Genomic DNA, 72,089 nt, shown 5'->3' on the forward strand with positions numbered 1-72,089 from the left:
TCCACACCTGGGATGACGCCCTTAAAGGTGGTTTTGCTAGATTTTATCCTTGAGGGATCGATACCCATTTTTCGCACTGTATCCTGATAAAGCAGGTTTAGGCTGCTGCCGCCGTCCATAAGGACTCGAGCAAGGTGAAATCCGTCAATGATGGGGTCTAAGACCAGTGCAGCGGATCCGCCATGACGGATGCTAGTGGGGTGGTCCCTGCAATCGAAGGTGATCGGACAAGCAGACCATGGGTTGAACTTCGAGGTGACGGGCTCCATTGCGTAGACGTCCCTTAGTGCACGCTTCCACTCCCTCTTGGGAATGTGGGTTGCGTATATCATGTTCACTGTCTTCACTTGTGGGGAAAACCCTTCTGTCCTCCTGGGTTCGGCGGCCGGGGCTCCTCCTCGTCATTGCTATGCAGCCCCTTGTCCTTGTTTTCGGCATTTAACTTGCCAGCCTGCTTGAACACCCAACATTCTCTGTTGGTGTGATTGGCTGACTTGTTAGGGGTGCCGCGGATTTGACACGAGCAATCCAGTATGCGATCCAGACTGGACGGAGCCAGAGTATTTCTTTTGAATGGCTTTTTCCGCTGACCGCCATTGACTGCCGTATCTTTAGTGTTATCGCCATTATTGTGGCGCTTTGTTCTATTACGACGCTGCCTACCATTAACGTCTTTGGTATCCGAGGTATTCGGCTTCCTTCATGTGTTGTTGCTGCGAGCCAACCAGCTGTCCTCGCCCGCGCAAAAGTGGGTCATGAGTGTTGTGAGGGCTGACATAGATTTCGGCTTCTCCTGGCCGAGGTGGCGGGCGAGCCACTCGTCGCGGATGTTATGCTTGAATGCCACTAGGGCTTCACTACAAGAAATATGTCAACTAGTGACCTTGACTATTGGTCACTGAAAGGTCATTGTTTTTCATTTGCGACCTTTTTTTGACCAAAAATAGAAGGTCAAAAGCTGGCGGTCGTAAACTGAAATTAACGACCTTCTCTGTGAGAAGGTCGTGGACGTTTATGACCAAAATATGCCTACTGTTTTGTTTTGGTCACTAGCGGCCTCCCCAGGCCACGTAGGCATCCGACGTGGCAATCTAATGTGGCACGAGATTCAGCCCGGTACGATTAGGTGTTTTACATGGGCCGAGTCCAATAATTCAACCTATTTGTGTTTTTTTCTGTCAATTTTTGGTCAGGTTCATGGGCCAAGCCCTACAATTCGGCCTTTTTATGTTCTGGGCTTAGGCCATTTTGCATTCCGTTTCATTCAGCCTTTTGTTTTTGTTTTTCATAAATGCACAATATTCCAGTCCACTATTGTTTGGGCCATAGCCTTTTTAGAGCCCAAATATTATTCGATCCAATAGACGAACATTCAGCCTTTTTCATTCACAGATTTCAATTTTACACATTTCAACAGCAAGCAATCAATAATTCTCACAATTAAATGATCAAATCAAAAAATCACTCTATGAAACTCAGAACAGCACATCTGCACGATCCATCAAGTGTACATACAATCAGAAACAAATACAGAGGCACCAAAACTATTGTGCACATCTCCAGGCTTCTTCTGATCTTCGGTCACAACAGCAGCCACCTCGGTCGCTTGCCTCGCGCTGGCGGAACTTGTTGGTCGTGTTAGTCAAGCAGCATCCTCTTGTACTCGAAGGCCTATAAAATAAAATGGATAAGTTAGATTGATTACTGTAGGTGCAGCACATTTTCTGGAAGAGGCATAAACATGAATGGAGCATTATACTTGGAAGGAAAAATAGCATCCTGTCACCAAGAAAACACTACTTGACATGAAACTGTGCATTTCGTCCTTGTATCCATTAGTAGCAGGATAGCAGCAATGATTCACATGGCACGAATAATTCATTATGAGGAAACATGTTGCTAGGTATGAAACAAACTATTTACAGAGGTAAAATGGACACATGTACAATACATAGCTTGCTGTAAGCAAGAAACACTAGTGCTCATATACCAAAATCAACGGCTATACTTATGGACGATAGTAACAAGGTTAAACATCGAAGAAAGCACTTGCTAAGATATTGAATACAAGGGAAACAATCAAACTAAAGAAATGAAAGGCACGCACTATGAAAATTTTGACAGCACGAATATTTTTTATATTACCATAACAAACAGAAATGTAATCTGATTGCACAAGACACATGGCATTATCACACACCCGGACGAGCGAAGCATTAACTTGTGAGGATCAGACAAACAAAGCATTCACGCTGATGATTAACTTATAAGCCCAGCCACCCTCAATCCTCAATACAACACTAAGTTTTACTACTCCTGCCAACCTAATACACTACAGTCTAGACTCTAGAGGCACCTCAATTCGACCACCGACCTCGGAGCATAACAGAATCATGACGTCCATTTGCATCGAAGGCTGAATTTGACCACGAAACAATAGTGATTGAGTAAATCATAAAGCAGAATAACAAAATCATAATTAATTCCGTCAGTGATCATGTCACGACACCACGCTGGCCACCTTAGTACAAAAATTTAGGCTTTGCACAAGTCTACACAACTACTGATCTTTTTCTACAAAGGAAGCTGTGCACATCACCAGTTCTCTATGGTTAGCTGAAGACATTCCTCCAGCAGCTTATGCATGTAATGCTCAAGTTACTGGTTATCTGATGTGAGCCATCTAAATGTTTGAAACAAGTTTAGCTTGCTAAGCTCAAAAGTATGGAACTGAAATGCAGAGACATATGTAATATTGTTTTTTCCTTTCTCTTTTGTGAGGACATATGCTGTCAAAATATACAGTATACGAGGAACTCGACCAAATTCACGAAAATGATTTGTTCCAGATGATTTATATATCGCAAATAAGACATGAAGGCGCGTGTGTTTGCCCTGGTAAGAGAAGCCCATGTTCCTCAACATAAAAATAGGACTCCACACATGCACATGAAGGCTTGTAGTACAAGGGGGTTCGGAGGAGGTGGGAATCATACCTAGCAGTAGCGTGGCCGGACTCTACCCAGCAGCAGCAGTAGGCCTGGCCTGGCCTTGAGGTCCGGCACGTCCACATGAGGGGTGACGGTATGAGTACCCCTCCTGATTCCTCAGCCGCCTTGTTAGGGCTTCGGGGTGGCAGGCCAGGCCATCCCTTGTCGCTGGGTGTCGTCGTCCACAGCTAGCTCTAGCCACTCCATGGTGCCGGGGCAGCGGATGAAGCGGCCATCGCATCCATGGTGCACTGCATCAAATGAATGATGACCGACACCTAGAACAGTCAAAGAATGAATGAATGAATGTGAAAGGCATAGCAGCAACATTAGTACAATAAGCTGCATTATCCTACTATTACTAGTACAACAAGATGTAGGTTGGCATAGTTAATGAAGAAATATTATTCATTATCCTGCTACAACTAGTTCAACAATGTATGTAGTAACACCAGACACATTACACCTAAAGAATTATTATTCATTCAAGAGACTAAAGCTAAACTACGATGACTGAACCAGATTTGGGTTTTCAAGTTCTGGAGTTTCATACGGCATATATAGATTAAGTTGAAGAACTGGATTCAACCAAATCATGGACAGTTCAAAACCAATAATTTTCAAATCAACTAATTAGCTTCAGACCACTGTATAGCATTCAACTACTTCTACTTGTATCAAACACAACAGTTCAGACAAACCCAAGTCTTAACTGAACCAGAGTAGCAGAAGTTTCAGTAAACTGTTTTTGGGATTAATTAACAGTTTCATTACACAAGCTGAATAGCACTCCATTAAAACAAAACCGAAGATGCATCGACCAGTAGGAAGCTGGGGACATAGAGATGAGTAGGCATGTCACCTAGGACGACGACGATGTAAAGAGTCCACGTGCCGCCCGTTAGTTCCTACTGATGTATGGAAATTTGAATTTTAGAGTTCATCCGAATTTACTACTAAAGGATAGTGTGTAAATTCCATTAGTAGTTTACCGCTTAACTTTGTTTCTCACCAGTTCAGAAACTCCATAAACGGGATCTTATATTTAGTTAACAGGCATATGATGTATGGAATTGGAAACATGTATGTTCAGTATGCGCACCATCAAATGCGGCTGATTGCAGAACAGACATACACAGGCAAAATCCCTTACACATTAACAAGGACAAAATCCACCCAGGCAATCTGTCACATACCTATCTCAAATTCTGGTAACACAGGACTACAGGAGTGGTATATAAGATTAGACCAAATCCCTTCACCCTTTGCACCTACCCCGAAACTGTCAAGGGATTAAACTGAGCAAGAGTAAGAAAGGAGACAACGTACCCATCTTGGTCTGCAGCAAGCTCCTCCTCCCAGCGATCTGGTGCTGGCCTGGGACACGCTGTCTGGTCAAGCACCAAGAGAACAGAACGAACCCATCACAAACAAATTCACGCAAATTCGGGAAGAATCAAGAAGCGGGCTCACCTCAGGCATGCCCTCCCTCGACGGGATGCGCTCCACGACCCAGTGAGTCATCGTGCTGACGGTGTCGAAGTCGTCGACGCTGGCACCGTTGTTCCAGGGGAGATACTTCCCGTTGGCGCGGAGGAAGCGGCCGCTGGCGTGGCGGCGCAGGATGTAGTCCCCGGGCACGAGCCTGACGGGCTGCCACCTGACGTCCTCCTCCTCCCGTTTCTCGTAGTCGCGCTGCTCAACGCGGCGCCCGCAGTGGCCTAGCGGTGCCATGTCACACCCTAGCTAGTTCAAGCATTAGAGTGTGCATCATGTTTAAATTTCTCTTAAATTTGAAATGGGGAAGGCAGAAACCCCCAACACCCCCCTGGAAACAACTAGGGTTTACTAAAATTATTTTCAATGAACCTGAAATGCCCTTCTAAAAAGTTCACCCTCTTTGTCTTCGGTTAGAACCTCTGGCAAAATTGGTGCACAATTTTCTAGGTCAATAGAAGGTCATTGAATTAAATCATAAGTATTTGAATTTGGGCATTTAAATGCTATAAAATAATTTAAATGCCCAAATAATTCCGGAAATAAATGTTTGCTGTTGGAAATAATCTAAATAGAGCCCACAATTATTTTCAGGATTTTTGGAAACGTTTTTGTATTTTAATTAAAGCCCAACAGTTGCAGTTAAATAGAAAAACAGAAACAAAAAAAAAGAGAGAGAGGGAAGCTACCTGGGCCTTACCTGTGCTGGCCCAGCCCACCTGGCTCGGCCCAGCCGACTGGCCCTGCCAGTCGTCGTCCTCCTCGCGCCAGAAGGACGCGGAGCGCGTGGCCGGCGCCCGCGGCCACACGCAGGCCACCTCCTGCTTCTGCCGATGTCCTGGAGACGTCCAGGGATGCCACGCGACCCCCACGTCCCCCTCTCATCCTCGCTCACTCTCCCCCTCATCTCCCTCACTCTCTCCCGTGATGCCCGAGCGCGTTCCTCGCCGCTGTTCGCCGCAGACGACGCCAGAGCCACCCCTTCGCCCCTCCGACAAGCCAAATTGCTCCGCCATGACGCCCTCGCCCTCCCCACCAAGCCACGCTTCACCGGAGGCCCTGCATCGCCGCTATCGCGTCGTCTTCAACCTCGGTACCCGCCGGACGCTGTTCATCGATTCGCCTCGCTCCGGTCGCCCCTGAGCCCACTAAGCTGCTCATCGACCTCCCTGTGAGCTCTGTCGCCTTCCCCCTCTTCTTTTCCATGCATTTGCACCCTCTAGGACATAGTTCCACCATGGCCGAAGCTCGTCTCCGCTCGAGCTCATCGTCGGCGTCGTTCCGGCGACCATTTGGTCATCCCGCGCTATGCAACGTGCTTGCCGCATCGCGTACTGCCTCGCTAGCGCCTCAGTTTCCGTGTTTGCATGCCGCAGCCCAAACCCCGCACATGGACGAACTCCGGCCACCGCCTTGGAGCTCGCCGTCGTTGTCTCCGGCCACCATAGGCCCGGCCTCCACCACCACTAGATGCGCGACTGCAAGAGCTCTCCAACGAGCCCAAGAACGGCCTCGCCCGTGCCCTGTGGGTGTTTTCCGAGCCGTGCCACCGTCTCGGGCCTTGCCGGCGACTCACCGCCGGCGGGATTAGCCCTGCTGACCAGGGGTTTGACCCCAGTTTGACTCCCCTGAGTCAATAACAAGTGGGCCCCCTCTGTTAACTAAATCAGATTAGTTTTAACTAAAGATAATTAGCTTAATTAACTACTGACACGCGGGACCCACCAGTCAGGTTTGACCTGGACGTCCCCGTTGACCACTGACGTCACTCTGACGTAATGTTGACGCCGCAATTAAATTACTGGATTTATTCTTATACAGGAAATTCCAGAAAATAGTCAAAACTCCTAAAAATCATAGAAAATCAACCATAGCTCCAAATGCAAAGATTTATATATGAAAAATGATCAGAAAAATTCAATCTATCCATCTGTAATGGTTTCATGCATGACAAAACAAGTTTACCTTGCTGTTTAATCAGAATAAGGAAATGCACCATTAAAGCCATGTTTAATAAGCTAATAATTGAATCTTTGATTTAAATAAGTTCAATCCTTTCTGTTATAGCTTGCATTAGGCCAAGACACATTCATATTGCCATATCATAGCATGCATCATATTGTAGCATATCGTCATGTGTTGACTGTGTTCCTATGTGTTCTTCGTTGTAGGTTCTGCCTCCGAGGATATTCACGAGTATCCAACTGAAGGGCAGTATCCCACTACCACTCCATCAGGCAAGAAACCATTGATCATTCTGATACAACCCATGTTCTTGCTTCTGCTCTTGTTTACTGCATTAAGACAACGCGTTTCAATCTGCTGTGTGCTACGATACTTGAACCCTTATCCTCTGCATGACCTGTCATTGCCACAGTAACTATATGAAACCCACTAGCATGTGTAGGAGTTGATTGAGCCATGTCTGTGATTCCTACCTTGCTATGCCTGCTATGCTTAGAGTTGTGTCAGGTCTGGTTCATCTGGGTGATGGGCTAGAGTGAAATGCTTATGTCGGTAATGTGAGGGATGTGTTGAACATGTTTTGGTAAAGGTATCGATGAGAGGCCATGTAGGAGTACATGGTGGGTTGTTTCATTGAGGCCGTCCCTAAGAACTGAGATCTGTATGTGTGATTTAAGATGCAGTTACTACCGTACATTGGGCCCGAAACCAATGGACCCTCTCGGCTTCTTAATCACCTTAGTACTCTGTCCAGGAGTTGCAAATAGTTTCTGGTGTTTGTAGGTTATGTGTTGGCGGCCGTGCGTAGCACTGACCCTAGGGGTGGGCTATGTTGCGGTAGATACACCGTGGCCGGGTATGCCGGGCGCCCGTTTGGCGTCTCGGGACCCTGTTCACATCGTTCGGGGCCGTATGTGGAAACCTCGGCCGGACTCCCTGCGGATGGAACCTGGATAGGCGATAAACCTAGACTAGAGACTTAAGTGTTTAGGTAGGACGTGTCCGACACCCTCGTTGGGCTTCCGCTTGAAGGTTGCCGAGTACATGTCGTGTAAACGGCTGTAAGTGGTGAAAGCGTGTATGACGAAGTACACCCCTACAGGGTATAAAACTATCCGAATAGCCGTGTCCGTGGTAAAGGACTACTTGGTTGCCTATACAGTTCATAGACAAGTTAATGGATACTACTAAAAGACTCAGGATAAGTGTGAGTACCGAGGATGGCCCTCTCGTAGGATGACGAGGGAGGATCCCCGTTGGAGTATTATGTTGGTGAGTAGTGGACTCGTGTGCGAAAACTATTTTACTGGTGGAGTTCCGTAGGATAGCTTAGACAAGAGTCAAAGCTGGCTTGCTGCATTAACCCCACCACCTTCTTGAGAATAAGCATGTCAAGTAGGTTCTGATGTAAGACTTGCTGAGTACCTTTGTACTCATGTTTGCTTAATTACTGTTTTCAGACGACAACACCGCCCCCTCCGATGGGTTCTACGTAGACCTTGATGTCGACGAGTGACTAGCCACCCAGGTGGTGATCCTGGCCATGGAGGGCCCTATGTAGATAGACAGGCTTCGAGAAGCCTTCTTTCTTTCTAGAGTCTGTACTCAGACTAGTTGCTTCCGCATGTGCTTGTATGTTTGTATGACTTGAGTGTCGGGTCATGTGACCCCTATCTGTATGAACATGTTATGTATGGCTCCCTGGAGCCTTTAAATAAAGTACTTGAGTTGTAGAGTTTTGTTGTGATGCCATGTTGTATGTACTCATATCGGGCATATTGTGTGTATGATTGAAATGCTTGGTATGAGTGGGATCCGACAATCTAGTTCTTTATCCTTGGCAGCCTTTCTTATGGGGAAATGTAGTCTAGTGTTCCTCGAGCCATAGTAGTCCACTACAGCCCGGTTCACCGGAGTCCTGCTAGCCCAGCACTACTGTTCAGGACACTTGACTGGCCGGCATGTGTTTCACTTCGTTCCTATGTCTGTCCCTTCGGGGAAATGTCACGCGGTGACTTCCGGAGTCCTGCCCAGCCTGCTATAGCCCGGGTCCCCCGGAGTCCTGTTAGCCCAGTGCTACAGCCCAGAATCACTCGCTGATGACCGACATGCTCGATGTGATACATGTATGCCTGTCTCCATAGGTCTGTGCCGCTTTGGGTTCACGACTAGCCATGTCGACCCGGATTCTCTGTCATATGGATGCTAGCGACACTATCATATACGTGAGCCAAAAGGCGCAAACGGTCCCAGGCCATGGTAAGGCGACACCCGTGGGATACCGTGCGTGAGGCCGCAAAGTGATATGAGGTGTTACCGGCTAGATCGATGTGACTTGGAATCGGGGTCCTGACAGCGTTGGTATCAGAGCCGGACTGCCTGTAGGTTCGTTGAGCCAAGCTGGTCGATGTCGAGTCTAGAAATGCTTTAGTTATATGTAGGGGAAATGATTGTGGGAGGGAACGTTAGGCTCTTTTACTCCTTTACCCTATGCCTCTGATCTGAGTCATTCTCTTCTCATTCAACATGGGTTAAGGACTAGGCTCTCTTCTTCTATCAGGTTCACGTGTTACTAATCTGTAGTAGCTTATAGGATTGTTGATACAAGTCCCAGTTTAGTTTCTACTATTCTTAGTATGTTGCTAATTGGATCAGAACCTTGATATGATGTTGTTGAGTGGTATTGCAAACTATTGTGGATGTCTCAAATCTTTTTCTGAGCATTTACAACTATTATGCTATCCAATTTTCCCTAGAAATTCTGATGTCTTTGCATTGTGGTTGTGCTTTCAGATGGCCACTCGTGTTCAAAACCAAGTGGTTCGCCTAACCCGGTGCCTCGATGTGCCCGGTCATACTGCTATGTTAGTCCGGGTAATGATCGAGACGGGTTACCGTTGGTATCCCGAATACACCGTTGAAGAGCAATTCCGCGACTTTAATCAAAGCCAATATTTTTGCACCGTCAGGATATTTCCTTCTTATCCTGGATCTATCGAGCCCCTTCACTTTTCCTATGGACTCGGGGTTACTGTTGAGATGGCTGTGTAGGATGCTGCCTATTCCATGATGTCCATTATGCGAGTCCGGACTGGCCTGCTTCGGAACACCGACTTCCGTTACATGCCAGCTTCACTTCCGGGAGCGCAGGGGTATCTTCAGGCTATCTATGCTGACTCCACTCAGGAGGACTCATTAACTCGTACCACTGCTGAGATGCTCGAAGATAAGGACTGAGAGAATCGGGCCTTGAGGCTGGAGCTTTTCAATACACGTGCTGATCATTGGGCCACATTGACTCGGTTTGCACCTGCGGTGCAAGCTGGATGTATGGATACAAGGGATCTGTATCCTGTGAGATCAGCTCTGCTAGACATGGTGGATTGGCGTGATGTGGGAGGCATCACCCCACCCCGTGGTCCCCGCAGGCCACCGTTGTTTGGTCCAAGACCTCATCCTAGCCCCTTTGGTCCACAGGCTCCTCAGGACCGTCTGTTCTCGGATGGTCATGTTGAACTTCCAGGCTACGGAGGTGACTTCTATGAGGACTACTACAGAGCTGTCTGAGTTAGTAGTAGTACCACTAGTATTGTAGTAGTTGTATCTCCACTGTCCTGCGTGACTTGTGGAATACGACTTAGTGTGTAGTCAATTCTGGAGGTGTAGACAAATAATGTATAGGAGCTTGGAATGCCTCCGATCAGATGTAATGTCTTTCATCATAGTTGTATTGTAGCCTGGGCTTGTACTAAACTATGTATGATGTGTATGACCGTTGGTATATATATGGCAGTTTTATATTACCATGACATACGGATGAACATCTCTGCATTCCGTGTTATCCATTACATTCTGCACTTCCTTGCTAAGTTTTGAGCCATCCTTATCTAAACCATTGTCTTGTTTTCTCCTAGGATGGTCAACACCCGCAGCAACCCTGCTGCCTCGGAGCAGGGGGAAGCCAGTGCAGCTAGGGGTGAAAATCTGCCTCACCCGCCTTCTCTGGCCGAAGTAATGCTGGAGGCAGAAAGAAACAAGCGTGAGACTAACCGCCTGCTAGAGCGGATTGAGCAGAACACTGCACGCCACCCACAAAATGACTTGGTGTCGATCAATGACTTTATCAAGCTGTACCCACCAAAGTTTAACCATTCCGTCGAACCCCTTGACGCGGATGACTGGCTTCGCAACATTACCCACAAGCTACGTTCTGCCAACGTAGCCGAAACCGACAAGGTTACCTATGCTGCCTATCACCTCGAAGGCCCTGCTAGCCTTTGGTGGGAAAACTTCGAAGCTATGCGCCCGGTCGGCCAAATCAGTACTTGGGCTGAATTCAGTGAGGCTTTCCGTGAGCATCACATTCCGTAAGGTCCCATGGATCGCAAGAGGGAGGAGTTCTGCAACTTCACCCAAGGAAGACTGACTGTGGATGCATATAGTCGTGAATTTGGGAATCTGGCACGCTATGCCCCTGAAGAGGTATCTACTGACGCTAAGAAGCAGGCAAGGTTCCGCAAGGGACTTAGCCCTGAGCTTCGCCGTGATCTTCGTCTGCATGAGTGCACCTCCTTTTAGAAGTTGGTCAATAAAGCCATCAGTGCTGAGACGGGCCAGACTGATTATGACGCTTCACGCAAGCACTCCCGTGATTTTGGCTCTTCATCCGGCTCTGGAACTCAGAAGCGCCGGGTGTGGATTCCAAGCACAGCACTGCCACCCAGGTTCATCCCGAGGCCATCCTTTGAGGCGCCTCGTCCCAACCAGCAATTTGCACCGCCCAAGCCCTATGGTGGCCCCGCTGCTAATGCTGCTCCACGCCCCAATGTGGTTACATGCTTTAAGTGTGGAGAGCCGGGTCACTATAGTCGAGAGTGTCCCCAGAACAACAACCCCATTCAGACTGGAAAGTCCGTTGGCCGTCGTAAGCCCGTGGGAAAGACATTCTATGCCAAGCCGGTCACCACTGCCCGTGGCCATGTCAACTATGTTTCAGCCGAGGAGGCTCATGAGGATGCCAACGTCGTCCTTGGTATGCTCCTTGTTAACTGCCATCCGGCATCTGTTCTTTTCGATACTGGAGCATCTCATTCATTCATATCCGAGAACTATGCTCGATTGCACAACATGACATTCTGTGACATGCCCTCTACCTTGGAAATTCAAACTCCTGGCTCTAGATGGCAAACTTCTAGAGTAAGCCATGGGAACGAAATTCTTGTCGATAGACTTGTCTTCCTTGCATCCTTAATAGCTCTCAAGTCCTCGGACATAAACATCATCTTGTGTATGGACTGGATGTCAGCTCATTATGCTAAGATCGACTGTGCCACTAGAACCGTTCAACTTACTCACCCATCGGGCAAGACAGTCAATATCTTAACTCGAGTGGCCAAGCGCCAGTTTTACTCTTTAAATGCCAACCCCCTTCCAGATCTTGAGGATGTTCCGGTAGTCCGAGACTTTCCGGATGTCTTTCCAGAAGAACTGTCAGGTGTTCCACCTGACAAGGATGTTGAGTTTGTGATAGACCTTGTTCCAGGAACTGTTCCAATTTCTAGAAGATCCTACAAGATGGCACCCTTAGAACTAGCCGAGCTTAAGAACCAACTCGATGAGTCCTTGAAAAAGGGTTTCATCCGTCCTAGTTCCTCTCCTTGGGCTTGCCCCGTCCTCTTCGTTAAGAAGAAGGATGGAACGGATCGAATGGTTGTGGATTACCGACCTGTCAATTTGGTCACCATCAAGAACAAATATCCGCTTCCCAGGATCAACGATCTGTATGATCAGCTCGCTGGATCCTCAGTCTTTTCCAAGATGGATCTAAGATTGGGCTACCATCAAATCAAAATCAGAAACGGGGACATTCCCAAAACGGCCTTTGTTACTCGTTATGGCCAATACGAGTACACCGTGATGTCCTTCGGTTTAACCAATGCCCCAGCCACCTTCTCCCGGTTAATGAACTCGGTTTTCATGGAGTACTTGGACAAATTTGTCGTAGTATACCTCGATGACATACTCATCTACTCCAAGAATGAAGAGGAACATGCCGAACATCTAAGGCTGGTATTGATGAAACTTCGAGAGCATCGCCTTTACGCAAATTCTCCAAGTGTGAATTTTGGTTGCCAGAAGTGACCTATCTAGGCCATGTCATCTCTGGTAAGGGTATTGCTGCCAATCCCGAGTGAGTTCAAGCCGTCCTTGATTGGACTCCACCTGAGACGGTTAAGCAAGTTCGGAGCTTCCTTGGCTTAGCGAGCTATTATCGCCGCTTCGTCGAGAATTTCTCCAAGGTTGCTAAACCTCTAACTGAACTCCTCAAGAAAGATAAAAAGTTCGAGTGGACTCCACAGTGCGAGTTCAGTTTTCAGGAACTGAAAAGACGTCTAACATCTGCTCCCATACTGGTACCACCAGATTTCTCCAAGGACTTTATTATCTATTGCGACGCCTCGCGACAAGGACTAGGTTGCATACTCATGCAAGATCGTCAGGTAATTGCCTATGCTTCACGGCAATTACACCCACATGAGGAAAATTATCCCACACATGATCTAGAGCTTGCAGCTGTAGTCCATGCACTTAAAACTTGGCAACATTACCTTCTCGGTAATCATTGCAAGATCTTCACCGACCACCAAAGTTTGAAATATATCTCCACCCAACCAGATTTGAATCTCGGGCAAAGACGTTGGGTTGAGTTGATCTCGGATTACGACTTAGGAATAACTTACACCCCGGGCAAAGCCAATGTCATGGCTGATGTGCTAAGCCGTAAGTCCTATTGTAACAACCTGATGTTACAACAAAGTCAACCATTTCTCCATGAGGAATTTCGTAAGCTAAATCTTCACATTGTTCCTCGAGGATTCCTATCCACCCTGGTGGCGAAACCTACCCTTACGGATCAGATCATCAAGGCACAGAAAGGTAGATCCGGGAATCTCCCGTATTAAGAGAAACATTAAGAAAGGAGTTGCAAATTGTTTCTCCATTGATGATCAAGGTGTCGTATACTTTGGGAATCGCCTAGTGGTTCCAAAGGCACGAAACCTGAGGCGGCTGATCCTTAAGGAAGCTCATGAATCCCCTCTCACCATTCTTCCTGGTAGTACTAAAATGTATCAAGACCTACGCCAGAGGTTTTGGTGGACTAGATGAAGAGAGAAATCGCTCAATACATTGCTAATTGCGACGTTTGTCGTCGTGTTAAAGCAGAGCATCAACGGCCTGCTGGCACCCTTCAACCTTTGGCTATTCCCAAGTGGAAATGGGATAAAATCAGTATGGATTTCATCACTGGGTTTCCCAGGACCAAGAGAGGGAATAATGCCATCTTCGTCGTGATCGACCGTCTTTCCAAAGTAGCCCATTTCCTACATGTTCGTGAGAGTATCACCGCTAGCCAGCTAGCTGATTTATACATCTCCCGAATAGTGTCTCTTCATGGTGTTCCATTGGAAATTAACTCAGACCGTGGAAGTCTCTTCACTTCTCGATTTTGGGAAAGTTTCCAAAATGCTATGGGAACTCGTCTCTCCTTTAGCACCGCCTTCCATCCTCAATCAAGTGGTCAAGTAGAACGAGTCAATCAAATTCTAGAAGATATGCTCCGAGCTTCTGTCATCTCGTTCGGAATGAGTTGGGAGAAATGCCTTCCATTCGCGAAGTTTGCTTATAACAATAGTTATCAAGCCAGCTTAGGCATGGCTCCTTTCGAAGTTCTCTATGGACGAAAATGTCGAACGCCTCTTAACTGGTTAGAAACCGGGGAAAGACAACTCTTTGGCCCGGATATGATTCAGGAAGCAGAAGAGTAGGTTCGCGTTATTCGTGAGAAATTGAAAACAGCCCAATCTCGTCAAAAGAGTCAATATGATCGTAAACATATGCCTATGACTTATGAAGTCGACGAGAAGGCTTACCTTCAGGTTACTCCGTTAAAGGGAACCCATCGTTTCGGTATCAAAGTCAAATTGGCTCCTCGTTACGTTGGACCCTTTCGCATTCTTGCCAAACGAGGAGAAGTTACCTACCAATTGGAACTACCTCCGCATCTTTCCAGAGTTCATGATGTCTTCCATGTTTCTCAACTGAGGCGTTGCTTCGCGGATCCCATCCGTGGAGTGGACCACGAAACGCTTGATCTACAAGATAACCCCTCATATCATGAATATCCCGTTCGTATCCTTGATCAAGCCGAGCGTACCACTCGATGTCATAATATCAAGTTTCTCAAGGTTCAATGGTCACACCATTCCGAGAAAGAAGCCACTTGGGAAAGGGAGGATCGTCTTCGACTCGAGTACCCCACCTTCTTCCCGGAGGATCCTAAATCTCGGGACGAGATTCTTTTGAGTGGGGGTGAGTTGTCACACCCTAGCTAGTTCAAGCATTAGAGTGTGCATCATGTTTAAATTTCTCTTAAATTTGAAATGGGGAAGGCAGAAACCCCCAACACCCCCTGGAAACAACTAGGGTTTACTAAAATTATTTTCAATGAACCTGAAATGCCCTTCTAAAAAGTTCACCCTCTTTGTCTTGGGTTAGAACCTCTGGAAAAATTGGTGCACAATTTTCTAGGTCAACAGAAGGTCATTGAATTAAATCATAAGTATTTGAATTTGGGCATTTAAATGCTATAAAATAATTTAAATGCCCAAATAATTCTGGAAATAAATGTTTGCTGTTGGAAATAATCTAAACAGAGCCCACAATTATTTTCAGGATTTTTGGAAACGTTTTAGTATTTTAATTAAAGCCCAACAGTTGCAGTTAAATAGAAAAACTGAAACAAATAAAAAAAGAGAGAGAGGGAAGCTACCTGGGCCTTACCTGTGCTGGCCCAGCCCACCTGGCTCGGCCCAGCCGGCTGGCCCTGCCAGTTGTCGTCCTCCTCGCGCTAGAAGGACGCGGAGCGCGTGGCCGGCACCCGCGGCCACACACCGGCCACCTCCTGCTTCTGCCGACGTCCTGGAGACGTCCAGGGATGCCACGCGACCCCCACGTCCCCCTCTCATCCTCTCTCACTCCCCTCCTCGTCTCCCTCACTCTCTCTCGCGATGCCCGAGCGCGTTCCTCGCCGCCGTTCGCCGTAGACGACGCCAGAGCCACCCGTTCGCCCCTCCGACAAGCCAAATTGCTCCGCCACGACGCCCTCACCCTCCCCACCGAGCCACGCTTCACCGAAGGCCCTGCATCTCCGCTATCGCGTCGTCTTCAACCTCGGTACCTGCTGGACGCCGTTCATTGATTCGCCGCGCTCCGGTCGCCCCCGAGCCCACTGAGCTACTCATCGACCTCCCTGTGAGCTCCGTCGCCTTCCCCCTCTTCTTTTCCACGCATTTGCACCCTCTAGGCCATAGTTCCACCATGGCCGAAGCTCGTCTCCGCTCGAGCTCGTCGCCGGCATCGTTCCGGTGACCATTTGGTCATCCCGTGCTATGCAACGTGCTTGCCGCATCGCGTAGTGCCTCGCTAGTGCCTCAATTTCCGTGTTTGCACGCCGCAGCCCAAACCCTGCACATGGCCGAACTCCTGTCACCGCCTTGGAGTTCGCCGTCGTTGTCTCCGGCCACCATAGGCCCGGCCTCCACCACCACTAGATGCGCGACTTCAAGAGCTCTCCAACGAGCCCAAGAACGGCCTCGCCCGTGCCCTGTGGGCGTTTTTCGAGCCGCGCCACCGTCTCGGGCCTTGCCGGCGACTCACCGCCGGCGGGATTAGCCCCACTGACCAGGGGTTTGACCCCAGTTTGACTCCCCTTTGTCAATAACAAGTGGGCCCCCTCTGTTAACTAAATCAGATTAGTTTTAACTAAAGATAATTAGCTTAATTAACTACTGACACGCGGGACCCACCAGTCGAGTTTGACCTGGACGTCCCCGTTGACCACTGACGTCACTCTGACGTAATGCTGATGCAGCAATTAAATTACTGGATTTATTCTTATACAGGAAATTCCAGCAAATAGTCAAAACTTCTAACAATCATAGAAAATCAACCATAGGTCCAAATGCAAAGATTTATATATGAAAAATGATCAGAAAAATTCAATCTATCCATCTGTAATGGTTTCATGAATGACGAAACAAGTTTACCTTGCTATTTAAGCAGAATAAGGAAATGCACCATTAAAGCCATGTTTAATAAGCTAATAACTGAATCTTTGATTCAGATAAGTTCAATCCTTTCTGTTATAGCTTGCATTAGGCCAAGACACATTCATATTGCCATATCATAGAATGCATCATATTGTTGCATATCGTCATGTGTTGATTGTGTTCCGATGTGTTCTTCGTGGTAGGTTCTGCCTCCGAGGATATTCACGAGTATCCAACTGAAGGGCAGTATCCCACTACCACTCCATCAGGCAAGCAACCATTGATCATTCTGATACAACCCATGTTCTCACTTCTGCTCTTGTTTACTGCATTAAGACAACGCGTTTCAATCTGCTGTGTGCTACGATAGTTGAACCCTTATCCTCTCCATGACCTGTCATTGCCACAGTAACTAGATGAAACCCACTGGCATGTGTAGGAGTTATTTGAGCCATGTATGTGATTCCTACCTTGCTATGCCTGCTATGCTTAGAGTTGTGTCAGGTCTGGTTCATCTGGGTGATGGGCTAGAGTGAAATGCTTATGTCGGTAATGTGAGGGATGTGTTGAACATGTTTTGGTAAAGGTATCGATGAGAGGCCATGTAGGAGTACATGGTGTGTTGTTTCATTGAGGCCGTCCCTAAGAACTGAGATCTGTATGTGTGATTTAAGATGCATTTACTACCGTACATTGGGCCCGAAACCAATGGACCCTCTCGGCTTCTTAATCACCTTAGTACTCTATCCAGGAGTTGCAAATAGTTTCTGGTGTTTGTAGGTTATGTGTTGGCGGCCGTGTGTAGCGCTGACCCTAGGGGTGGGCTATGTTGCGGTAGATACACCGTGGCCGGGTATGTCGGGCGCCTGTTTGGCGTCTCGGGACCCTGTTCACATCGTTTGGGGCCGTATGTGGAAACCTCTGCCAGACTCCCTGCGGATGGAACCTGGATAGGTGATAAACCTGGACTAGAGACTTAAGTGTTTAGGTAGGCCGTGGCCGACACCCTCGCTGGGCTTCCACTTGAAGGTTGCCGAGTACATGTCGTGTAAACGGCGGTAAGTGGTGAAAGCGTGTATGACGAAGTACACCCCTGCAGGGTATAAAACTATTCGAATAGCCGCGTCCGCGGTAAAGGACTACTTGGTTGCCTATACAGTTCATAGACAAGTTAATGGATACTACTAAAAGACTCAGGATAAGTGTGAGTACCGAGGATGGCCCTCTCGTAGGATGACGAGGGAGGATCCCCGGTGGAGTATTATGTTGGTGAGTAGTGGACTCGTGTGCAAAAACTATTTTACTGGTGGAGTTCCGTAGGATAGCTTAGCCAAGAGTCAAAGCTGGCTTGCTGCATTAACCCCACCACCTTCTTGAGAATAAGCATGTTTAGTAGGTTCTGATGTAAGACTTGCTGAGTACCTTTGTACTCATGTTTGCTTAATTACTGTTTTTAGACGACAACACCGCCCCCTCCGATGGGTTCTACGTAGACCATGACGTCGACGAGTGACTAGACACCCAGGTGGTGATCCTGCCATGGAGGGCCCTATGTAGATAGACAGGCTTCGAGAAGCCTTCTTTCTTTCTAGAGTCTGTACTCAGACTAGTTGCTTCCGCATGTGCTTGTATGTTTGTATGACTTGAGTGTCGGGTCATGTGACCCCTATCTATATGAACATGTTATGTGTCACGACCGGGTTTTCCGGGTATAAATTTCGAGAAAAAGACCGTCGTGCTCATCAGCCCCAGGATTACTGTTAGCTGATGAGGCTCCAACTTAATACAAAAATTCCAAGCAAAATACAAAATATGTAGTACAAGACCATTCTGGCCTGTGAGTACAACAAATGGTTTTTAGTGGTTGAGGGCGGAAGCGGTTTGTGAATCATCGGTGTCTAGGGGACTCCATTTCCCATAGGAACAGCTGACCAGGTTAACTCCTATCTTCACGAGGCTGCTATCATCATTGCCTAGGTTCCGGGGCTGTCATCGCGTCACTCCTCTCCGTGCAAGAAAATCTGGCCAAGACAATAACCAGGGACAAGCCAGTGAGTACTTTGAATGTACTCGCAAACATTATGAATGCAGGTATAATATAACATTGATGTGCTGAAAATATTTATGCTCATGACGTCAGTCACAAAAAATAAATCTCTGATGCATGTAAGCAGATATTTATGAAAATGTAATAACATCATAATAATAAAAGGCACCGATCGGGCGTCTGGAGCGACACCACATAAAGGGCTTATAAAAGAAATACCACAGTCGGGCGTCTGACCGACACCTCATAAAGTGCTTATAAAAGAAATGCCACAGTCGGGCGTCTGAGCGACACCACATAAAGGGCTTATAAAAGAAATGCCACAGTCGGGAGTCTGAGCGACACCTCATAAAGGGCTTATAAAAGAAATGCCACAGTCGGGCGTCTGAGCGACACCACATAAAGGGCTTATAAAATAAATGCCATAGTCGGGCGTCTGAGCGACACCACATAAAGGGCTTTAAAAGAAATGCCACAGTCGGGCGTCTGAGCGACACCACATAAAGGGCTTTTAAAAGAAACAATCATAGTGAATATCCCGGAGGTAGAACCATCCCAGGGATACTCGATAATAACAATAATATCATGGGTTAGTCAACAATAATAATAATCATAGTTATCACAAGTCACAAGTAGTGATTCCAGTCCTGGTTTAACATATTCACCTCCGAAGACCGACACTAAGACCGACACTAGACCCATCCCAGACTGTAGTCCTTAACCATAGACACGGCTATTTTAATAGATTTAATCTCTGCAGAGGGTGTACTCTTTAACCACGAGTAACAGATTCCTTTAGTCCATCGGGACTAATTCCGTCTACGGTCTTTTAATTGAAAACACACCTAACTTGCACACACCAGCTTAACTCACCGGTGTCTGGAATCACCCACGACACTTGTTAAGCAAAACTCTAAGTGGGGAGGCTACAACCTCGCGTAGCATGGGATCAAATTTATATCGCACGCTCTAAGGGGTGGCCCCCCTCTCGGTCCCAACCGGAAACACCCATGCCCCCGGACCAGGTGGCCTGCCTACTGGCTACAACCGGTATCTTCCACCATGGACTCTCTGTACGGTGTGTGCTTGAAAGGGGTTGACGACTTACTGAACCATACCCTACCTGCGGCAGGGACAAGTGGTAGTACAAAACAAGTATGGGGGTTACTGGAACAAGACTCGATCTATGGTCGACTCAGGAGGTTTATAAATTCCCTGCATGACATGTATAACAAATATATTTCAACCAACAGAATCACCACCCATTATACCTTACTATGCCATACCGGACATAACCGTCCCGACGGAGACCGGCGACAAGCTCACGCCTACCAAAGGCAGAGGCTTTCCCGGGTTCCTTTCCGGCATGCATGCAAGGCACATGAGGATGATTACCATCACAAGTATATTCATTTCCAACAGCAAGGAAAATCACTAATATGCATTCATGCAAATGATCGTATCACCACATAAAATAACGAGTTCTCCGAAATGAGGTGGTGTTATAAATGTGTCAGCCAACACATCAAAAATGTTCTTGCCAGGGTTCAAGATGCTTGCCTTCATGGTGTGGAAAGGCAGGGTGCACTCCAAATCTTTTGAAAGCTTTATTCTCTTCAAAAATCCTATTTTCAAAAATATGCAAATAACACATATTTCAAAAAAGTACAAAAAAGTTGTTTGGAAAATTTTCAAATAAATCTTAAAATAAACTAGACAGAATTTGAGAGATGTAGGAAAAAGAATCGATTCATTTGGAGTTATATTTAAAAAGTTAAGCTCAGTCAAAGTTTTGGTCAAAATCTGTTATTTAAAATTAAAACAAAAAAAGAAAAACGTTTCGAATATACGTACACGTCGAAGGCGTATTCTGGAAATGCGCCTCCATTTATCCAGCGTGGACCGAGCATGTGTCACTGACAGTGGGCCTGCCTGGCCCACTGGTCACGTTTGACTGGTCTATCCCTCCCTCCTCTTCCTCTGCCCGAACGGAGGCGAGGCAACGACGATCGTCGCCGGCGAACGGCGGCTCCCCACGGGTTCCAGAGGGTCTGGATGGATCCGCGAGACCGAGGCGGTCCTTCCGGTGGTCACTAGGTAGACGGGGGTGGAAAGAGTCGTCGGCGGTGAGCTTCGCGGCGGAGGGGGCTTCGGGAGCAGAGTGGTTTTGGGGCTACGATGGTTCCCGATCTAAATCGAGTAGGGGGATGGACTCATGAGAGGGAGAGGGGGCTCCTGGTGATGAGAATTGAGAGGGGGAGGCCTTGGTGGTGCCGGAATGGTAGGGGCCGTGGCGGCGGCTGCGATTGCCGGAGATGGGGGAGGAGACCTCTCCGGGTCGATTGGCTGCCTAAGGGGGTCCTAGGGTGATGGCTTGGAGCTGCCTGCGTGCGCAGACGAGCTTGGGGCTCCTTAAATAAGTGATCAGGGTTAGTTCCGCGGCGGTGGATGAGGATGCCGGTGAACCGCCTCTTTGTAGCTTGCAGGGCATCGTGGAGGCGACGAGAGCTAGCCGACGAGCGAGGAGATAAGCTCGCGCGGCTCCCAGGGGTAGGTGGCGAGCCGGGGTGGCTTGGGCGGCGCCGACCGGGGCTGGAGCCACTTTGGACGCCGGCGTGCCGCCAAGAATGCCCTGACGGCGGCGCTGTAGCGTGCCAGGGTGGTCGGGGTGGCGTGGCGGTGCAAGAGGATACGTGGTGGCTAGCTGCTGATGGCCAAGAGCCGGAACGGGTGCGGGGCGAGACGCGGCGGCTCGGGCGCACGTGCGTGCCAAACGCATGCTCTGGGCGCTCCCAGAGCACGCCCGGGATGTGTTCGACGGAATGCCCTTGCATGCTAGAGGTTGCAAGAGAGGCTGGCAAGGGACAGGGCTAGGTTAGGGTTAGTGATAAGGTGAATGGACATGCTAGTTTTCCTAGAGGTGCAAGGTCACAGTGTAATGACAAATGTCATGTCAAAAATGTTTATGCACTCAAGGTGTTTGATAAAATGCCACAGGCACCTAAGCTGTTCTTGGAGTGGCCAAAATCTCCAGATCAGTGTCTCTTTAGATGAAAGAGAGAGTGGTGAGGTCATTTGGACAAGAGGAGAAAATTGTTAGTGCAATTCTTACAAAACTTCAATTCTGGACAGGGAATAAATGGCATCATTTCATGAACCAAAAATGACCCAAAGGGTGCATGCTCCTAGACTTAAGGGTTTTGCAGGGAGGACTACAAGTAGGAAAAGGAATCAAGAGCCAAGGAGTAAGCAAAAGTATGGTTGCTGTACAAATCATCAAGTTGGTCCAGAATGAAAAAGGGGGTCGATACACTCATATATTTCAAATAACATCATTGGGTTTTTGCATAAAGTTGAATCATATGATACTACTAACATCCCATAATTTTGGTGGAGGCTAGAAAGAGATATTTTAATGGGTTGTAGTGCAAATTTGCACTCTGGACCAGAGAAGAGAATTGGGTGCAGAGCTCAAAATAACTAATGAATAAAAGATATTTTTGTATAAAAGTGATTTAAAAATATCACACGACAACTCCAAATTTTGGTTGGAATTTTAAGTGAATTTATCAAATGGTTGTAGTTCAAATATGGCCATATAACCTTAAAAAACCATTTTTCAAGAAAATAAAGATCAAGCAAATTAATTATGTAATTAGTTCTACTAATAGAAGAAGAGTTTTTCTTGAGAGGTTTAAACAAGTCCAATAACATATTTGAAAAGTTTTCACTTTGGGGAAATACTCCATAATAACAAGGGAGAAAATGGTTCAAAAATCAAAAGGGAGCCCAGAAAATAAAAGTTTTAATTTCCTGGCAAAATTTTAATGTATTAAAACAAGGCCAAAATTTTGGGGTGTCACAACACTACCCCCCTTAAGAAAAATCTCGTCCTCAAGATTTGTTAAAAGCTGTTTTAAGAAAAACTATAAGCAATAAAAATGTGGTTAAAGTGAGAGGGCAATAAGTGGTGCAAAACCACAGTGTGGACACTAGCGCTGCGTGGAAAACTCCACAGTTTTGGGGAAAATGAGCGATTTATACGCCGAATATAAATTTAGAATAAATTCTTAATTTAAGAATATGCTGGTCGTACCCGAGGGCACAGTGCTCCCTCTGGATGACAGGTGGACCTGGGGCCCACTGTCAGCCTCTTCTTCTTCCTCTGGCTCCTCCTTCTTCCTCTCTCCCGTGCGCTTTCCCGCGCTTTCTCCACCAGTGATGTCTAGTGCGTAGGGCATCTAGGCCGTACCGTGGTAGTGCGCGGCGTGCTAGCTGCCGGTGCAGCATGCACTCACCTCGCGGGCCAGTGTGCTGTCAGCACTGCTCGCGGATTCGTCTCCGAACACCGGCGATCGGGCGACGAGCGGTGTTGGTGGACTTCGCCCACCGTACACCGAGCTCGAGCTATAAAATGGCCGAGGTGTTCCTCTCTTCTCCCTCACACCTGGCCTCGCTTTCTCCTTCTTCCTCCTCCATATCTGTTTACAGAATCTCGGGTGAGGCTCTAATGGCGGAGGCGATGCCGGACTGGTACGCGATCCTAGTATGCGTAGGGCTGGCGACACTGCTGGGGCTCTCCGTGCTCCTGTGCGCGATGATCCTCGATGATCGTCGCGATGCTTCTGCTCGGGTGTTGGCTCTCCGCGGTGGTGGTGATCATGAGGAGTAGGTGGGGTGTGCCGGGTGCTAACTGTTGTTCAGGGGTTCTTAGTTAGATGTAACACCGTTGCAAAGTTTTGCAAACAGTGTATGCGTTCGAATGATTATGGTTGTGAGTCTGCTGCCGTGGTGTTGCGTGAAATTAATTAATCCACGTCGTGAGAAGGCGCAGATGTAGCAACTCAGGGAAAAGAAATCTCACTCCAGGATTTTGTGAGGGAAAAACGGCTAATTTAAAGGAGCATAAACCACAACAAAAACTACACACATTAGTAGAAGCCAAATAATTGACTCGTCATACAAACTCAGGGTATCACGCATAAGTCACACACATAAATAAATGTTGCAATAATGAACACCGCAGCGACGTCTAAAATGGAAACGGTAACTGGACGGGGTCCCTAGAAAACGTCTCTGGTACTGGGATACACTCCTCTTCTATCGGGGGAAGTGGATTGACCAGTCGATGCACGTGTCTCTCCTGGTCGGGCCTTAGTGCTCTGCCGATGGCGATCTGAGGATTTAAATCTGTGAGGCTCTGGAGATAACCCATCACACGTTGGGTTAAACGCTCTTGAGCGATGACGTACTGGACAAGGTTGGCCAGGACTGGGTCTCTCTCAATTCATCCACCGGGAAAAGATGTTACTCCTCCAGGTGCTGCACGGCTCGGGAAGTAATAATACCCTCGTTCACTGGCATAGGGTACCGCGAATCGAAGGCGAGCAAGCGCTTCATATGCAACAGCTTCTATGGCCATATGTGGGGTTGGCATTGATTTCCCCACGAAGGAGACCTCCGTTGGATCTTGGTTTGAGTTTACGGGAGGGATGTGTACTGCTGCCCAATATCTCGAGGTGGAAGGGGTGATTCTCGATTTGAACAACTCGTACTGGGGTGGCTGGGTAGCGCCCATGGTACTGCAGGTAAAATCCCACAATATCTTGACAAAACTACCCTGGGTTGCATCTGGGGTTCTCAGGTAAATGCTGGGGGTCGACATGGCAAGAAGTGGTTGTGAGGGTGGTGCACAAGGTGAGAGGTGCATGGCAAGGTCACGCGGTGGCCTTTTTATAGCAATGGAGCTGGGTCATTTCACCGTGGTGAAAGGTAATAAATTTACCAGCTTAGCTCCAAAGGTCGGGTCAGTGTCAGGGATACACATATCTCATAAAGAGACGTGTTACTGTGGTTGTCGTCGGGGTTGGTTTTGGTAGTTGTGCCCGGAAAATATGCAATTATGCACTGACAAATTACGCAAGGCTACTATTAAAACAGAGGCACAACGATAGGCTGCGTTTATATACAAGGTCGCACGATTACAAAGCGAGGATACACTGAAACTCGGTGCTACTCGCATGGCTTAATCTACCACGTTTATATCCAAGCGGGCGTGCCTTGTGGATGTCGAGGCTTCTCCTCGGGTCTCACTGTCGGGATTAGCTGGAGGGGGTTGAGGGGCTGCAGGCTCGGGGTAGCGATGAGGACCATCTCGGGGATTGTTGGCCACAACCCCGTTGGAGTGTGCTCCCAATATGCGACGAAGCACTTCTGGGGTTATCGCAGCACCTTGGCCGATGGCTGGGGCAGGCCTCAGGGACTCGATCGGGTGTCCAAATAGCACGACTGGGTTGTCGGCGTTGGGCTTGTTCTCTTCTCTCGCCAGGGCTCGACGAACCAGCTCTCCACGAGCTGCGATTAGATCAATGGTGATTTGATCGAACAGTTCCTCCAGTGCACCTACATAGCGCACTAGGTGCAACATTGCAGGATCTGTCTCGTGATCTCTGTTGGCAACTTGGGGTGGTCTACCATATCCTTCATGTTTGGGGTAGTAGTGGAACGAGCGACAGTTAACTCTGGGCGACAAGTGCCGGAGATGAACTATAGCTTCTCGAGCAGCTAGTTGGATGGCTTGTGGCTCAAAGGAAGTCGTTCTTCCGGTGAACCTGTAGGGGCGTTCGGGTGCTAGACCCCTACCGTAGATGTGTACAGTGGCCCAGAATTGACGGTTCTCACCGCTCATGGGTCCCTGGTACACAACATATTCTGGGGGCTCTTCTAACGCATAGGTACGACGGGTGAGGTTTGCGAGTATGGTCACAAAGCCTCCAAGGTTGGTTGCCGTGGTCTCATTGTGCACGGCAGGACAAGGCATTGTAGCTTGGTTTGGGGTAGCGGCTGTGTTGTGCTGGGTTGAGGCTAGCGTGCCCTTTTTATAGGAAAAAGGGACGGAGTCTTCCTTCGCACGCTTGCGAGAAAGGACTATTTAAGGGGGCCGGTCACTGGCGCGTGTTCGGCGGCTAGGTTGGTAGGTTGGGCACCGACTGCCAAAAGGTGTCGGGTCACTGTGGGGCTATCTTGCATGAGAAGCTTGACTGAGGTTTAGTTATGGCTTGATGGGTTGGCCTGCCTAAGATTATTGACCTGGCTGAGATAGGATTAGCCAATGGTCAGCCTGGCTCTGATACCAAGTCTGTCACGACCGGGTTTTCTGGGTATAAATTTCCAGAAAAAGACCGTCGTGCTCATCAGCCCCAGGATTACTGTTAGCTGATGAGGCTCCAACTTGATATGGAAATTCCAAGCAAAATACAAAATATGTAGTACAAGACCATTCTGGCATGTGAGTACAACAAATGGTTTTTAGTGGTTGAGGGCGGAAGCGGTTTGTGAATCATCGGTGTCTAGGGGACTCCATTTCCCACAGGAATAGCTGACCAGGTTAACTCCTATCTTCATGAGGCTGCTATCATTGTTGCTTAGGTTCCGGGGCTGTCATCGCGTCGCTCCTCTCCGTGCAAGAAAATCTGGCCAAGACAATAGCCAGAGACAAGCCAGTGAGTACTTTGAATGTACTCGCAAACATTTTGAACGCAGGTATAGTATAACATTGATGTGCTGAAAATATTTATGCTCATGACGTCAGTCACAAAAAATAAATCTCTGATGCATGTAAGCAGATTATTTATGAAAATGTAATAACACCATAATAATAAAAGGCACCGATCGGGCGTCTGGAGCGACACCACATAAAGGGCTTATAAAAGAAATACCACAGTCGGGCGTCTGAGCAACACCTCATAAAGGGCTTATAAAATAAATGCCACAGTCGGGCGTCTGAGCGACACCACATAAAGGGCTTATAAAAGAAATGCCACAGTTGGGCGTATGAGCGACACCTCATAAAGGGCTTATAAAAGAAATGCCACAGTCGGGCGTCTGAGCGACACCACATAAAGGGCTTATAAAATAAATGCCACAGTCGGGCGTCTGAGCGACACCACATAAAGGGCTTTAAAAGAAATGCCACAGTCGGGCGTCTGAGCGACACCACATAAAGGGCTTTTAAAAGAAACAATCATAGTGAATATCCCGAAGGTAGAACCATCCCAGGGATACTCGATAATAACAATAATATCATGGGTTAGTCAACAATAATAATAATCATAGTTATCACAAGTCACAAGTAGTGATTCCAGTCCTGGTTTAACATATTCACCTCCGAAGACCGACACTAAGACCGACACTAGACCCATCCCAGACTGTAGTCCTTAACCATGGACGTGGCTATTTGAATAGATTTAATCTCTGCAGAGGGTGTACTCTTTAACCACAAGTAACAGATTCCTTTAGTCCATCGGGACTAATTCCGTCTATGGTCTTTTAATTGAAAACACACCTGACTTGCACACACCAGCTTAACTCACTTGTGTCTGGAATCACCCACGACACTTGTTAAGCAAAACTCTAAGTGGGGAGGCTACAACCTCGCGTAGCATGGGATCAAATTTATATCGCGCGCTCTAAGGGGTGGCCTCCCCTCTCGGTCCCAACCGGAAACACCCATGCCCCCGGACCAGGTGGCCTGCCTACTGGCTACAACCGGTATCTTCCACCATGGCCTCTCTATACGGTGTGTGCTTGAAAGGGGTTGACGACTTACTGAACCGTACCCTACCTGCGGTAGGGACAAGTGGTAGTACAAAACAAGTATGGGGGTTACTGGAACAAGACTCGATCTATGGTCGACTCAGGAGGTTTATAAACTCCCTACATGACATGTATAACAAATATATTTCAACCAACAGAATCACCACCCATTATACCTTACTATGCCATACCGGACATAACCGTCCCGACGGAGACCGGCGACAAGCTCACGCCTACCCAAGGCAGAGGCTTTCCCGGGTTCCTTTCTGGCATGCATGCAAGGCACATGAGGATGATTACCATCACAAGTATATTCATTTCCAACAGCAAGGAAAATCACTAATATGCATTCATGCAAATGATCGTATCACCACATAAAATAACGAGTTCTCCGAAATGAGGTGGTGTTATAAATGTGTCAACCAACACATCAAAAATGTTCTTGCCAGGGTTCAAGATTCTTGCCTTCATGGTGTGGAAAGGAAGGGTGCACTCCAAATCTTTTGAAAGCTTTCTTCTCTTCAAAAATCCTATTTTCAAAAATATGCAAATAACACATATTTCAAAAACAGTACAAAAAAGTTGTTTGGAAAATTTTCAAATAAATCTTAAAATAAACTAGACAAAATTTGAGAGATGTAGGAAAAAGAATCAATTCATTTGGAGTTATATTTAAAAAGTTAAGCTCAGTCAAAGTTTTGGTCAAAATCTGTTATTTAAAATTAAAACAGAAAAAGAAAAACGTTTTGAATATACATCCACGTCGAAGGCGTATTCTGGAAACGCGCCTCCACTTATCCAGTGTGTACCGAGCGTGTGTCACTGACAGTGGGCCCGCCTGGCCCACTGGTCAGGTTTGACTGGTCTATCCCTCCCTCCTCTTCCTCTGCCCGAATGGAGACGAGGCAACGGCGATCGTCGCCGGCGAACGGCGGCTCCCCGCGAGTTCTAGAGGGTCTGGATGGATCCGCGAGACCGAGGCGGTCCTTCTGGTGGTCGCTGGGTAGACGGGGGTGGAAAGAGTCGTCGGCGGTGAGCTTCGCGGCGGAGGGGGCTTCGGGAGCAGAGTGGTTTTGGGGCTACGGTGGTTCCCGATCAAAATCGAGTAGGGGGATGGACTCACGAGAGGGAGAGGGGGCTCCTGGTGATGAGAATGGAGAGGGAGGCCTTGGTGGTGCCGGAATGGCAGGGGCCGTGGCGGCGGCTGCGGTTGCCGGAGATGGGGGAGGAAACCTCTCTGGGTCGATTGGCTGCCTAAGGGGGTCCTAGGGTGATGGCTTGGAGCTGCCTGCATGCGGAGACGAGCTCGGGGCTCCTTAAATAAGTGATCGGGGTCGGTTCCGCGGTGGTGGATGAGGATGCCGGCGAACCGCCTCTCTGTAGCTTGCAGGGCGTCGTGGATGCGACGAGAGCTAGCCCACGAGCGAGGAGATAAGCTCGCGCGGCTCCCAGGGGCAGGTGGCGAGCCGGGGTGGCTTGCGCGGCGCCGACCAGGGCTGGAGACACTGCGGACGCCGGCGTGCCGCCAAGAATGCCCTGACGGCGGCGCTGTAGCGTGCCAGGGTGGTCGGGGTGGCGTGGCGGTCCAAGAGGATACGTGGCGGCTAGCTGCTGATGGCCAAGAGCCGGAACGGGTGCGGGGCGAGACGCGGCGGCTCGGGCGCACATGTGTGCCAAACGCACGCTCTGGGCGCTCCCAGAGCACGCCCGGGACGTGTTCGACGGAATGCCCTTCTATGCTAGAGGTCGCAAGAGAGGCTGGCAAGGGACAGGGCTAGGTTAGGGTTAGTGATAAGGTGAATGGATATGCTAGTTTTCCCAGAGGTGCAAGGTCACAGTGTAATGACAAATGTCATGTCAAAAATGTTTATGCACTCAAGGTGTTTGATAAAATGCCACAGGCACCTAAGCTGTTCTTGGAGTGGCCAAAATCTCCAGATCAGTGTCACTTTAGATGAAAGAGAGAGTGGTGAGGTCGTTTGGACAAGAGGAGAAAATTGTTAGTGCAATTCTTACAGAACTTCAATTCTGGACAGGGAATAAATGGCATCATTTCATGAACCAAAAATGACCCAAAGGGTGCATGCTCCTGGACTTAAGGGTTTTGCAGGGAGTACTACAAGTAGGAAAAGGAATCAAGAGCCAAGGAGTAAGCAAAAGTATGGTTGCTGTACAAACCATCAAGTTGGTCCAGAATGAAAATGGGGTTGATACACTCATATATTTCAAATAACATCATTGGGTTTTTGCATAAAGTTGAATCATATGATACTACTAACATCCCATAATTTTGGTGGAGGCTAGAAAGAGATATTTTAATGGGTTGTAGTGCAAATTTGCACTCTGGACCAGAGAAGAGAATTGGGTGCAGAGCTCAAAATAACTAATGAATAAAAGATATTTTTGTATAAAAGTGATTTAAAAATATCACATGACAACTCCAAATTTTGGTTGGAATTTTAAGTGAATTTATCAAATGGTTGTAGTTCAAATATGGCCATATAACCTTAAAAAACCATTTTTCAAGAAAATAAAGATCAAGCAAATTAATTATGTAATTAGTTCTACTAATAAAATAAGAGTTTTTCTTGAGAGGTTTAAACAAGTCCAATAACATATTTGAAAAGTTTTCACTTTGGGGAAAAACTTTTAATTTCCTGGCAAAATTTTAATGTATTAAAACAAGGCCTAAATTTTGGGGTGTCACATTATGTATGGCTCCCTGGAGCCTTTAAATAAAGTACTTGAGTTGTAGAGTTTTGTTGTGATGCCATGTTGTATGTACTCATATCGGGCATATTGTGTGTATGATTGAAATGCTTGGTATGAGTGGGATCCGACAATCTAGTTGTTTATCCTTGGCAGCCTTTCTTATGGGGAAATGTAGTCTAGTGTTCCTCGAGCCATAGTAGTCCGCTACAGCCCGGTTCACCGGAGTCCTGCTAGCCCAGCACTACTGTTCAGGACACTTGACTGGCCGGCATGTGTTTCACTTCGTTCCTATGTCCGTCCCTTCGGGGAAATGTCACGCGGTGACTTCCGGAGTCCTGCCTAGCCTGCTACAGCCCGGGTCCCCCAGAGTCCTGTTAGCCCAGTGCTACAGCCCGGAATCACTCGCTGATGACCGACATGCTCGATGTGATACATGTATGCCTGTCTCCATAGGTCTATGCCGCTTTGGGTTCACGACTAGCCATGTCGGCCCGGGTTCTCTGTCATATGGATGCTAGCGACACTATCATATACATGAGCCAAAAGGCGCAAACGGTCCCGGGCCATGGTAAGGCGACACCCGTGGGATACCGTGCGTGAGGCCGCAAAGTGATATGAGGTGTTACCGGCTAGATCGATGTGACTTGGAATCGGGGTCCTGACACGCTAGTGCGTCCATGGCCGTCAAGTAGCCGCCGTAGGCGGCGCTGTGGAGGGCGAGGCAGCGGTCGAGGGTGCAGGGTGGGACACGGGAGAGGGGAGGAGGAGACGTGGCGATCTCGTCTACGGTGAGGGTTGTCAATGGTGGGGGTGGGGGCGGTGGCGGATCGAGATCTGAGGGAGGGAGAGGGCGGGTTGTGTTAGGATCTGGATCGGGGAGGAGGCGGCCGCGCGTTGGATCAAGGAGGAGGCGTTTCGCGTGCTGTGGGACGGAAGCGAATGGGAGAGGAGAGGCCGTCAGTGGCGAGCTATGGGAGGGATGAGGCGGGGAGAGGAGTGGATCGGGAGGGGGGCGGCAGCGGCGAGGAGATGGGAGGGAGAAGGGTGTGACGGGGGGATAGATCTGAGCTAGGGTTTGGGCTGTGGGTGGGGGGTATCTTTTCTTTTTTTTCTGTAGAAAGATGGATGGATGGAGAGATGGATGGATGGATGGATGGATGGACGCCATGTCATCAATCCGTGAGAAGAGTTCTGATTGGTTCAGAAAATCAGTGACTTAAAATAGTTTTCAAGTACTGAAAACAGAGGAATTTTGTGAAGTGGCTATCAAAAAAAATTTGCAAAAGAGCACCACATAAATTTTCACTAGAGTTAGACCACATTTTATGGATAAGGACCAATTTGTATGCATTCCTGATCTTTCTAGCTATTTTAATCATTTTTCGAGTGGCAAAAATGATTTTTTTGTGAAGAACCTACAAAATATTTGTTGCAAAATTGGACCAAATCAATTTTATAAAATACTAGTCCATATTTAATATACAATTGACCAAATGGTTGGGTGTCAAAAGCTTTGATCCACCTCTCGTGAAAAAGACAAATTTCCACCGGTTCAGCTAAAAGCGGGTCAAATTTGAACTACAGCTGCCTCATAGTTTGCTCTTTATTTTTTCCAAAAATCATTTCTAGGTACATAAGTATCTATTTAATCAGAGAAACATCAAAAGTTTTCCAAGATTCAACCAGTAGTTAGGAACGATCAAGCCCGCCGTTTTGACCACATTTTGAAACGGGCATAAAAAATTCAAAATAATGAAAAAATTGGAAAACCTTCGCATTGTGTCATTATATGTGACCAAGTATCCAGGAAAAATAATAAACTTGTAATATGGCAATTATTTTAAAAAAGTGTTCTCAGAAATGAGCTATCATGCGTGAAGATTCATGACTTTCAAGCCAAATTATCAATCTTATGGCCACATTCATGGCATAGTTTGCTCAAATGGTCTCATATTGTGCACATGGGTGCATCTTGGAATTCCAAGGAATGTTGCCTAAGGGGGTTTTCATCTCCGAGTGCCTGAAATGAGTTTTTTTGTGAAGGACCTACCAAATAATTCTTGCAAAATTGGACCAAATCATTTTTCTATAATACTAGGACATATTTAATGCACAATTGACCAAATGGTTAGGTGTAAAAAGTTTTGATCCACCTCTGGTGAAAAAGACAAATTTCCGCCAGTTCAGTTGGAAGCGGGTCAAATTTGAACTGCAGCTGCCTCATAGTTTGCTCTTTATTTTTTTACAAAAATCATTTCTAAGTACATAAATATCTATTTAATTAGAGAAACATCAAAAGTTTTCCAAGATTCAACCACTAGCTAGGAACGGTCAAGCCTGCCGTTTTGACCGCATTTTGAAACGGGGATAAAAAATTAAAAAAATTAAAAAATTGGGAAACCTTCGCATTGTGTCATCATATGTGGCCAAGTTCCTAGGAAAAATAACAAACTTGTAATACGACAATTATTATAAAAAAGTGTTCTCAGAAACGAGCTATCACGTGTGGAGATCAATGGCTTTCAAGCCAAATGATCAATCTTATGGCCACATTCATGGCATAGTTTGTTCAAATGATCTCATATTGTGCACAAGGGTGCATATTGGAATGGCAAACAATGTTGCCTAAGGAAGTTTTCATTTTCTTTGGACGAAAAAACCATTTTTCCATTTTTTGAGTGCCTAAAAGGAGGTTTTTTTGTGAAGGACCTTCCAAATAATTGTTGCAAAATTGGACCAAATCATTTTTATAAAATACTAGGCCATTTTAATGCACAATTGACAAAATGGTTGGGTGTAAAAAATTTTGATCCACCTCTCATGAAAAAGACAAATTTCCACCGATTCAGTTGGAAGCGGGTCAAATTTGAACTGCAGCTGCCTCATAGTTTGCTATTTATTTTTTCCAAAAATTATTTCTAGTTACATAAGGACCTATTTAATCATAAATACATGGTTTGGTGGCGATACGTCGAGGTTTGTGCGGTGGCCGAGGGCCCCAACTCTAGAGCGCGTAAACTCGCATGCCCGCCGCGTGGTCACCGCGTGACTGTGGCGTTGCCTTGTGTTCTGGGCGGCCTAGGATGTCTAGTGGGTTGGGCACTCCCTAGGTTGGTGCTAGGAAGAAAATTACAACATAAGATTCTCACGAGGAGACCGATCAATGCTCAAACATGAATTAGCAACCAAGTGTTTGATTAGCGGTACGGGAAATGTACATGGCTAATGGGTGTGAGTTTTGGCTGACGATGATCAGTTACTAAGAAGACCGTCTTCACAAATTTTCAGCTCAAAAGGAGGAGCCAAGGTGGTACTTGCTTTGTAAACTACCACACTGGACATAACTACGAATGTTGAAGCTCGGCCCAAAATAATGAATGAATTGAGCTGGCATTAGGTGGAGGATGGTTATTTGGGCATAGGAAACCACTGTAGAAAATGGATACTATTTGGACATGCCAAAGTGGTACTTCCTTCACAAACTGTTGTTCTGAACAGAATAGGAAAATGAATATTTTTGAATTATTTTTGAACTAGGCAAGGAAGCTTTTTACATATTTGACGAAGATATGACCCAAAGAATTTATGAGATTTTTTGGAAATTTTGGGAATGACCGAAATATAGGTTGCTTCACAACCTAGGGCAAAAACTGCCACATAGACATGACACATAGGCAAAACTAATGAGATGGCGCCTAGTCATCGCAACCCACCACAATTTACATGGCTATGACCATCTATATTGGTCGTTAACAACTAGAAATAAGGCTGCGGACTAGTGCTGTTTGCTTTATGACCATTTCGTGTAAGGAAATTATGACCTTTCTGACCAAAATGGTCGCAATGGTTTAGGGTTCGGAGCCCCCCGAACAGCTTTTGACCAATTCGTCTGAAATGGTCATAGATCAATGACCATTTCTTCCAGGGTCACTGACAGAAGGTCACTAGTTGACATATTTCTTGTAGTGCTTCTGCATCCGGACATATTTCTTGTAGTGCTTCCAGGGTCAGGAACCGTGTCCAGAATTGTCCGGCCGATTCACCTGGCTGATGGGTTATGTGGCTCAAGTCATCAGCATCCGGTGGCCGCACATAAGTGCCCTGGAAGTTGTCAATAAATGCATCTTCCAAATCCTCCGAACTGCCAACGGAATCTTCTGGCAGGCTATTCAGCCAATGCCGAGCTGGTCCTTTGAGTTTTAGTGGGAGCTACTTGATGGCATGTAGATCATCACCGCGAGCCATGTGGATGTGAAGGAGGAAATCCTCAATCCATACAGTGGGATCTCTTATGCCATCGCATGATTCGATATTTACGGGTTTGAAACCCTCCTGGAATTCATGATTCATAACTTCATCAGTGAAGCATAGGGGGTGTGCGGCATCTCTGTGCCGGGCTATGTCCCGACGTAGTTCGTATGAGTCTTGTCTGCTGTATTCAGCCCGACCGGATTTAGTCTTGGTGTATCCGACACGACGATCATCGTCCTGTGTCGGCGCACGTGCTCGTGTCCCGTATATTGACCTTGCGATTTTTGCCTTACTGTCCAAGATGTCTCGCAGGTCCTCTTTGTTGCCCCAGGCCTTAGTATTTTTGAATGAGTGGCGACGGGGTGCGGTCTGAACTTTAGGCTGAAACGCCTCTCTGGCTCGGCTGCGTAGTGGCCGATCAGCCGCATCGTACACAGGTGAATGAGGTTTCAATGCTTCCTCCTCGAGGTGAGGTAGCAACCTGCATTTTGGGTAACTTTTGGACGGGCGCTCGAGTTCATGCTCCTTGGTCGCAAGGACTTCGGTCCATCTGTCTGCTAGCAAGTCTTGATCAAGTTGAAGCTGTTGCTGTTTCTTCTTTAGGCTACTTGCCGTGGCCATATGCCGGCGCTTGAAGCGCTCTTGCTCGACGGGGTCCTCAGGCATGATAAACTCGTCGTCGCTGAGGCTCGCCTCATCTTCGGAGAGAGGCATGTAATTTTCCTCCTCCGGTTCTCCATCTGCTACCTGCTTTGGAGGGATAGCATGTTCGTCCTCTAGATCTGCACCGTGCTGGAGGGGATTGTTGTTGTCTTCGGCGCTATCCGGAGTGTTATTATCTCCTATGCCGGTATCACTACTCTTGCTGTGGCGGGACTTAGAGCGGCGCGGCTGACGTCGACGCTTGGGTTGCTTCTTAGAGGGGTCATCCTCCACTGTCTTGTCGCCATTGGCTTCTTTGGGGGTGTCCACCATGTATATATCATATGATGAGGTGGCGGTCCAGTGCCCCGAGGGCGGTGGATCCTGTTCGTCTCTGGCTTCGTCGTCCATACCGTCGAAGTCTTCGGAGCCGAAGTCGAGCATGTCGGTTAAGTCATCGACAGAGGCTACTGAGTGGGTGGTGGGTGGGCAGCGAATTTCTTCATCGTCCGCATCCCATTCTAGCCGGACATAGTTCGGCTAAGGTTCTCCTGACAGGGAGAGAGACCTTGATGAATTTTGCACATCCCCGAAGGGTGAGTGCTGAAAGATGTCTGCGGAGGTGAACTCCATGATCGGCGCCCAGTCGGATTCGACGGGTATGGATATGAGCGGCCGGGAGTCCATGGCCGGAGATGAATCCAGTGGTTCGGTGACACAGCTCTTGTAAGGGGTGAAGTCAGTATCCGGCTCTATGGCCACTAAGAGTGTGGCCTCCATGGTGGGGTCCATCCCTCCGCTCTCAGATGGCGCGACTTGCTCCGGATTGATGGACGGAGTAGCTGCGGATGCGATCTCCCGAACACTGTCCTATGGCAGAGTTACGTCATGCTCGTCAATACTGTACGACGCGTCCGACATGGGCCCGAATCCGTCGGAGATCAAGTCTCCGCGGATGTCGGACGTGTAGTTCAAGTTTCCAAATCTGACTTGATGGCCAGGGGCGCAGCTCTCAATCTGCTCAAGATGGCCAAGAGAATTGGCCCGCAGTGCAAAGCCGCCGAATATGAAGATCTGTCCGGGGAGGAAAGCCTCACTCTAGACTGCATCGCTCGCGATGATCGAAGGAGCCATCAAGCCTTATGGTGATGACACAGTGGAACTCTCAATGAAAGCACCAATGTCAGTGTCAAAACCGGCGGATCTCGGGTAGGGGGTCACGAACTGTGCGGCTAGGCGGATGGTAACATGAGGAAGGGGACACGATGTTTACCCAGGTTCGGGCCCTCTTGATGGAGGTAATACCCTACGTCCTTCTTGATTGTTCTTGATGATATGAGTGTTACAAGAGTTGATCTACCACGAGATCAGAGAGGCTAAACCCTAGAAGCTAGCCTATGGTATGATTGTATGTTGTCCTACGGACTAAAACCCTCCGGTTTATATAGACACCGAAGGTAGGTTTACACTAAGGCAGAGGATAATATATTAATATTACCTTAAGGCAGAGGAAAATATCTTAACAAGGAAAGATATTGTCCCTCCACATCCTTAAGGTATTGCCGTATATATATATCCTTCTGAAGGAGAGACAATATCCTATCTTAGTGTAAGGTAGAGGACAATATCTTAACAAGGTAGGACTATGTCTGCCAAAATAGTTTTGTTTTCACATATGAAAAGTTTTCATAGTACTCCGAAGAGTCACAAAAAGGGATAGACTATGGGTAAAGATAAACGACGAAGATAGAAAAAATGAGGATGTGGCCAAGGCAGTAGTCTATATAGAAATTTTCTTCAGCTAGGAACACAATTGAACCCTTTTTGTATGATGCTTACTCAAGATGGCGTTTATGGCCTTTTAGATAAGCATACAAATTCGATTTGTTTTCAAAATTTTCGGACACCATGGAGCCCTGTCACCAAAACACCCTACTCCTAGGATGTAACGAACCTTCCTTTTCCTATTCAATTATTTTCTAGTTAAAAACATGTTTCTTTGCAAATTAATAATATAAATTAAGTATTCAAACCGTTGGATATGCATGATGGTAGGGAGGCCAACATTGTCGATGCATGTCACAAGCCCAAAAACGCCGAACAAGTTTTATTACCAACAATAACCCATTAAGAAATTGTCTGGATCAACAACAATTTGGAAACAAATTGCTTAAAAATCACCTACTATTTGAATCTTAATGATCAGGTCACAAACTAATATTCCACTGGTCACATACATTTGCTTCTCCGATAATATTAAAATTTAGATACACATAGTGCTATTTTAGAAAATGTGTTTGAGTTTTATTACTTCTCAAATCAACACAGCATGCTAAAAGTACGAATATGATACCAACGTAGATATCTCAATTGGGCTGATCATACAAATATTCAATTTGCACACTATGTATAACAAATAAGCATGTCATTAAGGAAAAACATATATTTCATATTTATATATTTATATATCATGGGGAAAAAACAACATGTGTCTAGAAATGCAACCATGTGAACAATTTGTCAACTACTTAGAGATATTCGCAACTGGGTTCAAAACCACTCCACTAACCCATCAAACAATGGTTGGTTCTCTAAACTATTTTTATTTTGTCTTCAAATAGTTAAATTGCAAGTTTCACATTACAGTTTTTTCCATAGTTGGTTACATTAAAAAATGATAGTTTCTTAATTATAAAGGCTCAAATGTTGCTCATATGAATGATTTATATTGAGCTCTTAAACTATTACCACAAGTCTTATACTCCCTCCATTCCCTTATACAAGGCCACAAACTCAAATTACAGGTACCTAGGTAAAATTTAATGACTACTTTGCAAGCCAACTTTTCTTCTTGTTAATTGGGATCATTAATGTGCCCACATGCATGCAAGGAAGGAATGAGAAGGAAGTAGCACAGTGTCATTATGACTACATGCATGCAAGTATTAAATAAGTTGCTAGTACGAGAAAACATCATTAAATTTTACCTCGGTTACTGTTAGTGGCCTTGTATAGATGCAAAATGTATTTTTCATAGTGGCCTTGTATAAGGGAATGGAGGGAGCATTTGTAATTCTCATCACATTTTCTTCAGTTTTCCTTTATACAAAAATCCAACAACATGTTCTCATCATTGAACTTTATAAGTTCTAGCCCGCGCATCGAGCGGGCCACTTTGCTAGTTGTCTTAAGTATGTACATAAGGACAACATGTGGCTCAGGTGTAGTAAGGCCGAAGATGAGCAATATTCCACGGCCGGTGGGTCTCCTCCTCTGATTAACGTGAGTCTTCGTGCTCTCGAACATCTATAAGATAGTACGACCCGTTGTTCAGATTCTTGCTGACCACAAAGGGTCCTTCCCAAGGTGGGGATAACTTGTGCATATCAGTCTGGTCTTGGATGAGCCGGAGCACCAGATCGCCTTCTTGAAAAGTTCTGGTTTTAACCCGACGGCTGTGGTAATGGCATAGATCTTGCTGGTAAATCGCTGAACGAGCCGGTGCGATGTCACGCTCTTCATCTAACAGGTCAAGTGCTTCCAGAAGTGCTTTTCCATTGTCGGCTTAAACATAAGCCGCCACGCGCGGCGAGTCATGACGGATGTCACTAGGGAGAACCGCCTCTGCTCCATAAACCATGAAGAAAGGCGTGTAACCCGTAGACCTGTTGGGGGTGGTATTAATGCTCCAGAACATGGAAGGTAATTCCTCCACCCAACAACCTGACGTCCTCTGCAGGGGAACCATAAGCCGGGGCTTGATACCTCTCAAAATCTCTTGATTGACTCTCTCAGCTTGACCATTAGACTGGGGGTGAGCCACTGATGATACATCAAGCCGAATATGCTCATGTTGACAAAAATCTTCCATAGCAACCTTGGAGAGGTTAGTGCCATTGTATGTTATAATGCTGTGTGGAAAGCCAAAGCGGAAGATCACCTTCTTCATGAATTGAACCGTCGTTGCTGCATCACACTTACTGGCTCTGCCTCTACCCATTTAGTGAACTTGTCAACCGCCACCAAAGAGGTGAGTCTTCTTATCCTTGGATCTCTTAAAGGGCCCAACGATATCAAGCCCCTAGACTGCAAACGGCCAAGTAATTGGAATCATCCTCAACTCCGAGCCGGAACATGAGCTCGACGTGCAAACTTCTGACAACTATCACACCTTCTGACCAAGTCCTCAGCATCAGCATGAGCCGTCAGCCAATAAAAACCGTGACGAAAAGCTTTGGCTACCAGAGATTTGGAACCGGCATGATGACCACAATCTCCTTCGTGGATCTCACGTAGAATCTCACAGCCTTCTTCAGGAGACACGCAATGCTGAAACGCCCCTGTGACACAGCAATGATGCAACTCCCCGTTGACAATGGTCATTGACTTGGACCGCCAGATTATCTGCCTGGCTGAAGTTTCATCCTCAGGTAACTCGCCCCGGGTCATATAGGCCAAATAGGGAACTGTCCAATCAGGGATAACATGAAGAGCCGCCACCAACTGAGCCTCCTGGTCAGGAATAGCCAAATCCTCCTCTGTGGGTAACTTGACCGATGGGTTATGAATAACGTCAAGAAAAACATTAGGGGGCACCGGTTTACGTTGAGAACCCAAGCGGCTTAAGGCGTCAGCCGCTTCATTCTTTCTCCAGTCAACATGCTCAACTTGATAACCTTGAAGTGACCAGCGATAACATCCACCTCTCGTCGATAAGCCACCATGAGTGGATCCTTGGAATGCCAAGTACCAAAGACATGTTGATCCACCAAATCCGAGTCACCAAAGCACCATACCCAGCTTAAGTTCATATCCTTAGCCATCCGAAGCCCGTGGAGCAATGCCTCATATACAGCTGCATTGTTAGTGCAAGGGAACATCAAACAAAGAACATAACAAAATTTATCACCTCGAGGGGAAGCAAGCACAACTCCAACCCCAGAGCCCTCCAATTGCCTGGAGCAGTCAAAGTGAATAGTCCAATACATGTTATCTGGCTTTTCCTCCGGCGCCTGAAACTCTATCCAATCATTAATGAAATCCACTAGTGCTTGGGACTTGACAGCCGTACGAGGTACATACTTTAGACCGTGAGGTCCAAGCTCAATAGTCCACTTAGCAACCTGGCCAGTTGCTTCCCTGTTTTGGATGATATCTCCTAAAGGAGCGGAGCTAACCACAGTGATGGGGTGACCCTAAAAATATTTCTTAAGCTTTCGGCTGGCCATAAACACCCCATATACAAGCTTCTGCCAGTGTGGATATCTCTGCTTGGACACAATAAGCACCTCGCTGATGTAGTAAACCGGCCGTTGAACCGGATATTCTTTGCCTATCTCCTTCTGTTCCACCACAATAGCCACACTGATAGCCCGGGCATTGGTAGCCACATATAATAACAATGGCTCTTTATCAACGGGGGCCGCAAGAATCGGCGGCTCAGCCACCTGTTTTTTCAAATCCTCAAATGTCGCATTAGCAGCATCACTCCAAACAAAGTTATCTGTCTTTTTCATCATCTGATATAGAGGGATAGCCTTTTCTCCCAACCGGCTTATGAACCAGCTTAATGCCACAATATGACCCGCTAGACATTGAACGTCGTTGATACATGCTAGTTTAGCTAGAGAAGTGATGGCCTTGATCTTCTCCGAATTAGCCTCGATGCCCCTGTTAGACACCAGATAACCCAAGAGCTTGCCCGCTGGTACACCAAAGACACATTTGGCCGGGTTAAGCATCATCTTATAAACCCGGAGATTATCAAAGGTTTCCTTCAAATCATCTATCAACGTTTCCTTCATTCTGGACTTCACCACAATATCATCCACATAAGCATGAACATTGCGCCCAATCTGAGTATGAAGACAATTCTGCACACATCGCTGGTACGTCGCCTGGGCACTCTTGAGCCCAAAAGGCATAGACACATAGTAGAAGGCTCCAAAGGGAGTTATAAAAGCTATCTTCTCCTGGTCCTTAACCGCCAACTTTATCTGATGATAACCCGAGTAAGCATCCAAAAAACTCAACCGCTCACAACCCCCCGTAGCATCAATGTTCTGATCAATATGAGGGAGAGCAAAAGGATCAGCTAGGCAAGCCTTGTTTAAATCTTTGTAGTCCACACACATGCGCCAAGTGCCATTCCTATTAAGTACCAACACCGGGTTAGCCAACCACTCAGGATGAAACACTTCGATAATAAACCCAGCCACCAAGGGACGGGCTACCTCCTCACCAATGGCCTTGCGCCTTTCTTCATTGAAACGCCGAAGAAACTGCTTGACCGGTTTAAACTTGGGATCAATATTGAGAGTGTGCTCAGCGAGTTCCCTCGGTAGACCTAGCATGTCAGAAGGTTTCCATGCAAATGTATCCCGGTTCTCACACATGAACTCGATGAGCACACTTTCCTATTTTGGATCCAAATTAATGCTGATGTTGAACTATTGGATGAATCGCCGGGAACAAAGTCAACTAGCTTAGTCTCATTAGCCAATTTAAACTTCAGGGCCGGATCATGCTCTCTAGTTGGTTTTTTCAAAGAAGTCATGTCCGCCGGATCAACATTGTCCTTATAAAACTTCAACTCCTCCGTTGCGCAAACCGACTCAGCATAAGCCGCATCACCTTCTTCACACTCCAAAGCTATCTTCGGGCTTCCATGTACCATGATGGTCCCCTAATGACCCAGCATCTTAAGCTGTAGATAAACATAACAGGACCTTGCCATGAACTTAGCATAAGTCGGCTGTCCAAACAGGGCATGATAAAGGCTCTTGATTTTCACCACCTCAAAGGTCAATGTCTCTGATCTAGAGTCATGATCATCTCCAAAAGCAACTTCTAGGGCTATCTTACCAACCGGATATGCCGACTTACTAGGCACCACACCATGGAAAACGGTATTCGACGGTTTAAGGTTTTTATCTGTCAACCCCATGCGACGGAAGGTTTCATAATAAAGGATACTAATGCTGCTTCCTCCGTCCATGAGCACCTTGGTGAACTTATACCCTCCCACCTGAGGCGCAACCACCAATGCCAGGTGACCCGGATTATCAACCTGGGGCGGATGATCTTCTCAACTCCACACAACACTACTAGGAAAAGGCCTACTAGTGGCGCACCTGTTTTGCCTACTAATGGCGCACTACAGGTGCGCCACTAGCATCACGCCATTAGTATTTTTTACTAATGGCGCACCTGTGGTGCGCCATTAGTATCTGGTATACTAATGGCACACCACAGGTGCGCCATTAGTATCCCACAGGTGCGCCATTAGTATCTGGTATACTAACGGCGCACAACATAGAAGTGCGCCATTAGTAACAATTTTTTAAAAAGAAATTCAAATTTTTTTTCGTTTTTTTCTTAATCTTTGGTCACTATGGCCTAATCTCGGGTCAATATGCTTAATCTCAAGTTAAATAGCACTCTATGGTCAAACTTCCCGGAAGGTCACCCATCCTCACACTACCCTAGCACGAGCATGCTTAACTTCGCAGTTCTATCCAACCCCAGCACTAGCTCACTTCACAGGCACTTGTTGATATATCTATCATATCAATCCTATTAAACCTTGTTGATGTCTAGGACTTTGTTCATTTTCATGAGTATGATGAAATTTTGAAAAAATATTTCAAACTTCCCGGTCATATTACGTATCATATTTTGAAGAAAAAAATCCAATTTTTTTGAAACCAATTTTTTTTCTGCTACTAGTGGCGCACCTAGCAAATGGTGCGCCACTAGTAAGTTAGAATTTTTTTCATTTCCCCCTCTAGATCTTAAAAGCCCCGCGGATGTAACTTTTCGAGTAGATGATTTTTCATATAAAAGACTTTTTAATCCGAGTTCGTCTGCAAAAGTTATGCCCATTTTACTAAATTCCAGAGAAATTTTGCAAATAAAGTCAAAATTCATATTTGTAAATTTTTCCAACAACTAGACCACATATCACATGGGAAACTTATTTTTTTTATTTTTTTGACATTTCCATCATTTCCTTTTATTTTTTAAAAAACTGAAAAGGTGGTCCACGGGGGGGGGGGGGAGGTTAGCACCAGGGTTACTAATGGCGCACCACACATCAGGTGCGCCATTAGTAACCCTGGTGCTAAATATATTACTAATGGCGCACCTCGTGTGTGGTGCGCCATTAGTAGTTTTGAAAAAAAATAAAAAAAATTGTTAGTAATGGCGCACCATGGGATAGTGCGCCATTACTAGTTGACATAGTAATGGCGCCCACACCCACTGGTGCACCATTACTAACAAATTTTTTAATTTTTTTCAAAACTACTAATGGCGCACCACACACCAGGTGCGCCATTAGTAATATATTACTAATGGTGCACCTGTATGTGGTGCGCCACTGCTATATAGCAGCGGCGCACCACATACACGGTGCGCCATTAATGTCCATATCATCTATAGCCCTTTTCCTAGTAGTGCAATGGGCTGCTCGGACTAGCGCAGGTAACGGGGTACTACTGGTTCAACAGAGTTTACTGCCCTTTTATGAAGCTTCCGATCCCGCTTGCACAAACTCGTGGTGAAGACGTGGTACTGCCCACTATTCAACGGTTTTGGGTTACTCTGATACCCAGACTGCTGCTGCTGATTCCCCTGACCAGACTACTAATGGTAGCCCCCCTGATTGCCTTGATGTCCTTGATGACCTTGGAACCCAGAGCTTGAACCGCCACCACCATAACCCGGACCCTGCGAACTGGATCCTGAACCGCCACCCGATCCATGGTTTCCTTGAAAAATATTTGAATTTTTGAACTCCTTCATAATGAAACTATCCTTCCAGATATGAGTAAACGGTCTTTGTCGCCTACCATGCCTTGGGAAGGGCTGATTCAACAGATGCTCAAGATTAATGCCTGATCCTTCGGTCTATGGGGGCGGTCTATCCTTACGACCCTGGCCATTATTTTGTGCATTGGTATTTGACACAAAGTCCAAACTATTATCAGCCTTGTGCTTACCATTACCTCCTTGATTCGCCGCCGGGTTATGCTGCTGCCCTCTGGTGCTGCTACTCTTCTTTCCCTTTCCTGTCTTTTCATCGTCAGACTCGGGGTCCTTGGTACCATCAGAGTCAGCGTATTTTACCAGAGCCACCATGAGCGTCCCCATGTCATTGCAGTGGCATTTTAGCCGCCCTAATTTCTGCTTGAGGGGCGTAAAACGACAATTTTCTCCAACGTCGAGACTGCTGAATCGGCATTGATCCGGTCCGATGAGTGTAGGATTGTTGAAACCCGGCACACCCAGTGGGTTGTTGACTCACCTTGTTCCTGGACACAGGAGGCCCAATCCACAGTTGACATGGGATGCTTGCACGTGTCCTTGAAATTCTGGATAAACCTGGCTTTTAACTCGGCCCATGACCCAACGGAGTTAGCCGTTAATCCCTTTTAACCAAGTACGAGCCATCCCTTCCAACATCATGGTGAAGTATTTAGCGCATGTAGCCTCATCAACATCCAACAGCTCCATCGCCATCTCATAACTCTCAACCCATGCTTCAGGAGGTCAATCGGCAGTGTAGTAGGGTACCTTACGGGGACCTTTGAAATCCTTGGGCAACCGTACGTTACGCAAAGCCGGGGCTAAACACGACACACCCAAAATCCTAAATGTTACACCTGTCTCGACCGAAGTCGTTGGACGAACCGGAGAAGGTTGTCGGGCCGCGTACTATGCCGCTAGCTTGGCCTCTCGTCGTGCTCTACCTTGGACCACCACATTCTGAGCATCAGCACCACTGCCTGTCAGGTTATGGCCACAAGGCGGATTGCGATTCCGTGCACTGCTTGACATGGCTGGCTCATCAATGTGTCTGTTGTAACTCCGGCTTGGGCGGGGGGTGGAATGAATCCTCTCACGGCTGTACGAATAAGCCTGCTGCTGAGCCAAGGTTGTCTGAAGGAGCTCTCTAGCCCGCCACGTCTCAAGCGCTATTGGGGACTCACCTTCAACTGGGAGGGCCGCTAATCGTGAAGCGGGGGTGACCATGTTATCCAAGGGGTTAGAATAATGACCCGGCGGCGTCGGCACATGCTGCGGCATCAGCCCGTGCTGCGGCGGGTTATTGTCTTGATGAGGCAGGTACATTGTGCACGGTTGAACCGGCGCCCCCGTTCCTAGTGCTTCAGTCCGGTTTACCATGGGCTGGTTATTGGTCCCTGCTCCAGGCGTGTTGAAGAGGTTTGTCGGCTCGTAAACCGAAGGTAGGCGGGTCCGATGCCTTCTCCTCCTGACATCATTCGACGCGTTCTGATCTAGCATAAGCCGGAAGGACTCAGATTGAATCCGCTGCGCCTGAGCCTCCAAATCAGCCCGCATCATGGCCATCCTCACATCCTCGGCTGCCAGGTCTTCCTTAGCTTGAGTTATCTAGTATCTCACCTTGGCGACTTCTGCATTATGCTCGTCCCAGTTTGCCGCGCTAACCTCGGCCGTCATCAGTCGCGCTAAAGCGTCAAGTAAACCAGACAAGACTTCAGTCGGTGGGCGTGTGAGGCCACCTGCCCCGGCCGCTATTGCCGTTGCTGATCCGGAAATCAACGCCGCCGTAGTTGAAGAATTTTTCCCTGGCTGTGTACCGGCCATGAAGATTGCGACTCGGTTCGGCGGCTCATAGGGATCCAGAATACTGTCACCATCGGAATAGCTACCAAGCCGGCCGTCTTGCAGTTGGTACAACGACTCAGTTTCTCCAGTAGATGACTTGCCATCGGAGAAAATGATGGTCTCACCACCAGATACCGATCTATCCTTAGATTCCGCCCCTTGGATGAATCCCACGAAGGCACGACTCATGGTAGGCCGAACCCGGGCGGGTCTCGCATGCTGAGCCGTCTCGACGATGTCGGTGCAGATGTCCGGCTCAGGGCCCGGTTCGCCGATCTTGCCGATGAAGATGTGAATTCCACCAAAGGAGACCCAGTACCCATACACAATTGAGCCGGTCTCGGGGCCCCAGCCTGCATCGTCGATGTAGAGCTTGCCGCGGCGATTCTTGGTCATCCGGCCCACGGCGTATCCCTTGATCCCTTTGAAGCTGCCCTTTAAGAACTCGAAACCATCATGCGGTAGCCCCACGGTGGGCGCCAACTGTCGTGGAATTGTCATGACATAAGTCCTAGTGTGAGGACTTAGTCGTGGAGCCATCGTGTTGAGTTTAGCTTAAAGGGGTTAATCAGGACAAAGGACACGAGGAGTTTATACTGGTTCGACCCCTTATGATGAAGGTAAAACCCTAGTCCAGTTTGTGGTTGGTATTCCTAGGGTTTCGATGAGCAGGGGGAAAATACGCTTGACCCGGCTCTCGATCTGTTATCTCTTGTCCCTAAACCGCGCCGGGTCATCCCTTTATATACACAGGTTGGTGCCTAGTCGGTTTACAGAATCCCGGCCGGCTCATAATCGTGTTCGGCTCGGTATCTACTCTTTCCTAACATACAGTACAAGTCATACACTTTATGGCGGTTTACATCTATGGGCCCTAACCCGTCTCTGGGCCCTGGGCCTCTCTATTAAGTTTCCTTTGTAAAGCACCATACTTCCTGTCTTCATGGGCTTCAATACAGGTGTTTCACTACGGGCATAACCCGGCCCCTTCTGGGTGGTTTATACTCAGTAGTTATATCCCCAACACCGACCCCTCCACCAAATAAGTGTCGTCCTAATCCCTGGTGCATGTAGTATAGCCAAGACCTCAAGGAGCATTTGGTAGCGGAGAAGCAAATCACGGCCGCACGCGCGGATGAGGTCGCGATGCCTGCCATTCGTGCCGACCCCCAGATCTTAGAGGAGCTCCTCGCTATGGAGGCCACCATTATCGCCTCGTGCGCGGACGCCGCGACGCGGTTGGATGCTTTAAATGATAGTTCATGGCATTTTCTCGAGGCCACCATCAATGCCATCGATGAAGACTACGAGGTGTTTTCTCAGCGTGCATATGATTACCTCAACTCGAGAGCCATAAGGTTGGTACCCGGAGCGGCTCAGGCAACTCACCACTACAATGAGGGCGCCCATGATGCGGAGGCCTCGCCCTCTTCCATGTCTGAGGAGCCAATCATCATCGATATCTCCGACAATGAGGAGTAGCTTGTCTTATTAGCTCACTATAAGGACCCATGTTCAATTTGCTAGCTACTGCCTTTCCTTAACAAATTCTAGTGAATTGTTCTATCTACTTTTACCATGCAATCTTCTGCTATAGTGTATGTGTTCTATATGTCATGCAATGTGGTGTTCAATTAATTGCTTGGTTCAATTCTGCAAATGTGATGTTCAATTCTTCAGGGTGCAATATTTCCAAGTTGTTAAGCATGCTTGGTTTGGTTAACTGTATGATCTTATATTAGGAGTATGTTATATTGTTCAATTGGTGTTGACTTAACTGATTGGTTCATTTGTTGTGGCTTGGTTCACTTGTTGTGGTGTTTAGTTAACTGCTGGGTTCAGTTCTGCAATGTGATGTTCAATTGGTGTGGCTGCATTCTGTTATTGTATACCATGTGAGGAATAAATCGAATTTGGCTGTACTAAATACATGAGAAACAAATACAATTGCTATATTTCCAAGGTGTTAAGCATGCTTGGTTTGGCTAACAGTCTAACCTTCTATTAGAAGTATGTTATATTGCGCAATGTGGTGCTCATTTAACGTTTGGTTCATTTGTTTTGGTGTTTAGTTAACTGCTTGGTTCAATTCTACAATGCGATGTTCAATTGTTGTGGCTGCATTCTGTTATTGTATACCATGTGAGGAATAAATCAAATTTGGTTGTACTAAATACATGAGAAACAAATACAATTGCTATATTTCCAAGTTGCTAAGCATGCTTTGTTTGGTTAACTGTCTGATCTTCTATTAGGAGTATGTTATATTGTGCAATGTGGTGCTCAGTTAAGGTTTGGTTCATTTGTTGTGGTGTTTTGTTAACTGCTTGGTTCAATTCTGCAATGCGATGTTCAATTGTTGTGGCTGCATTCTGTTGTTGTATACCATGTGAGGAATAAATCGAATTTGGCTGCACTTAATACATGAGAAACATATACAAGTGCTATATTTCCTAGTTCTTAATCATGCTTGGTTTGGATAAATGGGTTTTCCATGTGGCTTGAATTAATCTGATGAATCTGCAATGTGCTTATTTATCTTCAACATATTTTACTGATAGCATGCGAACCCTTACTTAACCTGATGACTAACTACCTTATATGTGTTGCAGGGAAACAATGGGAAGCACGGAGGTTTACAAGATGGTACTAACTATTATACCTTGCCATTTTGTATTCCTTTACACCATTTCCAATATAGAGAACATATTTATGCGCATCCTTATTTTCAGGCTTCACTGATGATTACCTCTCAAACCACCTCTATGGTCAGGGGGCGAGGAAATTTTTCATACAATACCAACGGTTCAATATTGAAGTGTTCCTAAAGAGGTCTATCGGCGTTCTGGGAATGGGGGTCCCTAGACTTGCCTGCCTGCAGCCCACGGCGTGGCTTTGCTGGTAGGCTTGTATAGTCCATCTTCATCAACAAGGAATCATGACCCTCGCGAGGGGCCAAGCCTCAAGAGGCGGATGACACAAGACCTCCTTAGGAGCGGCCTCACCAGGCTGGCTCATGAGGGGCGGAGAGTTCAAGGTCGGGCAAACCTCGCGAGGTTCTCGTAACATAAGCCATGACGATTGAGACAAGGCGAGCGCCAGGCAGGCGCCAGCGTGCGCAGCATCCTTGTTTCTTCTTTGGTGCTAAGGTGGCAAGCACAGGCGCGAAGTACCGAGACATCAAGCAAAGGTTTCCATATTGGTGCAACGAGACTAAGACCATAAGGACGGCAAGACGGAGGTCACCGTGGAGCCCAAGACGAAGTCACCACCAGAGCCTTTGGCAGGCGAAGACTGCTTTTGTCAGGATAGCTTGTACTACCTGTCCCCTTCAAATTGGCCGTTGTTGGCTCCCTTCCTGCTCAATATTTGGGGAGAGGACCAGGGCCTCTATAAATAGAACTAGCCACCACCATAGAGAGAGGGATCGGAGATTGGGGCCACCACATCCTTGGCGGCACACCCACCAAGCACAAGAACACCTCAACCTCAGGAGGCTGTCCTTCCCCTTGTACTGTTTGTCTTCAGCCCAAGACGCAATCCACCACCACCACACTTGAGTACAGCATTACACCACAACGGTGGCCCGAACCAGTATAAATCTTGTGTCCTTTGTGTTTCGAGTTCGTCGGGTTAGTTTGTGAGATCTTAGCTAAGTTAGGACGCGGATCGGTAGGGGGGAGATCTTCGCGCGCGCCCTAGTGTTCGAAACATAAGGGTTTTGCCGGAACCCGTGATCCCACACCTGGCGCGCCAGGTAGGGTGCGCCGAAGCTTCCATGCCGTCGCTCCACGTCACGTCGCTTCATCGTCTCCATGGTGGATGCACGTCGCGCCCGTGCCGAGCGCCGGGCTGCCCTCGCCACCCGTGTTGCTTAGACGGCCCCTATCGGTGGGCAACCCCGTCGCTCTCCGTCGCCTGCCGCCACCAGCCCGGCGGAGAATGAGCAGCAAGCATCCTCGCTGCACCCCTTGGTGCGGTAGGACATCCGCACCGCCACTCCATCGCGGACTCCCGCTGGTTCTTCGTCTCACGCTCGTCGCGTTCCCATGGACGCACGGGCCGTGCTCCTCATGGAGCACGAGCTCCTACGGTACCGCCCAGTCGACGACCTCTACGATGACTAGCTTGACCGCATCCACAGGGGGCTCCCCTGCGCCGTCCCACTCTCCGCCTCGCCCTCCGCAAGCCACGGGCGACGCAGCTCATGAAGCACCTCCACCACCTCTGCCCCAAGATGGCGCCCTAGCGCCGAGGCACGCGGCTCCACAGCGCGACCCACCGTGTCCAGCGCCCGCGCGTGAAGAAAGAAGCTGTCAAGAAGTCCCTTGACCGCAAGAAAATGCTCCGCCGCGCCAGGATCGTTTGCTGCGGCAAGGCCCCGCGCCGCTGGCTGTAGCGGCGCCCAGCGCCAAGACCAAGCTCCACCTCCAAGGCGGGCCTGGTTGACCACGGCCGGCTACCTCGCCTTCACCCCCGAGCTACATAGCGTCGCCTTGCCGGGCAAGTTCAAGCCAGATCTAGCTCCTCGCTACGACGGTACCCCCGACCCCGCAGAGTTCCTGCAGCTCTACGAGCTAAGAATCAAGGAGACCAACAACGACGAGAAAGTCATGGCGAACTGGTTTGCCATGGCTCTCAAGGATGGCCCCCGCTCCTAGCTCCTGAACCTGCCTCCAGGCTCGATTTCCGCCAGGGACGAGATGCGCAACCGCTTCATCGCCAACTTCCAGGGCACTCGCGACCGCCCCCCAGTCGCGGGTCACCTGCGCCGCATCAAGAAACAACCAGGAGAGACCCTGCAGAAGTACATTCAGCACTTTAACAGCGCGCGAATCAAGATCCCCAAGGTAACCGACAAGGCCATCATCTCAGCATTCTCCGACGGCGTCCGCGACGTCAAGATGAAGGAGGAGCTCGCCATCCATGCGGAGCTGCGCACGACCTTGGAGTAGTTCAACATCGCGACCAAGTGTGCAAGAGCTGAGGAGGGGCGCCTCTCCGTCCTCGAGGTCCCTGCTGCGGACTCGGAGTTGAAGAAGACCAAGGCCAAGGACGTGAAGCACAAGGGAGCAGCCATGCTCGTGGGGAAGCCAGACACCAAGCGCGGCAGAAACCAGCTTGAGTCATCCAAGGGCAGCCGACCGTTCTGCGCCTTCCACAACCTGCATACCCACAACACTAGTGACTGTCAAGAGCTCTAAGCCATCCAAGAAGGACATTGCGGTCGATGCCCTCGAGCGCAGTGATCGGGGCTACGGCCGAGGAGGAGGATGTGGTGGCGGACACTGGGACGACCGTGGCCCGCGCCAGGAGTGGCACGACCGACCTCGTGAGGACCGCTGGCAGGATCAGCCTCGCGAGGGCGCCTGGAGGGACCAGCCTCGTGAGGCTCGTCCTCAAGGCAACGCTGGCCTTCCTCCATTACAGCCACCACCCAGAAGGAATGACAACCACCATCAAGACGAGGGGGCTGGGGGGTTCCAGGAGCCACACGCTATCGCTTGCATCTTGGGCGAAGCTCAAGCCCCAGCCTCACATCGTATCTTCAAACAATTTGCCTGTGAAGTGAATGCAGTTCTCCCCAAGCTCGAGGCCACACGCCCACTCAGATGGTCTAGATGCCCCATCATGTTCAGTTCGGCAGATCGTCTCAAGTGCGTGGCTACTGCAGGTGTCCTCCCAATGCTCTGTTCACCGATCATCAGCAACGTGCAAGTTACTAAGACCCTAATAGACGGTGGCGCAGGGCTCATTGTCCTGTCCGTTGACACATTCGACAACCTCCAAGTGCCATATGACCAGCTTCAGCCTACCAAGCCTTTCTCAGGAGTGACCGACGGCTCTACTACCCCGATCGGGCACGTCCGCCTCCCCGTCACCTTCGGAGAACGCAACAACTACCGCACCGAACTCATCGACTTCGACGTCGCCTACATCCACCTGCCATACAACACCATCCTCGGGTATCCAGCCCTGGCCAAGTTCATGGAGGTGACCCATCACGGCTACAATGTCCTCAAGATGTCACGAAGAAAGAGACGTGGTGTGCTCCCTTGAGTGTGCCTTCCAAGCTGCAGCAATCGACGAACCCGACAGTCAGGGCGAGCGCCCCCCTGAGGCCACCCCCAAGAATAAGAAGAAGCAGCTGCGCCAAGCAGTGCCTCAGGCAAGAGGTGCCTCATCAGGATCGGCGCCTGCACGTCGGGCGTCTCCCTCCATCGCATAGGAAAGTGTGCCCAGCGCCACTCTCGGGCAGGGCTCGGGGGCTCTATTTTGGATGGCCTTAGACCTTGCCAACATGATGAGGGAGGCGCTTGGGCACCACTTGGAGGCATGCTTTGCGACACATTTCCCCCAGGAGAACATTGGGCAAGGAGTGCCCACCGATCAGGAGTGTCGGTGTTCTGGGAACGGGGGTCCCAGACTTGCCTGCCTGCGGCCTGCTGCGTGGCTAAGCCAGCAGGCCGTACGGCCTATCTTCATCAACAAGGCATCCAAGACCCTCGTGAGGGGCCAAGCCTCGCGAGGCGGACGACACAAGACCTCCTCTGGAGTGGCCTAGTCGGGAAAGCTCACAAGGAGGGGAGATATCAAGGCGAGGCAAAACCTCACGAGGCTCTCATGACGTGAGACATGACGATCGGCACCAGGTGGGCGCCAGGCAGGCGCCAGCGTGCGCATCGTCCTTGTTTCCTCTTTGGTGCTAAAAAGGCCTACGCAGGCAAGGAGTACCAAGGCATTAGGAAAAGGTTGCCATATCGGTGCAACAAGACCAGGACCAGAAGGACCGCAAGACGGAGGTCATCATGGAGCCCAAGATGGCGTCACCACTAGAGCCTTTTGCAGGCGGAGACCGCCTTTGTCAGGATAGCTTGTACTAGCTGTCCCCCTTCAAATTTGCCCGCCATTGTTGGCTCCCTTCCCTCTCAATATTTGGGAAGAGGACCAAGGCCTCTATAAGTAGGACTAGCCACCACCATAGGCAAGGAGGACCATTTTTAGACCATCCAGAACCACACAAGTTAGCCAAGCACAAGAACACCTCAACCTCAGGTGGCTGTTCTTCCCCTTGTATTGTTCATCATCAGCCCTGGAGGCAATCCACCACCACCACACGGGAGTAGGGTATTACACCACAACGGTGGCCTGAACCAGTATAAATCTTGTGTCTTTCTGTGTTGCGAGTTCGTCCACGAGATATTAGCGAGCTAGGGGTAGATCGATGGGAGGAAAAGACTTCGCGCGCACCCCAGTGTTTGAACCTTAATGGTTTGCCGGAACCCCACATCCGACATTTGGCGCGCCAGGTAGGGGTGCGCCGTAGCTTCCCTTCCATCAGTTCGTCGCTCCGTCGCTCCATTGTCTCCATGGCGGACGCTCGCTGTGCTCGAGCTGAGCGTCCAGCTGCCCTCACCGCCCGCATTGCTCAGACGGCCCCCATCGGCGGGCCACCTCGTCGTTCTCCATCTCCCGCCGCCAATGCTGCCACCGGCCTGGTGGGGAACGAGCAGCAAGCGTCTTCGCTGCATCCTTCTGTACGGCAGGACGGCCGCACCGCCACTCCATCGCTGACCCCGACCGGTTCTTCGTACCATGCATGCCATGCTCCCATGGAGGCGTGGGCCACACTCCTCGCCACAAGCTCGTTTAAGCTGGGAGCGCCCCTTGGGCTGCATTATTCCCAAGCCGCGTGGGTCCGTCCCTGTGGTATGTATTCCTTTTGGCTCATGTCTTTTAGCTTGCCTTGCTGGGGGCGCCCCTCGGGCTGCATCATCCCCAAGCCACTCGGGCCGTACCTAGTGGCATGTATCTTCCTGCATTTACCCAAGCTGATATGCTTTCCCTGCTTAACCTGCCTAAGGTTATCACCTGCTCGATCATCGCGTCCCACGGGGCCTCCTCACAGGCACGGCACTGGTGCATGGGTCTGTACTTGCCACGTTGACAAATCTGAGCGGTCGAGCTCTGGCTCGCGGCACGCCCCGCGCACGTCACCTCAGCAGGTCCTCAGTGCCTTCACTTCATCCGGACCAACCAGTGGCAGGCAGGTGGTAGTAACAGCAAACCATGTTCTTCTTGTGCCTGTTCACAGGGACCCCGCGGGGAGGATAGCAGGCGGCGCCACGTGTCTCCTTTTCTCTCGTGCACTTCGCTTGCACGTTAAAAGGGGGGCTCCTGAGCATCGCGACTTAGGATCTCTTACTGGCTCTCCAACCCTCACCCCCTGGCCTTGACCACGGCATCGCGACCTGGCATACCAGCGGCGGCTGAGCTCGCTCGAGGGCCGGGACCTGAGGATGCAGAGCACTAAGGAGAGTATGGAAAGAGGGAAACACGTGTGGGCCGGCCTAGCTATGCTGCACAAGTTGGTGCGCGACCCTAACACAACGTCAGGAATCGCCACGAAGTTCACAAGATAAGTCTCTCACTCGGATCGGCTAAATGTCTGAGCCTTATGGTCACCCACGCCTTGCCGTGACCTCGTTGCGGCCACGTCAACTCCCTTTCTTCCCTTACCGTGGCTGCTTGACCGCTAAAGGGGACCTCCTGAGCATCGCGCCTCAGGGGCTTTTACTGGACCTCGGGCCGCACACCTCCTGGCCTTGACCACGGCAAGCGACCTGGCATACCAGCAACGACTGTAGCTTGCCTGGGGACCGGGACCTATCGGCGTAGAGCAACAAGCCATCGCGAGGAAAGAAAGGGGGACCGAGCCTTAATGGGACGCGCATTCACCAAATCTTCATGACAGGGCAAATAAGCACAAAAGACATTACAGACCATTATATGCCCCCACAGGGCACTTCATGATTCTTCACAGGGACTTGTCAAGTCGTGCAGTTACCGAGGCAGCGTGGGGAAGCGGAGACGCCCACATCCAATCAACCGCCATGCGTCAACCGAGGCCGCAGGCTTTTGGGGGCCCGCGGTGCTTCGTACTTGACCCTTGGCTTCGCCGCGAAGCCAAGCCCGAGCGCACCTTGGGCCCGGGGCCTAGTGTCGGCGTTCTGGGAATGGGGGTCCCCAGACTTGCCTACCTGCGGCCCGCTGCGTGGCTAAGCTAGCAGGCCGTATGGCCCAACTTCATCAACAAGGCATCCCAGACCCTCGCGAGGGGCCAAGCCTCGCGAGGCGGACGACACAAGACCTCCTCTGGAGTGGCCTAGTCGGGCAAGCTCACGAGGAGCAGAGATATCAAGGTGAGGCAAACCTCACGAGGCTCTCGGGACGTGAGCCATGACGATCGGCACTAGGCGGGCACCAGCGCGCACATCATCCTTGTTTCCTATTTGGTGCTAAGGAGGCCTGCGCAGGCGAGGAGTATCGAGGCATCAGGCAAAGGTTGCCATATCGGTGCAACAAGACCAGGGCCAGAAGGACGGCAAGATGGAGGTCATCATGGAGCCCAAGATGGTGTCACCACTAGAGCCTTTCGCAGGCGGAGACCTCCTTTGTCAGGATAGCTTGTACTAGCTTCCCCCCTTCAAATTTGCCCGCCGTTGTTAGCTCCCTTCCCGCTCAATATTTGGGAAGAGGACCAGGGTCTCTATAAGTAGGACTAGCCACCACCATAGGCAAGGCGGACCATTTTTAGACCATCCAGAACCACACAAGTTAGCCAAGCACAAGAACACCTCAACCTCAGGAGGCTGTTCTTCCCCTTGTATTGTTCATCATTTGGCCTGGAGGCAATCCACCACCACCACACTGGAGTAGGGTATTACACCACAACGGTGGCTCAAACCAGTATAAATCTTGTGTCTTTCTGTGTTGCGAGTTCGTTGAGTTCATCCGCGAGATCTTAGAGAGCTAGGGCGTAGATCACTGGGAGGAAAAGATTTCGCGCGCACCCTAGTGTTCGAACCTTAAGGGTTTGCCGGAACCCCACATCCGACAAGGAGTTCATCACCAAGACCACTCAGGAACTGCAAGACGCAAGGGCCATGCATGGTGGCTGCCGCTCACCAGGCGTAGCCTCCCATCTAGGCGAGGATGTTGGGCTGCGTTTCTGCATCGATGTTCCAGGGCTCAATCGGGCCGCTTCTCAGCAACTTCTCTAGCCTTCGCGCGTGGGACGCTGCGAGGGCCCACCTCACAGCTACGTTCGCCTGCCCTTTGGCCTGTCCAGCGTGGCGTCCACCTATCAACACAACCTGCGGAGCATCCTAGCGGCTCAGGAGGCCAGGCACCATGCTATACTGACGGAGATGAAGACGGTCCTCAAGGAACCTCCTGGACCCCCAGAGCCTTCCGATGCTGATGGCCCCGGTGGCTCATGAGGGGCAGCCCCTTTGCCACACGCCTTCAGCTACCCCAACTCTCCTTCATCAACAGAACCAGGTGACATTTTACAAAGTTCATTCAGCTGGGAGCGCCCCTAGGGCTGCATCATTCCCACGCCGCGTGGGTCCATCCCTGTGGCATGTATCTTTCCTTTTATGTCTTTAAGCTTACCCTATTGGGGGTGCCCCTCGGGCTGCATCATCCTCAAGCCGCTCGGCCGGTGTCACATCCCTAGTCTGGTATGACCTAGACTAGCTAGCCATTTGTGCATCATGTTTAAATCTCATTTAAATTTGAAATGAGGATTGGTGGAAGCCTCAGAATCATTTTTGAAAATGACCCAAATAAAAATTTCTCCAAAAGGGTCCAAGAAAATGCTCATGTTGCCCTCTGAAAATATTGGACAGAGATAAAAATCAAACCAATATTTTTAGGAGCTCATGGATATTTAATTTTGGCCATTTGGATTAATCCGATAATTATTTGCTTTGGATATATATTAGCTCCTGCAAAAATTGGCATAAGGTAATAAATTGATTTAGTATTTTATTAAATTAAAACAAATGTCAGAAAATTTAGAAAAAGAAATAAAACAGGAAAACCTTACCTGGGCTTCTGCCTGGCGCCTCTGGCCCAGCAGCAGCAGGCCGGCCCAGCCAGCAGGCGGCCCAGCCCGCCTCCTCCTCTGTCGTCTTCGTCCTCGACAGAGGGAGGGGAGCGTGCCCGGCGCGCGCGCGCGCGCCACCGCGCCACGCCACCAGTCTCCCTGCTTGCCTGGCGCCCTCCTCGTCGCCCTGAAACGCCGGACGACGCCACGTAGCCACCTCGACCTCTCTCGCACTCTCCCTCGCCCTCCTTCTCCCCGCCCTGCTCTCTCTCTCTCTCACCGAAGCACTGCCGCCGCCGCAGCTCACCACCGACGCGCTCCCCGCCGTCCCCTCGCCCCTCCGTAGAGTTCCCGAGCTCCGCCGCGACCCCCTCTCCCTCCTCACCGAGCAAGCAACCCGGTCGAGCTCCGCTTCATCGCAATCGCCGTCGTCTTCAAGCTCCGGCCGACGAGATCGCCGTCGTCGCTCCGGCTGCCCCAAGCCTTCCCCGAGCTCGCCGACGACGCCGTTGGATCCGCGGTGAGCTCCGCCACCGTTCCCCTCTCTTCTCCCCCTCATTTCCGCGCCGTAGCGCCGTTCCCCACCACGGCCGAAGCATCTCGCCGCCGTCCATGTCGCCGTCGCCGTCTCGGCCCGCCTCCGCCCAAACCGAGCATCCCATCGCGCTCCCAGTGCCACGAGGGTGCCGCCGAGCCCCTCAGGTGGCCTCCCCATGCCCCGCAGCCCGTTCCCGCTCGAAGCCGAGCTCCGGCCGCCGCCGCGAGCTTTGCTCCGGCGAGCTCCGGCCTCCCCCGCTCCTTCCACCTGCCCCACCAGATGCGCGAGAGCCCGGGCTACGCCCCGGTGCTCTCCGACGCCGCCCCCGTGGCCTGTTCCGCGGACGCCGCCGCGTCCAGAGGTCACCGGCGGTGAGCCCCGTCGCCTGAGCCCTGCCATGTGGGCCCGGCCCGTCAGGTGATTAGCTTAGTGCTAATCACCGCTTAATTAACCCCCCTGTGGCTGACAGTGGGCCCCAGCGCCACTAACTTTTAATTAGGATTAAATTAACCCCCTGTTTAACCCCCCTGTCACTGACGTGTGGGCCCCACACGTCAGGTTTGACCCCATCAGCCGCAGTTGACTGCTGACGTCATGCTTACTCAATGCTGACGCAATATATGATTTCTGGATTTAAATTTAATCAGAAAATTCCAGAAATTGTTTTAAACTTCAAAAATTCATAACAATTCAACCGTAGCTCAGATTAAAATAATTTATATATGAAAAATTATCAGAAAAATGCAATCTTTCCATCTGTACTAGTTTCATGCATGATAAACCAACTTATACATGCTGAATATGAGAAAACACATTATGGCATATATAGGAGCTTAATTTGGAGATGCATTTGAACCTTTGGTTCAAATGGACTTCAAACCAAATGATTACTAGTTGCATTAGCTCAAACAGCATCACATCTACATGCCATGTTCATGCATCATATTGTTGCATATGATTGTGTATTGATTGCCGGCACCGTTCCTTCTCGATAGGTCCTGCTCCGGAGCTGTTCCAGAGTACCTGTCTGTGAAGCAGTGCCCCCTCTGTTGATTTACCAGGCAAACAAACCCCCTTGTTCATTTTGATAAAACCCTACTCTCTCGCTCCTGCTCTCAGTTGTTGCATTAGGACAACAACGATTCATCTGCTACTTTGTGCTGCGGTAGTTGAACCCATTCCTCTGCATGACCTGTCATTGCCACAGTAAATAGTTGAAACCCACTAGCATGTGTAGGAGTTGATTGAAGCCACTGATGTGTTCCTACCATGCTATGCCTGCTATTGCTTAGAGTTGTGTCAGGTCTGATTCATTGGGAATGAATTGGAGTGTCACGATATGTTCTGATGCTGGGAGTGAAGTGTGTGAATACGATTTGGTAAAAGTAGAGGTGAGAGGCCATGTAGGAGTACATGGTGGGTTGTCTCACTGGAACCGTCCTTAAGCACTGAGTTCTATGTATGTTGTCCAATGACTCGATACTACCACACATTGGGTTCCGGTAACTCGACCCCTCTCGACTTATTAACCAACTTGGTCTCTGTCCAAGAGTCGCAACTAGTTTCTGGTGTTTGTAGGTAGTGCTATTTTTCTACCAAGTGGCACCCGGCAGGGTGGGCTTGGGACAGACTAGGCACACGTGGCACGGTGTACCAAGTGGCACCCGGATGGTGGGCTTGGGAACCCTGCTCACATCGTTTGGGGCCGTGAGCGACACCCCGGCCGGATCTCCTTGCGGATGGAACCCGAATAGGCGATAAACCTGGGCTAGAGTCTTGTGTGGTTAGTCAGGTCGTGGCCGACACCCTCGCCAGGCTTCCGCTTGAAGGTTGCCGAGATACATGATGTGTACATGGCGGTAAGTGGCGAGAGCGTGTGTGAAGAAGTACACCCCTGCAGGGTTAACATGATCTATTCGAATAGCCGAGTCCGCGGATATGGACTTCTTGGATGCTTACATGGTACATAGACAACTTGAAGTGGATACCCTAAAATGCTCAAGATAAGTGTGAATGCTATGGATGGCCTTCTCGTAGGGAGACGGGGATGGATCCATAGTAGTGTATTGTGTGGTGATTAGTGGACTCGTGTGCGCCATATCACCTCAAGAGTTTCTGGTAGTCGTAGAACAGGATAGCCACAGAGTCAAAGCTGGCTTGCTGCAACTAAACTCCACATTACCCCCTTGACACAAATGCATGTATGGTAGGATCTGATGTAAGTCTTGCTGAGTACCTTTGTACTCATGTTGCTCTATTTATGTTTTGCAGCGGAGACTTCGGTCTTACTAGTGTTCTCATGGACTTCGACAAGTAGCTTGTACCTCAGCTACGATCTTGATCGGACGTTGTAGATAGTCAGGCTTTCAGCCTTTTTCATTTGATAGATGTCTGTACCCAGACATGTAATGCTTCCGCTTGTTGCTTGTATGCTCTGTATGATGGGTCTTGTGACCCCTGTTTGCAATAAATGCTATGATGGCTCTTCTGAGCCTTTATCTATTTGAGTTGTTGAGTTATGCTGTGATGCCATGTTGTACAGCACATACTTGCATGTTATGCGTACGTGTAATGTGTATTGCTATGTGTGGGATCTGACTATCTAGTTGTTTATCCATAGTAGACTCTCTTACCGGGAAATGTCTCCTAGTGCTTCCACTGAGCCCTGGTAGCTTGCTACTGCTCCGGAACACTTAGGTTGGCCGGCATGTGTCCTTCCTCGATCCTGTGTCTGTCCCTTCGGGGAAATGTCACGCGATGAATACCGGAGTCCTGCTAGCCCGCTACAGCCCGGTTCACCGGAGTCCTGTTAGCCCAGTGCTACAGCCTGGATTCACTCGCTGATGACCGACACGTTCGATGCTGGGTCATGGATGCCTGTCCCTGTAAGTTGGTGCCACTTTGGGTTTACGACTAGCCATGTCAGCCCGGGCTCCTTATCATATGGATGCTAGCGACACCGTCATATACGTGTGCCAAAAGGCGCAAACGGTTCCGGGCAAAGGTAAGGCGACACCCGTGGGGATACCGTGCGTGAGGCCGCAAAGTGATATGAGGTGTTACATGCTAGATCGATGTGGCATTGAGTCGGGGTCCTGACAGCGTTGGTATCAGAGCCTGACTGCCTGTAGGATTACCAAGCCAAACCGGTCGAAGTTGAGTATAGAAAATCTTTAGTTATGTAAGGGAATTGATTGTGGGTTGGAACGTAAGGCTCTTTTTACTCCTTATACCTCATGACCTTCTGATCTGAGTCATCCTATCTTTCCGACGGGATTAAGGAACTAGGCTTCTCTTCCGTCTATCAGGATCACGTGTTACTACTCCGTAGTCCCTTAGGATTGGTTGATCAGAGTCATACCCCAGTTTTCGAGTACTTCCGGTGTAGTCTGTTTAGTACTATCTCAGAACCTTGAGTGATGATGATGAGTATGTTACCACCCCATTTCTAGTAGGATGTCTCATTCTGAGCATTTTACTGCCGTTATGCTGCCGGAATTTTCCCAGGAGTTCGAGAGATACTAATTCCTTGTCCTACATTCTACAGTCTATAGTTAATGTTGATTTCATCCCTGGGTTTCGTTTCTCAGGATGTCATCAAGTTCTATTGTTCGTGGCCAGAACCATGGAGATGCTAGGGATGAGGATCCTCCCGACCAGCCTTCATTGGCAGAGTTCATGTTAGAAATGGAGAGGAACAAGCGTGAGTCTAACCGTTTGTTGGCACGTATCAAAGAGAACACCGCACATCAGTTCAAAGGGTCTGCTACCATTCATGACTTCATTCGTTTGCACCCCCCACCTTTCATCATTCCATCGAGCCACTCGATGCAGATGACTGGCTCCGTAGCATCACTCATAAGCTGCGTTCTGCGAACGTAGCTGAAGATGACAAGGTCACTTATGCCGCATACCACCTGGTAGGTCCTGCTAGTCTTTGGTGGCAGAACTATGAGGCTTTGTTTCCAGCTGGCCAGATTCCTACCTGGAAGGATTTCACTGAGGCTTTTCGCGAGCATCACATTCCCCAGGCCCTCATCGATCGCAAGAGAGAAGAGTTCTGTAGTCTCATCCAGAATAAGATGGCTGTTGATTCTTACAGCAGAGAGTTCGAGAACCTCGCCCGTTATGCCACAGAAGAAGTGTCCACGGACGCCAAGAAGCAGGCTAGGTTCCGAAAGGGTCTCAACCCCAAGTTGCGTCGTGATCTCCACCTACATCATTGTGATACATTCCAAGCCCTTGTGAACAAGGCCATCAATGCAGAGACAGCTCAGCTCACTTACGAGGAGTCTCGTAAGCACACCCGTAATTTGGGATCTTCCTCTGGCTCTAGTTCCCAGAAGCGCCGGATTTGGGTTCCAAACTCCGCTCTTCCTTCCGGATATACACCGAGGCCATTCCATGTGGTGTCTTCCCTAGCTCAGTCATATGTTCCACCCAGGCCTACTGGTAGACCGCTTGTCAGTGCGGGTCCACGTCCAATCTCAGGGACTTGCTTCACATGCGGGAAGCCAGGACACTATGCACGTGACTGCTCTCAGACTAGTTATGCTCCACCCCAGCCCGAGAAGACTGTTGGCTGTGTTAAGCCATCACGCAAGATGATCAGTGTTAAGTCAGCCCCCACTGAACGTGGACGTGTGCATCACGTCTCAGCTAAAGACGCTCATGATGATCCGGATGTCGTTCTTGGTACACTCCTTGTCAATTGTCACCCAGCATCAGTTCTATTCGATACTGGAGCATCTCACTCCTTCATTTCTGAAAGCTATGCTAACTTGCACAACATGTCATTTTGTGATATGCCAACTCCGCTAGTCATCCAAACTCCTGGATCCAAATGGCAAACCTCTAGTGTAAGCCATGGTAATGAAATCCTTGTTGACAGACTTGTATTCCTTGCATCACTTGTAGCCCTCAAGTCCTCAGATATTAACATCATCTTGGGTATGGACTGGATGACAGCTCATCATGCCAAGATTGATTGTTACACCAGATCTGTTCAGCTTACACACCCATCTGGCAAGATAGTCACTGTCTCCACTAGAGTTGCAAAGCGTCAGCTCTATTCTCTCAATGCCAGCCCTCTTCCAGACCTTGGAGATATCCCGGTAGTCCGTGACTTTCCGGATGTCTTTCCAGAGGAACTGCCAGGTGTTCCACCTGACAGAGATGTAGAGTTCGTCATAGATCTTATCCCAGGAACAGCTCCAATCTCTAGGAGACCTTACAAGATGGCACCCTTAGAACTAGCCGAGCTTAAGAAGCAACTTGATGAGTCCTTGCAAAAGGGTTTCATCCGTCCTAGTTCTTCTCCTTGGGCTTGCCCCGTCCTCTTTGTTAAGAAGAAGGATGGTACGGACCGGATGGTTGTAGATTATCGTCCCGTTAATTTGGTCACGATAAAGAACAAGTATCCGCTCCCCAGGATCAACGACCTGTATGATCAGCTCGCTGGATCCTCAGTCTTCTCCAAGATGGATTTGAGGTTAGGATACCACCAAATTAAGATCAGAAACGGGGACATTCCCAAGACAGCTTTTGTCACTCGTTATGGCCAGTACGAGTACACCATCATGTCCTTTGGTCTAACTAACGCTCCAGCTACATTCTCCCGCTTGATGAACTCGATCTTCATGGAGTACTTAGCTAAGTTCGTCGTGGTTTACCTTGATGATATTCTTATTTACTCGAAGAACGAGAAAGAGCATGCCGAACATCTTAGACTTGTTTAGAAAAACTCAGAGAGCACCGCCTTTATGCCAAGTTCTCCAAGTGTGAATTTTGGTTGCCAGAAGTGACCTACCTAGGCCACGTAATCTCTGGTAAGGGCATTGCTGTCAATCCCGAGAGAGTCAAGGCCGTTCTCGATTGGACTCCACCTGAAACAGTCAAACAAGTTAGGAGTTTCCTTGGTCTAGCCAGCTATTGTCGCCGCTTTGTTGAAAACTTCTCCAAAGTAGCCAAACCCCTCACGGAACTTCTCAAGAAAGATAAAAAGTTTGAGTGGTCCCCACAGTGTGAACACAGTTTTCAGGAACTGAAAAGACGCCTGACTTCTGCTCCCATACTTGTGCCACCGGATTTCACTAAAGACTTTATTATCTACTGCGACGCCTCACGACAGGGACTAGGTTGCATTCTTATGCAGGATCGTCATGTGATTGCCTATGCATCTCGACAGTTGCATCCACATGAGGATAATTATCCTACACATGATCTAGAGCTTGCAGCCGTAGTCTATGCACTCAAGACCTGGCGACATTACCTTCTTGGTAAACGTTGCGAGATCTACACCGATCACCAGAGTCTCAAGTATATCTTCACCCAACCAGATCTGAACCTTAGGCAAAGACGTTGGTTGGAGTTGATCACAGATTATGATCTAGGGATTACCTACACCCCAGGCAAAGCCAATGTCATGGCTGATGCTCTAAGCCGTAAATCCTATTGCAACAATCTCATGTTGCAGCAAGGCCAACCACTTCTCCATGAGGAATTCTGTAAGCTTAATCTTCACATTGCTCCTCACGGATTCCTTTCTACCTTGGTGGCGAAACCTACCCTTGTGGATCTTATCATAGAAGCCCAGAAGCATGATACGGGGATTACCCGGATCAAGAGAAACATTGCCAAGGGTATTGCTGGTAGTTTCTCTATAGATGATCGAGGTGTTGTTTTCTTTGGGAACCGCCTGGTGGTCCCCAAGAAGCAACATCTTCGACAATTGATTCTTAAGGAGGCGCATGAATCTCCTCTCACGATTCATCCCGGTAGTACTAAGATGTATCAGGACCTACGCCAGAAGTTCTGGTGGACCAGGATGAAGAGAGAAATCGCTCAGTTTATTGCTAACTGTGACGTTTGTCGTCGCGTTAAGGCAGAGCATCAAAGGCCTGCTGGCACCCTTCAGCCTTTAGCTATTCCTGAATGGAAATGGGATAAAGTTGGTATGGACTTCATCACCGGCTTTCCCAGGACCAAGAGAGGGAATAACGCTATCTTCGTAGTCGTTGATCGTCTTTCCAAAGTGGCTCACTTCCTTCCTGTTCGAGAGAGTATCACTGCTAGTCAGCTTGCTGACTTATACATTTCTCGAATAGTGTCACTTCATGGTGTTCCACTAGAGATCAATTCAGACCGTGGCAGTCTTTTCACTTCTCATTTCTGGGAGAGTTTCCAAACTGCCATGGGAACCCATCTTTCCTTCAGTACCGCTTTCCACCCTCAGTCGAGTGGTCAGGTGGAACGGGTCAATCAAATTCTCGAAGACATGCTCAGAGCTTGCGTTATCTCATTCGGTATGGATTGGGAGAAATGTCTTCCTTTCGCCGAGTTTGCTTATAACAATAGCTACCAATCCAGCCTCAAGAAAGCTCCTTTTGAGGTTCTCTATGGACGAAGATGTCGAACACCTTTGAACTGGTCAGAAACCGGTGAAAGACAATTCTTTGGACCGGACATGATCCAGGAGGCAGAAGAGCAAGTTCGCATCATTCGTGAGAATTTGAAAACGGCCCAGTCTCGTCAAAAGAGTCAGTATGATCGTCATCATAAGGATATGACTTATGAAGTTGGTGAAAAGGCCTACCTTCGGGTTACTCCCTTGAAGGGTACCCATCGTTTCGGTATCAAGGGCAAGTTGGCTCCTCGTTACATTGGTCCTTTTCGTATTCTCGCCAAACGAGGAGAGGTTGCCTACCAATTGGAACTACACCCACATCTTTCTCGAGTTCATGATGTCTTCCACGTCTCTCAACTCAGGCGTTGCTTCTCGGATCCTATCCGCGGAGTGGACCACGAAACGCTTGATCTCCAAGATAACCTCACATACCGAGAGTACCCGGTTCGCATTCTTGATCAAGCAGAGCGTGTTACCCGACGTCAGAACATCAAGTTTCTCAAAGTTCAGTGGTCTCATCATTCCGAGAGAGAAGCTACTTGGGAGCGAGAAGATCGTCTTCGACTGGAGTACCCCGCTTTCTTTCCGTCGACCCCTGAATCTCGGGACGAGATTTTTCAAGTGGGGGCGAGTTGTCACATCCCTAGTCTGGTATGACCTAGACTAGCTAGCCATTTGTGCATCATGTTTAAATCTCATTTAAATTTGAAATGAGGATTGGTGGAACCCTCAGAATCATTTTTGAAAATGACCCAAATAAAAATTTCTCCAAAAGGGTCCAAGAAAATGCTCATGTTGCCCTCTGAAAATATTGGACAGAGATAAAAATCAAACCAATATTTTTAGGAGCTCATGGATATTTAATTTTGGCCATTTGGATTAATCCGATAATTATTTGCTTTGGATATATATTGTTATATATATGAAATATGGTCCAAAAATTATGCCATTTATAAAGGAGCTCTGGAATAATATATCTAGCTCCTGCAAAAATTGGCATAAGGTAATAAATTGATTTAGTATTTTATTAAATCAAAACAAATGTCAGAAAATTTAGAAAAAGAAATAAAACAGGAAAACCTTACCTGGGCTTCTGCCTGGCGCCTCTGGCCCAGCAGCAGCAGGCCGGCCCAGCCAGCAGGCGGCCCAGCCCGCCTCCTCCTCTGTCGTCTTCGTCCTCGACAGAGGGAGGGGAGCGTGCCCGGCGCGCGCGCGCGCCACCGCGCCACGCCACCAGTCTCCCTGCTTGCCTGGCGCCCTCCTCGTCGCCCTGGAACGCCGGACGACGCCACGCAGCCACCCCGACCTCTCTCGCACTCTCCCTCGCCCTCCTTCTCCCCCCCTGCTCTCTCTCTCTCTCACCGAAGCACTGCCGCCGCCGCAGCTCACCACCGACGCGCTCCCCGCCGTCCCCTCGCCCCTCCGTAGAGTTCCCGAGCTCCGCCGCGACCCCCTCTCCCTCCTCACCGAGCAAGCAACCCGGGCGAGCTCCGCTTCATCGCAATCGCCGTCGTCTTCAAGCTCCGGCCGACGAGATCGCCGTCGTCGCTCCGGCTGCCCCAAGCCTTCCCCGAGCTCGCCGACGACGCCGTTGGATCCGCGGTGAGCTCCGCCACCGTTCCCCTCTCTTCTCCCCCTCGTTTCCGCGCCGTAGCGCCGTTCCCCACCACGGCCGAAGCCTCTCGCCGCCGTCCATGTCGCCGTCGCCGTCTCGGCCCGCCTCCGCCCAAACCGAGCATCCCATCGCGCTCCCAGTGCCACGAGGGTGCCGCCGAGCCCCTCAGGTGGCCTCCCCGTGCCCCGCAGCCCGTTCCCGCTCGAAGCCGAGCTCCGGCCGCCGCCGCGAGCTTTGCTCCGGCGAGCTCCGGCCTCCCCCGCTCCTTCCACCTGCCCCACCAGATGCGCGAGAGCCCGGGCTACGCCCCGGTGCTCTCCGACGCCGCCCCCGTGGCCTGTTCCGCGGACGCCGCCGCGTCCAGAGGTCACCGGCGGTGAGCCCCGTCGCCTGAGCCCTGCCATGTGGGCCCGGCCCGTCAGGTGATTAGCTTAGTGCTAATCACCGCTTAATTAACCCCCCCTGTGGCTGACAGTGGGCCCCAGCGCCACTAACTTTTAATTAGGATTAAATTAACCCCCTGTTTAACCCCCTGTCACTGACGTGTGGGCCCCACACGTCAGGTTTGACCCCATCAGCCGCAGTTGACTGCTGACGTCATGCTTACTCAATGCTGACGCAATATATGATTTCTGGATTTAAATTTAATCAGAAAATTCCAGAAATTGTTTTAAACTTCAAAAATTCATAACAATTCAACCGTAGCTCAGATTAAAATAATTTATATATGAAAAATTATCAGAAAAATGCAATCTTTCCATCTGTACTAGTTTCATGCATGATAAACCAACTTATACATGCTGAATATGAGAAAACACATTATGGCATATATAGGAGCTTAATTTGGAGATGCATTTGAACCTTTGGTTCAAATGGACTTCAAACCAAATGATTACTAGTTGCATTAGCTCAAACAGCATCACATCTACATGCCATGTTCATGCATCATATTGTTGCATATGATTGTGTATTGATTGCCGGCACCGTTCCTTCTCGATAGGTCCTGCTCCGGAGCTGTTCCAGAGTACCTGTCTGTGAAGCAGTGCCTCCTCTGTTGATTTACCAGGCAAGCAAACCCCCTTGTTCATTTCGATAAAACCCTACTCTCTCGCTCCTGCTCTCAGTTATTGCATTAGGACAACAACGATTCATCTGCTACTTTGTGCTGCGGTAGTTGAACCCATTCCTCTGCATGACCTGTCATTGCCACAGTAAATAGTTGAAACCCACTAGCATGTGTAGGAGTTGATTGAAGCCACTGATGTGTTCCTACCATGCTATGCCTGCTATTGCTTAGAGTTGTGTCAGGTCTGATTCATTGGGAATGAATTGGAGTGTCACGATATGTTCTGATGCTGAGAGTGAAGTGTGTGAATACGATTTGGTAAAGGTAGCGGTGAGAGGCCATGTAGGAGTACATGGTGGGTTGTCTCACTGGAACCGTCCTTAAGCACTGAGTTCTATGTATGTTGTCCAATGACTCGATACTACCACACATTGGGTTCCGGTAACTCGACCCCTCTCGACTTATTAACCAACTTGGTCTCTGTCCAGGAGTCGCAACTAGTTTCTGGTGTTTGTAGGTAGTGCTATTTTTCTACCAAGTGGCACCCGGCAGGGTGGGCTTGGGACAGACTAGGCACACGTGGCACGGTGTACCAAGTGGCACCCGGATGGTGGGCTTGGGAACCCTGCTCACATCGTTTGGGGCCGTGAGCGACACCCCGGCCGGATCTCCTTGCGGATGGAACCCGAATAGGCGATAAACCTGGGCTAGAGTCTTGTGTGGTTAGTCAGGTCGTGGCCGACACCCTCGCCAGGCTTCCGCTTGAAGGTTGCCGAGATACATGATGTGTACATGGCGGTAAGTGGCGAGAGCGTGTGTGAAGAAGTACACCCCTGCAGGGTTAACATGATCTATTCGAATAGCCGAGTCCGCGGTTATGGACTTCTTGGATGCTTACATGGTACATAGACAACTTGAAGTGGATACCCTAAAATGCTCAAGATAAGTGTGAATGCTATGGATGGCCTTCTCGTAGGGAGACGGGGATGGATCCATAGTAGTGTATTGTGTGGTGATTAGTGGACTCGTGTGCGCCATATCACCTCAAGAGTTTCTGGTAGTCGTAGAACAGGATAGCCACAGAGTCAAAGCTGGCTTGCTGCAACTAAACTCCACATTACCCCCTTGACACAAATGCATGTATGGTAGGATCTGATGTAAGTCTTGCTGAGTACCTTTGTACTCATGTTGCTCTATTTATGTTTTGCAGCGGAGACTTCGGTCTTACTAGTGTTCTCATGGACTTCGACAAGTAGCTTGTACCTCAGCTACGATCTTGATCGGACGTTGTAGATAGTCAGGCTTTCAGCCTTTTTCATTTATAGATGTCTGTACCCAGACATGTAATGCTTCCGCTTGTTGCTTGTATGCTCTGTATGATGGGTCTTGTGACCCCTGTTTGCAATAAATGCTATGATGGCTCTTCTGAGCCTTTATGTATTTGAGTTGTTGAGTTATGCTGTGATGCCATGTTGTACAGCACATACTTGCATGTTATGCGTACGTGTAATGTGTATTGCTATGTGTGGGATCTGACTATCTAGTTGTTTATCCATAGTAGACTCTCTTACCGGGAAATGTCTCCTAGTGCTTCCACTGAGCCCTGGTAGCTTGCTACTGCTCCGGAACACTTAGGTTGGCCGGCATGTGTCCTTCCTCGATCCTGTGTCTGTCCCTTCGGGGAAATGTCACGCGATGAATACCGGAGTCCTGCTAGCCCGCTACAGCCCGGTTCACCGGAGTCCTGTTAGCCCAGTGCTACAGCCTGGATTCACTCGCTGATGACCGACACGTTCGATGCTGGGTCATGGATGCCTGTCCCTGTAAGTTGGTGCCACTTTGGGTTTACGACTAGCCATGTCAGCCCGGGCTCCTTATCATATGGATGCTAGCGACACCGTCATATACGTGTGCCAAAAGGCGCAAACGGTTCCGGGCAAAGGTAAGGCGACACCCGTGGGGATACCGTGCGTGAGGCCGCAAAGTGATATGAGGTGTTACATGCTAGATCGATGTGGCATTGAGTCGGGGTCCTGACAGCCGGACCCAGTGGCATGTATCTTCCCTGCATTTACCTGAGCTAGGTTGCTTTCCATGCTTAATCTATCTATGACTATCGCCTGCTTGATTGTCACCCACCATGGGAGCCGCGCGCCGGCCATCTTTCTTTAGGACCCTTCACGTTGTCTAACCATTTCGCAGGACCAAGACAGCAAACAAGAACCAAGACCACGCACAACCCTCCTTAAGGTAGGGCCTCGTGAGTCCCGCGTCGGCTCACGAGTGTCCAGACACACCTCGTCTAGCCCTGCCGTGCAAGCCATGTGTCAGGGCGGGGCTGTACACGCCTCGGGGGCTCTCCGCGGTAGGGAGTCCCCTCTCACGTGCCATCAGCAAACCAGCAATCACCACGGCAACTGGTGCCCTTCCTTGCGCTAACTTGCCGGAACTTCATGAGGGCCATAGCAGGCGGTACCACGGACTCTCTCTCTTCTCTCATGCGATCCACTTGCGCGTTAAAGGGGGGGCTCCTGAGCATCGCGCCTTAGGAGCTCTTACTGGCTCTCCAGCCCTCACCCCCTGGCCTTGACCACGGCACCCGACCTGGCATACCAGCGGCGGCTTAGCTTGCTCGAGAACCGGGACCTGAGGACGCAGAACACCAAGAAGGACATGGAGGGGAGGGGGAGGCCCGCACGGGCCAGACCTAGCCACACTACAGCGATCGGCGTGTGAGTCTGGCACGACTCGAGGAGCAGACCCCAGACAGCCAAATATAAGTTCTCGCTCTGGATCCACCAGTCGCTTGCGGCACGAGACCCTCGCTCACTCCCTTCGCTGCCCTGCTGCGGAAACTTTTTCTTCCTTTCCCATCCTAAGACAGCTGCTTGCGCACTAAGGGGGACCTCTTGAGCATCGCTCCTCAGGAGCTCTTACTGGACATCGGGCCGCTCACCTCCTGGCGTTGACCAAGGCACGCAACCTGGCATACCAGCGACGGCTGCAGCCTGCCTGGGGACCGGGACCTGTCAGCGTAGAGCACCAAGCTGCCGCAGGATTGGAAAGGGGAGGCCGGGCCTCGACAGGATATGCACACCCAAATCTTCATAATGAGGGCTATATTGACAAAAGGGAAGGAATTCCTAGGGGTTCTATCCACGCGCACCAGGTATCACTGACGCCATCATCAACAGTGGGCCATGTGAGGCCGGCGCCAACCCCATCCAGATCAGCGGCGACGGCGGCTGGACGCCGCGGCCCTGCTCCGGGCTCGGCGGGAGCTTGGGGGCACGTAGCTGTCATCGCTCGTCTCCGGAGACTCCAAGAGCTCAGGAGAGTCGCCGGACCACCAGGAGTGGCTGCTGTCACTGGAGGAGCTGCAACCGAGACCGGTGGCGGGCCCCGCGCCCGCCGCAGCGTCGTCCTGGCGACCTCCTTCAAGGCAGCACTCCAGGCGGTGGCCTTCCTTGTCGAAGACCTTGCAGAACAGCACGGGGCGCCATCATACTCCAAGTGTATCGCGAGGGTTCCCTTCGCACGGCAGACTTGGGCAATCTCACCCTAGCCCCGGGTCATGAAGATCTTCTCGGAGGCAACGGTTCCAATCTTCGCTCCAGTCGCTGGGGCGTCGCAGTTTGCATGTTGTAGCCAAAGTTTGAGAAGGCCCCTCGGCGGCATCTCGGCGGCAAAGAATGGCGGGAGGCATATCTAGGTGCTTGGGGGCAGCGCCGCCCACAGCACGAACTCGTGCGAAGAGTCCGTGGCGTGGACCCCTAGGGTGACGACATGCGCCTCCGCGGCACGACGACCACGGCCCTGGCGCGGGCGGCGCCGCTCACCGCTCCTCCCTCCAGAATCGTTAGCATGAGCGTACAAGGGCAGCGGGTACCCAGGAGGTAGCCTCTCATACCAAGGCCTCGACACCACCGGCCTCGCGACCACCTCATGGCGATGAGACCTCCTTTTCTTTGATGGGAGCAGCTCGGGCACGTTGAGGGGAGCCTTGCCCTTCTCTGCGGCCGAGAACCTCGGGATCAGCACCATGTCTGCACAAGCAAGGAGTGCAGCAACGAAGAAGAAGAAGCGGAAGAGGAAGCGGAAGGATGGGCAACGGGGGCTCTGCCCCCCTCCCATTTATACCAAGAGAAGGCCAACCAGTACCCCCCACTATCACAGGTAATGATGGTTTTCCTTGCATGTCGCAGGGACTTGTCACGTTGGGCAGTTGGCGAGGCAGCATGGTGAAGCGGAGACGCCCACGTCCAATCAACTGCCACGCGTCGACCGAGGCCGCAAGCTATTGGGGCCCACGATGCTCCGCACTTGACCCTTGGCTTCTCCTCGAAGCCAAGCCCGAGCGTGCCTTGGGCCCGGGGGCTACTATCGGCGTTCTGGGAACGGGGGTCCCCAGACTTTCCTGCCTGCGGCCCATGGCATGGCTTTGCTGGCAGGCCTATACGACCCATCTTCATCAACAAGGAATCAAGACCCTCGCGAGGGGCCAAGCCTCACGATGCGGATGACATAAGACCTCCTCAGGAGCTGCCTCACAAGGCTGGCTCATGAGGGGCGGAGAGTTCAAGGCCGGGCAAACCTCGCGAGGTTCTCATGACGTAAGCCATGACGATCGAGACCAGGCGGGCGGCGGCGTGTGCAACATCCGTGTTTCCTCTTTGGTGATAAGGAGGCAAGTGCAGGCGCGGATCACCGAGGCATCAAGCAAAGGTTTCCATATTGGTGCAATGAGACCAAGACCAGAAGGACAGCAAGACGGGGGTCACCGTGGAGCCCAAGACGGCGTCACCACCAGAGCCTTTGGTAGGCGAAGACTACTTTTGTCAGGATAGCTTGTACTAGCTGTCCCCCTTCAAATTGGCCGTTGTTTTCTCCTTCCCCACTCAATAAATGGGGAGAGGACCAGGGCCTCTATAAATAGGACTAGCCACCACCATAGAGAGAGGGATCAAAGATTGGAGCCACCACATCCTTGGCGGCACATGATAACCCACAAGTATAGGGGATCAATTGTAGCCTCTTTCAATAAGACTGTTGAACCCAACGAGGAGCTAAAGGCAGAACAAATATTCCCTCAAGTTCTATCGACCACCGA

The sequence above is a fragment of the Triticum aestivum genome, chromosome 1A (genome assembly GCF_018294505.1).
Source record: "Triticum aestivum cultivar Chinese Spring chromosome 1A, IWGSC CS RefSeq v2.1, whole genome shotgun sequence".
NCBI lineage: Eukaryota > Viridiplantae > Streptophyta > Magnoliopsida > Poales > Poaceae > Triticum > Triticum aestivum.